Raw genomic sequence first — 72089 nt, 5'->3', positions numbered from 1 at the left:
GTTTCTGCAGTAACACCATGTTACATAAACTAAAATTCAAATGCTATGAAGTCCTTGAGTTGCCTTTGATATTCTTTGTCAGAAGGATTCTTTTTTATTCTGTAATCAATAAAAAAATGCACAGCGCAAAAATCAGGGCAAGCAAGAAACAGAAAAGAAAAAAAAATCAGATTCATATCAACCCTTACAATTCACTGCAATTTTCAAGGACCTGTCCATCCTCTCTAAATACCAATCTCTGGAATTGTGCTACAGCGGAATAGCATTTTTTTTCTCTGTAACTACCTTTCAGCTGACATTGAAAGCTTAATTTTATTGCAGTAATCCTTAGACTGTCACCCAGCCCCCACACGAAAGCACAAGCCACACTTCTGATCGGGTTGTTTTTTTTGTCAAGAAGGTCACGCCATTTCCTCATCATTTAACCTTGATTTGAAGAGCCCTTCATCACTGACTGCAGTCGGCTGTGTCCAGTGCCAAATTTCTGGGCCTAGAGCAACATCAGGTTGCGAGTTTAATAAGAGTAATTTATTATTAGTGTCATTTTAATGACCTATTTACTCTTTACAAAGAAAAAAAATTGACAAACAGGAAATATTGTCCTTCTCCCTTCTTTCTCAGGAACAATACCCACAGCTACTAGTCTCTTATTTAAGGGGAATGAGAGTTATAACTGGTACTGACCTTCTTTCGAGGCTTGAATCAGTTCAAGGGGCCCATAATTATGCTGAAAGTAAACAGCTTTGTAGAAAAGATTGATTGCAATTTATTTTCACTGCCAACGGTAGCTGTCAGTCATTATTGACAATAAATGCTCCCTTTCCAATACTCACTTCCCCAAGAAATGTAATGATTACACAAGAATGGTTGGACTAGTGGTGCATACATCACTATCACTATGAGAAGTACCATTCAAGCCTCATGGCAAAGCCTCTTTTTCTCCTTTATTTCTTTGTCAGACGGAGGCCAGCCATCATAAGTCGCAGGGCTGGTTTGACAGTCCAGTCCATTACCTTTTTATTATTCATTTTCGGGATCTGGCAGTGCCAGCATTTATTACCATCCTTAAATGCCCTTGAGAAAGGTGGCAGTAATGTCAGGAAGGATGTGCTTGGCTGCTACCTGGATTGGAGAATTTTGCTTATAAGGAGAGATCTGGTTTAAGTTGGCACTGGCGATGCCCAGTAACTACTTATGGGTGGCAAAATACAAAGCAAAGAAAACTAATAAGCACCTTATTAATAACACTTTATTAGTAAGGTACAATGCTAACGATGGAGAGGTGAGTGGTGGCAGGGGTAGAGGTGCAGCGAAGGCATGGTCGAGGCAAGCAAGAGCAGAGGCAGCGTCGAAGCAGAGTCCAGGCAGATTTATGGTGTCCCCGAGAGCGAGGAAAGTACCGATGTCTGATCGCTTTAAGTGCTGGGCCAGATTGAAAAAGTTCGGGGTGCTGGGACTGGAGGCAAAGTAAGGGCCAGACTGGCCTGGTTCTGCTTACTGCTCCTCAACATTTACTCAGCTCTGTGCTGACCTGAGGCTGTGGCCTGCTCCTGGTGCACAGATACCTGGCTTCATGTCTGCGGCCTCACAATATTTACTCGGCTTTTCTATCAGCTCCAGCTGCAATGATGCCTTGCTTTGTGTCTTTCATAAAACTTCAGTTCTGAAGCCGTTTGCTTGCTTTTATAGTTTGCAAAATGTGTTTGTTTTTCTCTCTGTACATTGGGTGTTTGATAGTCTTCTTTTTTTAATGGGTTCTCTGAAGGTTTCTTTGTTTTGTGGCTGCCTGTAAGGAGAAAAATCTGAAGGTTGTATAAAGTATACATATTTTGATAACAAATATACTTTGAACTTTGAGATCAAATTGGCTAATGGGAGGGGAGGGTGACTTCACGGACATTTTCAAAATCATGAGGGGGATTGTTACATTAGAAAGTACAAAACCTTTATTTTCCCATGATGGGATGCCAAAGCATTGATATACAATGAGATGTGGAAAAGTTCAGAGGGGGATCTGAGAGGAAGTTTTTCACGTAGAGAATGGCTGCAATCTGCACTACCTGATGAAATAAGGGAGGCAGTTATTCTCAAACAGTTAAGGACATCTGGGCAAGTGTTTGAATCACCAAGCCATAAAGGAAATGGATTTAATTCAATTTCTTTACACCGATAGTAGTGGGTGCATGGAATGCCCCAATAGGGTTGGTGCTAGATGAGGATAAATTAGGAGCATTTAAGAAACTCTTAGGTAGGCATAAGGATGATTGAAAATTGTAGGGCAATGGAGAAGGGAAGGTTTACATTGACCTTAGATAGGTTACAGGGTTGGCACGGCATTATGGGCCAAAGGGTCTGTACTGTGCTGTAATGTTCTATGTTCTATACTCTATGTTCTAAATGGGATTGGTATAGATAGATGCAATGATTGGCAGAGCAGAGAGTCTGCATGACTCTGAAAAGATGTGAAAGTGCAGTACAGTATTTGAAAACCGATAGAATTGAACCTTTAACCTCATGCTTGTGTGGCTGAGGCAAGGGCTTCACCATATAGTACAAAAGCAGAAATATCCTGTGCAGCCCCAGTATTTGTCTGTGTAAGTCCTAGGTCTAAAATACAGTCCTCTTCTCTAAGTTACAGTAGGTGAATTTTCTAGTCACCTTGAGAAACTGTTGCGTAGCTGGAAGTACTGTATGTAACGAATGTCGTTTACCTATTCTGATTATCCCAATATGCATTCAACATTTCAGAGCATTATTCGAACGATAATAACAGCTCTGCATTATTATACCATAAGACCATAAGACATAAAAGCAGAATTAGGCCATTCAGCCCATTGAATGTACTCCACCATTCTATCATGGCCGATTTATTATCCCCCCCCCTCGACTCCATTCATCTGCCATCTCCCCATAATCTTTGACACCCTTACTAATCAAGAACCTAGTAAACTCCACTTTAAATGTACAGAATAACCTGGCCTCCACAGCCGTCTGTGGAATTCTGGTCAAAATTCTGCTTTACCATGCTCCTGGGATCCATGTTGTGTGAAGGGGGACAACTATGTTTGTTTGCATGCTGATGGCAATTGCACCTCCAGTTAATTCATTGCAGTTGAAAGGCAAGATAGGGTCTCAAAATATTCAACGTTAGCTTTCATTTTCAATCAAACAATGACCTGAAGGTTAAACAACGATGATAGAAATGATATTGCACTGATGTACGAATATCAATGTGTAAGATCTTGAGACAGTGTACCGGGATCGAAGTAAGCTGCAGAGAGTTGTAAACTTAGTCAGCTCCATTATGGGCACTAGCCTCCGTAGTATCCAGGACATCTTCAAGCAGCGATGCCTCAAAAAGGTGATGTCCGTCATTAAGGACCCTCATCACCCAGGTCATGTCCCGTTCTCATTGGAAGTACAGAAGCCTGAAGGCACACACACAGTGAGTCAGGAACAGCTTCTTTCTGTCTGCAATCCAATTTCTGAAAGGACGTTGAACCCATGAACACTAACTCACTACTTTTTAAAAATTTCAATTTTTGTACTGCTTATTTAATTTATCTAGTTAATATATAGTAAATGTACTCACTGGAATTCACTCAACACACATCAAAGTTGCTGGTGAACGCAGCAGGCCAAGCAGTATTGCATTGTGCTGCTGTCGCAAAGTGGGCAAATTTCACAACATGATATTAAACCTGATTCTAATTCTGATTCTGATTCTAACCTCTTCATAAAGAGCGAGATTTTGATTCATTGGGAAAGGAAAATGAGAGGGTATGAGATGGACCACTGCTCTGGTTTGTACTGCAGGTTGTTTATTTCCCTGGGGTGTGGTGAAGGGAAGAGGAAACATCTTTAAACTTGGTACTGACACTGAAGGACATGTTGGAGCAAGTTTTTTGTGAGAATGAAAGCCTCTGTTTGAGCTGACTAGGAATCATATAGGGGTATACTTCGCAGCTGACTGAGTCCAGGCCAGCCATTCACACTAATCCTACATAAAACCCGGAAGTCTCATCAGCTCCCCCTCCCACTAGATACTGGCACTCAGCTACATACTATGAGCGTTTTAAAGTGATCAATTAATCTAACAACCTGCATGTCTTTGGGAACTGGGGAGAAAGCAGGAGAAACATAGGGAATGTGCAAATTCCATGCAGATATCGCCTAAGGTCAGGGTTGAACCCAGTAGTTGTGACACATTGCACCTGGAAGTAGCCTCCGGTGCTCTGGGCATCCAGCATAGCTCAGTAGATGTAAGGACTTGGCCAGCAAGAGAAGCAATGGATGGAACTCCATACCTCAGCAGCAGGAGGATAAACAGTAGCATGTACCACCGCTTTAGAAAGTGATATAAGAGCAAATGATAAAACTGAATTGTTCCACAATATGATTTGAAAACCATTCCTTTATTTAAAAGATTAATTTTCACCTGACTGTTATAGGAGACGAATCTGTACCAGCACTAAATTGTTTACATATCTGGAGTGCAGTAAAATGAGTGTAAGTTAATTATAAAATTATAACGACATTGCCCAATTGGTATCAGAAATCATAAGACAGTGATACACCTTACTGTTTTCCAGACTAGTAGTCCTACTCTTATCTATTGCTAATCTAAGAATTTCTTGGTGAATATTGACATTAGAGGCCCAACTCCTGTTCATTCTTGGGCAGAGTTTCAGCGTACAATTGGCAGGTGGATCATTCCAGATCTGGGGGCAAATCTTCAAAGTGCTAGCGTTTCTGAAGCTTTGCAATGACGCTATGAGATCAAATCAGCATTCCAATGGCTATTCAGGTGTAAGGTCTCAAATGGAAAGATCCATTTCCCTCCACAGCTACTTCCTGACACATCGAGTTTCTCCAATAGTTTGCTTGTTACTGGAAAATGGAGTTTCTTGTGCTTTTAATGATTATGTTTGACGTAAGTCTCTCTCTTGTATAGATTTTTTTTAGATTAGATTAGATTATGAGGACACACAGTTCTCTTTTATTGTCATTTAGTAATGCATGCATTAAAAAATGATACAATGTTCCTCCAGGATGATATCACAGAAACACAAGAGAAACTACGACTAAAAAACTGACAAAAACCACGTAATTATAACATATAGTTACAACAGTGCAAAGCAATACCGTAATTTGATAAAGAACAGACCATGGCACGGTAAAAAAAAGTCTCAAAGTCTCTCGAAAGTCCCAGCATCTCACGCAGATGGTAGAAGGAAGAAAAACTCTCCCTACCATGAGCTTCCAGCGCCGCAAACTTGCCGATACAGCACCCTGGAAGCACCCGACCACAGCCGACTCTTGAGTCCGTCCGAAAACTTCGAGCCTCCGACCAGGCCTCTGACACCGAACACCGAGCACCACCTCTGCCAAGGGCTTCGACCCCAACCCCGACAACAGGCAATAGGCAAAGCCAAGGATTTGGGGTCTTCCCCTCCAGAGATTCTCGATTGCACAGTAGCAGCGGCAGCGAAGCGGGCATTTCAGAAGTTTCTCCAGGTGTTCCTCTGTGCTTCTCACGTCCGTCTCCATCAAATCAGGATTGTGCACAATACCTACTTACAAATACGATATCATTTCGGAGCAGCCACGTGTACTGCATCGCGCGGCCATCTTCTCCTCCCCTCCCCAGAGATTTGAAGCTCTTTCTCTTGTTGCCTTTGGTCCATTCGGCCAAACTAGCCTCCTGTATTCTTTCAGTGTCAATATTTGGTGTTCTCCTGCTTTCAGGTATATAATTTTGTCAATAGTTCTGGAGTCTTTGGAGTTCTCCCTTTTCAGACAGTTCTGGAGACTGGATATTGCAAATTCCCAAGACTGAGATAGATGCACTTTAGATAAGAAGAGCAAGCAGGAAAGGAGTACTAAAGCCAAGGTCAGATCTGCCTTGAACTTAATAAATGACAGAAGGGACTTATCGTGTACTACTGCACCAATGCCCTATGTTTCTGCTTAAGGGCATCCAGGACCAGAAGGTAAAGCCTCAGAATACAAGGACATCAATTTAGAATGGAGATGAGTTGGAATTTTTTCAGCCATATGGTGATGAATCTGTGAAATCCATTCCTCAGATGTTGAGCTATAAAGGCTAAGTCATTTGGTATATTTAAAACAGAGACTGCTATAAGTTCTTGATTAGAAAGGGTGTCAAAGGTTTCAGAATGGAGTTGAGAGGGATAATCAGCCTTCATGGAATGGTGGAGCAGACCCGATGGTTTAATTCTTCTATGTCCTATGGACCTATGGACTTACAGTCTTCTCTGAAGCCTTGCAGAAAAAAAAATCTCTTTATTCTAGGCTCAGGAATTCTAAGATAATATTGACCATTTAAAATATGAAAAATGAAAAGATCACGTGTTTCATCTTCATTTATTATAAATGGAGGGTTTGTTTGAATGAAAAGTACCATTGGCCTTCCTTGTTTCGTCTTCAACAGTCCATAGAAGTTTGCTCAATTGACAGAAATTGTCTTCTTTTCATATAATCCAAATTGTTATGCAAGTTCTTTACTGAGAATGGTGATTTTGCTGGAAATAGTGACAACTACCAGTCATGTTCATGATCCACCCCTTATAGCCACCAAGACAGAACCACCTCCCTAAATAATCCTCAAAAATTAAGCAGAAAATGCATTTTGTTAAATATTTTCTTCATCTTTCCAATCTATCATTAATCTGGTGAGTCTGATTAGAAATACAAATGGTTGTCAATATTTATGCAGGCATACTTTGAAAATAATCTAAGAGATCCTTTGGAATAGTAAACATCCCCAATAAGGCACTTGAAAAAACAACCCAAAGGCATTTCCAATGAATAATCCCACAGGGAACCTGTGCCTGTTTATGACCAAACCTCTCACAACAATAATTCTCAAGTTCAATTGACAGCCAGCAACAGAAAGGAGGTTAATTGAGAGCAGAGCATTAATTTATTGATCAATTTATTGACTCACAGTGTGGAACAGGCCTTACTGGACCTTTGAGGAACACCACCCAGCAATTCCACAATTTAATCTGAGCCTAATCATGGAACAATTTACAACGACCAATTAACCTATCAACCGGGAGATCTTTGGACTGCGGGAGGAAGCTACAGCACCTAGAGGAAACCCATGCTGTCACAGGAAGAAAGTACAGACTACTTACAGGCAGCAACAGGAAATGACTGTACTCTAAAGCGCTGTGCTAACCACTATGTCACCATGCTGCCTCTTGTGAGAGCCTTGAGGTGTCGGGAGAGCTGAAGTGGTGGGGAGGGATGGTTGGACCTTGGCAAGAAATGGAAGTATAATTAGACTGGGTTCCAGTAGGTGGGCTCTTTAACTACCTCAAGAGCTAGATACTGGAGTGGGATCATGCAGTAAGTAAGAAGTTTCCAGCTGTATATGCATTAGATTTAGCAGCCACAGATTGGGTAAGGCCTGGTGCCTTTAAAGAAATTTCAACAGCTGTGTTAAGGCTTGTTTCTGAGCTTGTGGTCCATAGACCACAGATCCACAGTTCGTCACAAATCAATGTCAATTTGCACGGTGGTTATTTGTTTCATTTTCCATATACAGTATATGAATGTTATCACAGTAGGGCCAGGAACAAATTTATCAAGCCACACAATTTTGTATTTCACGTTCAAGCTTATTGACATTCAACTGTATACATATATACCACCATACGAAACATCATTCCTCCAAACCAAGGTGCACAAAACTGTACATTTATGTAAGTCACACACATAACACATTAAGTAATATTACCACAAATAAAGGAACAAATTATAAGGTGCATTTACGACACAAGTTAACAAGTAAACACTTTAACACTACTATTTTCTCATATGTGATGAGACCTGCGTGGTGGCAGGAAGTTCTGTAGTCTTACGGCCTCGGGGAAGAAGCTGTTTCTCATCCAAACAGATCTTGTCCTAATGCTATGGTACATCTTGCCTGATGGTAGGGGTTTAAAGAGACTGTTGGGCAGATAGGGGGATCATTAATAATGCTGAGGGATCTGCATAGGGAGAATTCCTGATAAATATCTCCAATGGGAGGAAGAGAGACCCCTATGATCCTCTCAGCAGTCCTCACAATCCTTTGTAGGAACTTGCACTCAGATGCCGAGCAAGCCCTGAACCAGACGGTGATGCAGCCTGTCAGGACACTCATTGGTACGCCTGTAAAAATTGGCTAAAATGTAGGGGGAGCCTCTCTTGCGTCAATCTTCTCAGGAAGAGATGCTGTATTGCTTTCTTGACTAAAGACATTTGAAGAAGGAAGTCTGAGAATCGGAGCGGGAGTGCGGAGGAAGCCATTTTTGAATTTTTCGGGTTTTTTTTCCATCGGTGTTCAGAGAGGCGGGACTGCCCAGGCGTGTGACGTTGGGCAGTGAAGCGTGGAAGATTTAAAAGGAACAGAGACTTATACAGCGGGCAGCATAGTTTGCGGGCTGTGGAGTGAGCCGACAGCAGAGTGAAGGCTTAAGGGCTCCGGCTCAACGGGCTTAGGTGGAAACGGGCGAGGTGAGGAAGGTTTGGTATTCATTTTTTGTTGTTATTTGAGGAGGGGGCAGTATGCTCTCTACTCTGTCTTGTTAATGAGGCCAACCACTGTTGTATCATCCATGAACCTGATGATTCTGTTTGAACTGGATCTCGCAGAACAGTCATGCAGTCTCAGCATGAACAGCAGTGGGCTGAGCCTGCAAACCTGGGGAGCGCTGATACTCAGCGTGATGGAGCTAGAGATGTTTCTGACAACATGTAGTGCCGGTGGCCTTTCTGTCAAGAAGTCCAGGATCCAGTTGCAGAGAGAGAGTCTGAGACCCAACAAGCCCTGTTACCTACCAGCTTCTGAGGGATGATCGTATTCAATGCCAAGCTGAAGTCGATAAGCAGCGTCCTGGCATGGGAGGCACCATTTTCCAAATGGCGCAGCTGGAGTGGGATGTAGTGGTTATACCATCTACAGCGAATGGAATGTGCGATAAGCAAACCAGAAAGGGTCCAATGTAGCAGGAAGATGGGATTTTATGCGATCCATAACTAGATGCTTGAAACACTTCATTATTGTTGAGTTCTGTGCCACGGGACAATAGTCATTGAGGCAGATTACTGTCACCCTCTTGGGCATCAAAATGATGGTGGTCGCCTTGAAGCCTGAGGGGATAGTGGACTGTTCCAGAGAGATGTTGATGATGTCTGTCGGAACCTCTGTTAACTGGGCTGCACAGTCCCTCAACACCTGACCAGAGGTGTTGTCAGGCCCCGTCGCGTTACAGGATTGGGTCTTCCACACATTGGCTTTGGCCAGACAGACTTTCTTCTCCTTGAGATAAGGGAGGCCTTCATCGTCAGCACATCATCGTCAGCCCCAAACCAAGCGCAAAAGACATTCAGCCTATCAGGAAGAGAAGTATCACTGTCATTGGCTTACAAGGTGGACTTGTCCATCATGGTCTGAATAATCTGCCACATACGCCTCATGCTTCTGGTGTTACAGAAATGGCTGGTATTCTTTGTGAATAATCTTGTTGTGCCTTCCTGATGGTGTGAGAAAGCACAGCTCTTGCTGGCCTGAGAAAAGTCTTATCCCCCAATCTGACAACATCATCCCAATCACTCAACAGTGCCTGGACCTCTGCTGTCAGCTATGGCTTCTGACTGGTGCTCGCATTGATGTTTTTAACAATGTTGACATCCTGAATGCCAGTGTAGCCAGTGACAGATGTCGCATGTTCATTGATGTTAATATGATGGTCATATGTAGCTGCCTCCCTGACCATGTTCCAGTCTTTTTTCAAAACTGTCCCACAATGCTGAGGTTGCTCCTTCTGGCCAGGTCTTTATATCTCTTTGGAGTGGTTTAACTTGTTTAATCCGTGGTCTTCGATTAAATTCCACTCCATGTTGTACAAGAATTGTGAGCAGAGCAGAAGAACTATACAACTCAGGATTTTTCCAGCATCTTATTGTTTTTAATTCTATTTGACTCAAACCTCGACATTAATGGTAAACTGCTAAAGGCTCCAAGAACAACCTGCCTCCAATAATGGAGGGATCCAACATGCCAGAGCTAAAGACAAAAAGCTGAAGCAATCACAAATCCATTCAGCCAGAAGTACCATATAGATGGGAGTGGAGACAGATATATTAGGGGCATTTAAAGAATTCTTAGCTTGGCACTTGGATGAGTGAAACATAAAGAGCTATGTAGGTAGGAAGGGTTAGATTGATGTTAGTACTGGCATGTTGGACTTCGCTATTAGAGGGCCAAAGGACTTGTACTCTGCTGTGATGTTCTGTATTCTAACTCTGCTTCCTGCTTCCTACTGAGATCCCCACTGAGTCAGTGTTTAGTTAATTTTAAATAAACAATATAACATCGAGAAATGGCTGAGAACATTAGATACAGGATTAGACAACATCTCAGCTGCTGTACAGAAGACCCCATTTCAGAACCAGCAGCACTTCTAGCCAAGCTTTTCCATGGGTGGTACAACACAGCTGTCGATCCAATAAGATTATTAACGATCCTGCTCACAAAAAGCAGGGTTAATCCAATCTGACTAATTACGGCCCAATGACTAGTGAAGTGAAGGAAAATGTCATCAAGAGTGCCACCACAAGGCACATTACGCACCAATAGTCTGTTCCCCAATGCCATTTCAGATTGTACCAGCATCACTTGGCTCAAGGTATCATCAGAGCCCTGGACCAGAGAGCTGAACTCGAGAGGTGAGTTTAAGAGGATGTTTCCTGCTACTAGCCAACAAATGACTGTGACACCAAGGGCCTCTTGTAAATTTAAAGTCAATGGACATGGTTTGAGGCATAGTACTTTGCACAAAGGAAGATGGTTGTAGTTTTTAAACAGTAAGTTATCACTGCAGGAATTCTTTGGGGCCACGTCCTAGGCTCATTCACCATCAGATGCTTCATTAATAATCTTCCTTCCATTCTGCAGTCATCACAAGGATTCTTATTGCTGATCATCGTAAGGCCAGAATGGGAAGATTCACAGAGAATTGCTCAATATTCAATTCTACTCATGACTTCTCCGCATATGAAGCAGTCCATATGTGAAGTCAGTAACATCTAGACAACGTTCAGAAGTGTGATGATAGACAAGTAACATGTGAACTCTGGAACTTCCAAGCAACATCTCCAGTAAGGGAGAGTATAACCACCTATTTTTGACATTCAATGACATCACTATCAATGAGTCTCCCACCATCAACATCCTGAGGGATCACTATTCATTTAAAAGTCACATACAGTAAATACTCCAGCAGCAAAAGGTCTCCTGGAGGAGCTCAACCAGGGCGGTGTGGTGCGGCTCCAGTCTGGAGGCGCCACTGTTCCCTAGAGTTTACTCAGCAGGAGATAGGCTCGATTGTGGTCAACTGTGGAATGAGTGCGTGGGTCTTGGGACTCTTTTATTGCGTGATTGTGATACCATTCGTGCCTGCTATTTTGTGTGTACTTTATGGAAGTGTGACTGTTGGTACCACGTTTTGCACCTTGTCCTGGAGTAACACTGTCTTGTTTGGCTGTTTTCATGAGTATTCGTATATGGCTGAATGACAATTAAACCTGAATTGAATTGAACGGATCAAGCAGAATCTGTGGAGCAAAAGATATCGTCAATGTTTCGTGAAAACTCTGCACTAGATGCTGCTCAACCTAGTGAGTTCCTTGTGTCGATAGTTTGTTGCTCCTGACTCCAGCATCTGCAGCCTGATGTGTCTGCACAAATGCATAAATACAGCAGCTGCAAGAGCAGATCAGAATCAGGGTATCTGTTGGTGAATAACCCACATCCTGACTCTTCAGAAGCTTTCCTGCCATCCCCAGGGCGCAACTCGGAAGTGGAGTGGAGCACTCTTCACTTACATGGATTAGTGCACAACAACAACATCAAGAAGCTTGACGTCATGCAGGACAAAGCAGTCTGCTTGACTGAGACCATAAAACCATAAGACATAGGAGCACAATTAGGACAATCAGCCCATCAAGTCTGATTTTCTATTTATCCCTCTCAACCCCATTCTCTTGCCTTCTCCTTATAACCTTTGATATACTTCCTAATTAAGAACAAAAAACAACCTTCACTTTAAATATACCCAATGACCTGGTCTCCACAGCCTATCTGTGGCAATGAATTGCATGGATTCATCACCCTCTGGCTAAAGAAATTCCTTCCTGTCTATTTAAAAGGGAATTATTTTGTATTCTAATGCTATTTCCTCTGGTCTTAGACTTCCCCACTATTAGTCCGAAACATTGACAATCTATTAACTTCCATGGATGCTGCCTGACCTGTTGAGTTCCTCCAGCATTTTGTATGTGTTGCTTTGGATTTCCATTAGCTGCAACATTCTTGTCTTTATAACATCGTTTTCTTGTCCTCTCTATTTAGGCCTTTCAGTACTCAATAGGTTTCAATGAGATTCCCCCTCATTCTTCTAAACTCCAGTGAGTACAGGCCCAGAGCCATAAAACGCTTCTCATACATTAACCCTTTCATTTCCAGGATCATTTTGTGAACATCCTCTGGACAATTCTCCAATACCAGCATATCATTTCTTAGATCAGGGCTCCAAAACTGCTCAGAATGTGGTCTGGTCGATGCCTTATAAAGCCTCAGACTGTCGTCTAATCAAACAGCCTAAGCATTCATTCACAAACAAGAGAAAATCTGCAGATGCTGGAAATCTGAGCAGCACACAGTCAAACCGAAGGTTTTAGCCTGAAACGTTGACTGTACTTTTTTTCCGTAGATGCTGCCTGGCCTGCTGAGTTCCTCCAGCATTTTGTGTCTGTTGTAAGCATTCATTCCCTCCACCATTAATGCATGTATTGATATTATGCAACAGATGTACGACAGATTCATATTTACTCTACTCCAACAACACCTCCCAAAAATGTGATCTCTATCACTAAGAAGAGCAAGAGTAGCAGCATCATGGGACACAAAGACTCAATCCTTCTTGGTCTAGATCCTGTGCAATATGGTTGCCGCTGTAAATTCAACAGAAGGACAGCACTTGCTTAAAATAGGGATTCACGACGAGCTTCTCAAGGACACACAGGATGAGACAATAAAAACCTGGCTCATACCCTGGGAAAGAAATCAGTTACGGTAAATGCATCTTACCAGCACTTTCATCCACACCAACAGTTTTCATCAGTTTGTGATTCCTTTCTGCTTTTTTGGCAGACCCTTATGAAATAGCAGGCTGCTTCTGCTTTACAACATGAGAAACATTAGAAGTTTACAATGGAACCATCATTTAGAACCATATGGTAGCACTTGTGGAATTGACATTGGTTGATGAAAGCCTGCATCCAATCTATACGTTAATTTAGTTGTCTTTGCTCATGCTAACAATTTAAGTTTTTTTTTATTCGTAAGGAGAATGAAAGAAAGGACTTTCATTTATGAAGCTCCTTTAATGACCTTGACCAGCCACCTGCATTCCACACATTCAACACCCTCTGTCTAAAGAAATTCCTCCTCATTTCTGCTCTAAAAGACTGTCCTAGAAATCTGAGGCTGTGCCCTCTGGTCCTGGACTCTCTCGCAACTGGAAGCATCCTCTCCATGTCCATTCTATCTTGGCCTTTCAATATTCAATTGGTTGCAATGAGGTACTCCTTGTTAAGATTCAGACTTACATTTATTTATCATAGGTGCATCAATGCATTCAATAAAATGTGTTATTTGTGTTGAGAACCAGTACACCTAAGGATGTGGTGGAGCAGCCCACACATTCCGGCAGCAATGTAGCATGCCCACTATGCTCGCCAGAACATAACAAAATAGAAAATACCAAGCAACAAAGCAACAACTGTGAATCAAGCCCCATTCCTTCCTTCCTCCCACTTACCCACTCACGCACTCTAACCCCAGGACAGGTATGTATTCTTTGACCTTCCGCCTCCAGTGGACTCAGATTTGCAGACATTAGGCCTCCAGCTTCCCTTGCAGACTTGCAGAGATTCACAGAACCAGGCTCTGGCCATCAGACCTCAACTTCTAGATATCCGGTCGACCTTCTGTCTTCAACTTGGATGAGCACTTGAATCACTGGCACATTGAAAGCTACAGACCAAGTGCTGCTAAATAGGATCTGTATAGATGGGAGCCTGACGATCAGAATCGACTTGATGGCCATAGTTAAATTTTACATTCAGTAATCTGAGCACTGATCCTTGCAAAAATAATCTCCTACAAGCCGTAAAACAGATGGAGATGGCCTGCTGCACGTGCAGATTGTCAGGCAAACACAATGACATATCAAAATAATATTGTCAGAGAAGTGACTACTTGTGGTTAGCAGCTTGGTGCAGGGTCTACTTCTTGTTTGACAGTGAGCAATAAACCTGGGCCAAAGGTTGCAAACATGTTCCGAAGTTTAAATGCAAAATTTACAATTGCTGCTTTTGCATGCTGATGATACCATCAAATTCCGAATATGCTGAAGAATCAGAATTGGAATCTGGTTTATTATCACTGACAAACGTTATGAACTTTGTTGTTTTGTGGCAGCAGCACAGTGCAAGATATAAAAAAAACTACTATAAGCTACAATTAAATAAACAAATAATACAAAAGAGGAATAGCAAGGTAGTGTTTATGGCTCCATGGACCATTCGGAAATCTGGAGGCAAGGGGAAGAAACTATCCCTAAAATGTTGAGTGAAAGTCTTCAGGCTCCTCAACGTCAACCCTGATGGTAGAAATGAGGAGAGGGCATGACCCGGATGGTGACGGTCCTCAATGAGGTATCAGCTTTTGAATATGTCTTCAATGGCGGGCAAAATTGAGCCTATCATTTAACTGGCTGAGTCCGCAACCCTCTGCAGCCTCTTTTGATCCTGTGCATTGGAGCCTTCATGCGAGATGGTGATGCAACCAGTCAGAATGCTGTCCGCTGCACATCTGCAGAAATTTGCTGGAGTCTTTGGTACCATACCTAATCTCCTCAAGCCCCTAATGAAGTATAGCTGTTGGTGTGCCTTCTTCATGATTTTTCACGTCAATTTATAAGGAGTGTCAGGTCCTGGTTTCCTACGTGTGAGACAACAATCAGAAATGGGTGCAAATATATTAGATAGCACACAAGAGATTGTGATGAACGGGTGCAAGTATATACAGGGAATGAATGCTCAGAACAAAAGAGAATCACTTTAAGATCAGAAGCAAGGGATTTAGAAGGGAGATCAGGGCTGTTTCCTCCTGGAAAGGGCGGTGCATGTCTACAATGAGCTGACGGAAATAGGTGGGTATATTAACAACATTTAAAAGCCATCTAGATGCAGTACATATGGGGACAGCAGAAGAATAAAAAGCTATGGGCCAAACATAGTTAGATGGTTAGTCCTGATGAAGGGTCTCGGCCCGAAACGTCGACTGTACCTCTTCCTAGAGATGCTGCCTGGCCTGCTGCATTCACCAGCAGCTTTGATGTGTGTTGCTTGAATTTCCAGCATCTGCAGAATTCCTTGTGTTTGCATAGTTAGATGGGTCTAGTTTGCTGGGCAATGCAGTCCACATGGACAACGCAGTCTACATGGCAAGATGAACTGAAAGGCCTGTTTCCATGCTGTATGACTTAATGTGTGCATACCTATGCTTAAATTGTCCAATACCTGAGCATCTGATTACACAAGGTCAACACAATATAAACTTCAGAACAATAATGCAACATGAGAATTGGAGCAGCAAATTTGTAAGGAGATAGCAGATATTTGCAGTAAGCACAAGGTTGTGATTATGGGAGATTTTAATTTTCCATACATAGACTGGGAAGCCCATACTGTAAAAGGGCTGGATGGTTTAGAGTTTGTAAAATGTGTGCAGGATAGTTTTTTGCAACAATACATAGAGGTACCAACTAGAGAAGGGGTAGTGTTGGATCTTCTGTCAGGGAATGAGATAGGTCAGGTGATGGAGGTTTGTAGAAACATAGAAATATAGAAAATAGGTGCAGGAGTAGGCCATTCAGCCCTTCGAGCCTGCAACGCCATTCAGTATGATCATGGCTGATCATCCAACTCAGAACCCTGTACCAGCCTTCCCTCCATACCCCCTGATCCCTTTAGCCACAAGGGCCATATCTAACTCCCTCTTAAATATAGCCAATGAACTGGCCTCAACTGTTTCCTGTGGCAGAGAATTCCACAGATTCACCACTCTCTGTGTGAAGAAGTTTTTCCTAATCTTGGTCCTAAAAGTCTTCCCCTTTATCCTCAAACTGTGACCCCTCGTTCTGGACTTCCCCAACATCGGGAACAATCTTCCTGCATCTAGCCTGTCCAATCCCTTTAGGATTTTATACATTTCAATAAGATCCCCCCTCAATCTTCTAAATTCCAATGAGTATCAGTCTTTCATCATATGAAAGTTCTGCCATCACAGGAATCAATCTGGTGTACCTTCTTTGTACTTCTATGGCAAGGATGTCTTTCCTCAGATTAGGGGACCAAAACTGCACACAATACTCCAGGTGTGGTCTCACCAAGGCCTTGTACAACTGCAGTAGAACCTCCCTGCTCCTGTACTCGAATCCTCTTGCTATGAATGCCAGCATACCATTCGCCTTTTTCACCGCCTGCTGTACCTGCATGCCCACTTTCAATGACTGGTGTATAATGACACCCAGGTCTCGTTGCACCTCCCTTTTCCTAATCGGCCACCATTAAGATAATAATCTGTTTTCCTGTTTTTGCCACCAAAGTGGATAACTTCACATTTATCCAGATTAAATTGCATCTACCATGAATTTGCCCACTCACCTAACCTATCCATGTCACCCTGCATCCTCTTAGCATCCTCCTCACAGCTAACACTGCCGCCCAGCTTCGTGTCATCCGCAAACTTGGAGATGCTGCATTTAATTCCCTCATCCAAGTCATTAATATATATTGTAAACAACTGGGGTCCCAGCACTGAGCCTTGCGGTACCCCACTAGTCACTGCCTGCCATTCTGAAAAGGTCCCGTTTATTCCCACTCTTTGCTTCCTGTCTGCCAAACAATTCTCTATCCACATCAATACCTTACCCCCAATACCACGTGCTTTAAATTTGCACACTAATCTCCTGTGTGGGACCTTGTCAAAAGCCTTTTGAAAATCCAAATATACCACATCCACTGGTTCTCCCCTATCCACTCTACTAGTTGCATCCTCAAAAAATTCTATGAGATTCGTCAGACATGATTTTCCTTTCACAAATCCATGCTGACTTTGTCCGATGACTTCACCGCTTTCCAAGTGTGCTGTTATCACATCTTTGATAACTGACTCCAGCAGTTTCCCCACCACCGATGTCAGGCTAACCGGTCTATAGTTCCCTGGTTTCTCTCTCCCTCCTTTTTAAAAAAAAGTGGGGTTACATTAGCCACCCTCCAATTCTCAGGAACTAGTCCAGAATCTAACGAGTTTTGAAAAATTATCACTAATGCATCCACTATTTCTTGGGCTACTTCCTTAAGCACTCTGGGATGCAGACCATCTGGCCCTAGGGATTTATCTGCCTTTAATCCCTTCAATTTACCTAACGCCACTTCCCTACTAACATGTATTTCCCTCAGTTCCTCCATCTCACTGGACCCTCTGTCCCCTACTATTTCCGGAAGATTATTTATGTCCTCCTTAGTGAAGGCAGAACCAAAGTAATTATTCAATTGGTCTGCCATGTCCTTGCTCCCCATAATCAATTCACCTGTTTCTGTCTGTAGGGGACCTACATTTGTCTTAACCAATCTTTTTCTTTTCACATATCTATAAAAGCTTTTACAGTCAGTTTTTATGTTCCCTGCCAGTTTTCTCTCATAATCTTTTTTCCCCTTCCTTATTAAGCCCTTTGTCCTCCTCTGCTGAACTCTGAATTTCTCCCAGTCCTCAGGTGAGCCACTTTTCCTGGCTAATTTGTATGCTTCTTCTTTGGAATTGATACTATCCCTAATTTCCCTTGTCAGCCATGGGTGCACTACCTTCCTTGATTTATTCTTTTGCCAAACTGGGATGAACAATTGTTGTAGTTCATCCATGCGATCTTTAAATGCTTGCCATTGCATATCCACCGTCAACCCTTTAAGTGTCATTTGCCAGTCTATCTTAGCTAATTCACGCCTCATACCTTCAAAGTTACCCTTCTTTAAGTTCAGAACCTTTGTTTCTGAATTAACTATGTCACTCTCCATCTTAATGAAGAATTCCACCATATTATGGTCACTCTTACCCAAGGGGCCTCTCACAACAAGATTGCTAATTAACCCTTCCTCATTGCTCAATACCCAGTCTAGAATAGCCTGCTCTCTAGTTGGTTCCTCGACATGTTGGTTCCAAAAACCATCCCGCATGCATTCCAAGAAATCCTCTTCCTCAGCATCCTTACCAATTTGGTTCACCCAATCTATATGTAGGTTGAAGTCACCCATTATAACTGCTGTTCCGTTATTGCACACATTTCTAATTTCCTGTTTAATACCATCCCCAACCTCACTACTACTGTTAGGTGGCCTGTACACAACTCCCACCAGCGTTTTCTGCCCCTTGGTGTTATGCAGCTCTACCCATATCGATTCCACATCCTCCCGGCTAATGTCCTTCCTTTCTATTGCGTTAATCTCCTCTCTAACCAGCAATGCTACCCCATCTCTTTTTCTTTCATGTCTATCCCTCCTGAATATTGAATATCCCTGAATGTTGAGCTCCTATCCTTGGTCACCCTGGAGCCATGTCTCTGTGATCCCAACTGTATCATATTCATTAATAACATTCTGCACTTTTAATTCATCCACCTTGTTACGAATGCTCCTTGCATTGACACACAAAGCCTTCAGGCTTGCTTTTGCAACTCTCTTAGCCCTTATACAATTATGTTGAAAAGTGGCCCTTTTTGATTTTTTGCCCTGGATTTGCCGGCCTGCCACTTTTACTTTTCACCTTACTACATTTTGCTTCTGCCCTCATTTTACACCCCTCTGTCTCTGCACTGGTTCCCATCTCCCTGTTGTGAACTAACCTCCTCTCTCTTAGTCTCTTTAATTTGATTCCCACCCCCCCCCAACCATTCTAGTTTAAAGTTACCTCAGCAGCCCTCGCAAATCTCCCCGCCAGGATATTGGTCCCCCTAGGATTCAAGTGCAACCCGTCCTTTTTGTACAGGTCACGCCTGCGCCAAAAGAGGTCCCAATGATCCAAAAACTTGGATTCCTGCCCCCTGCTCCAATCCCTCAGCCACACATTTATCCTCCACCTCATTGCATTCCTACTCTCACTGTCGCGTGGCACAGGCAGTAATCGCGAGATTACTACCTTTGCGGTCCTTTTTCTCAACTCCCTTTCTAACTCCCTATATTCTCCTTTCTGGACCTCTTCCCTTTTCCTACCTATGTCATCGGTACCTATATGTACCACGACCTCTGGCTCCTCACCCTCCCACTTCAGGATATCTTGGACACGATCAGAAATATTCCGGACCCTGGCACCAGGGAGACAAACTACCGTCAGGGTCTCTGGGCTGCATCCACAGAATCTCCTATCTGACCCCCTTACTATCGAGTCCCCTATTACAACTGCCCTCCTCTTCCTTTCCCTACCCTTCTGAGCTATAGGGCCGGACTCTGTGTCGGACGCACGGCCACTGTCGCTCACCCCAGGTAAGCTGTCCCCCCCAACAGTACTCAAACAGGAGTACCTATTGTCAAGGGGCACAGCCACCGGGGTACTCTGTATTACCTGGCTCTTCCTCTTTCCCCTCCTAACTGTGACCCACTTGTCTGTCTCCCGTGGCCCCAGTGTGACCACCTGCCTGTAACTCCTCTCTATCAACTCCTCACTCTCCCTGATCAGACGAAGGTCATCGAGTGGAGCTCCAGTTCCCTAACGCGGTCCCTTAGGAGCTGCATCTCGGTGCACCTGGCGCAGATGTGGACAGGCTTGGAGACTCCAGGGCCTCCCATGTCCGGCACCGAGAACAACAAACTGCCCTCACACTCATATTGCCCCTCTCCTCAAATAACAACAAAAAATAAGTACCAAACCTTCCTCGCCTCGCCTGTTACTGCCTAAGCCCGTTGAGCCGAAGTCCTTAAGCCCTCACTCTGCTCCCGGCTCACTCCGCAGCCCACAAACTACGCTGCCCACTGTATGAGGCTCTGTTCCTTTTAAATCTTCCGCGCTTCACTGCCCGATGTCAGTCCCGCCTCTCTGAATGCCGATGGAAAAAAAAACGAAAAATTCAAAAATGGCTTACTCCGCACTCCCGCTCCGATTCTCAGACTTCCTTCTTCGAATTAGGGGAGCACTTCGGGTCCAGTGATCACAATGCTATTAGTTTCAATACAATTATGGAGAAGGATAGATCTGGACCGAGGGTTGAGATTTTTGATTGGAGAAGGGCTAACTTTGAGGAGATGCAAAAGGATTTAGAAGGAGTGAATTGGGACAATTTGTTCTATGGGAAGAATGTAATAGAGAAATGGAGGTCATTTAAAGGTGAAATTTTGAGGGTACAGAATCTTTATGTTCCTGTTACGTTGAAAGGAAAGGTTAAAAGTTTGAGAGAGCCATGGTTTTCAAGGGACATTGGAAACTTGGTTTGGAAAAAGAGAGATATCTACAATAAATATAGGCAGCATGGAGTAAATGAGGTGCTCGAGGAATATAAAGAATATAAAAAAAATCTTAAGAAAGAAATTAGAAAAGCTAAAAGAAGATATGAGGTTGCTTTGGCAAGTAAGGTGAAAATAAATCCCAAGGGTTTCTACCATTATATTAATAGCAAAAGGATAGTGAGGGATAAAATTGGTCCCTTAGAGAATCAGAGTGGACAGCTATGTGTGGAGCCAAAAGAGATGAGGGAGATTCTGAACAATTTCTTTTCTTCGGTATTCACTAAGGAGAAGGATATTGAATTGTGTAAGATAAGGGAAACAGGTAGGGAAGTTATGAAAATTATGATGATTAAAGAAGAGGAAGTACTGGAGCTTTTAAGGAGTATAAAAGTGGATAAGTCTCCGGGTCCTGACAGGATATTCCCTAGGAACTTGAGATTCAAGATTCAAGATTCAAAAAACTTTATTGTCATTCTAACCATACATCAGCTCTGCAGGGCAGAATGAGACAGCGTTCCTCAGGGGCAAGGCAATCATAACATAACAAATGCAACACTAAATAATAAACATAACAATAAATAGTAAAACACAGCAGCCACATATCAGTTAAATCAGTTATAAGTGTCCAGTGCAAGTTAAAAGTGTCCAAAGCAGAGTCAGGTGGAGCAGCTATTTAGCAGACTGACTGCCTGTGGGAGGATGCTGTTTAGTAGCCTTGTGATTTTAGTTTTGATGCTCCTGTAATGTTTGCCTGATGGCAGAAGAACAAACAGTTCATGGAGAGGGTGTGAGGGGTCTTTTATGATGTACTGTGTCTTCTGGAGGCATCGACTCTGAATTGAGGTCTTGGACAGAAGGTAGGGAGACCCCAATAACCTTCTCTGCTCCCCTAACCACCCTCTGCAAGGCTTTTTTGTCGACAGCACTGCAGCTGGAGTACCAGGTTGTGATGCAAAAGGTCAGCACACTCTCAACCACGCCTCTGTAGAATGTAGTTAAGATGTTAGTGGGTAGTGATGCTTGTTTAAGCTTCCTCAGAAAGTGCAATCTCTGCTGGGCCCGTTTCACAATCTCAGTGGTGTTCCTGGACCAGGTGAGATTGTCCGAGATCTGCACCCCAAAGAACTTGATGTTTTCCACTCTCTCCACTGTGGAGCCGCTGATGCTGAGCGGTATGTGCTCGGGCTGAGACCGTCTGAAATTGACGATCATCTCCTTGGTTTTGGTGACATTAAGCATCAAGTTGTTATCCCTGCACCAGCTCTCTAGGTGTTTGACCTCCTCCCTGTACATAGTTTCATCATTTTTGCTGATGAGCCCCACCACTGTGGTATCGTCTGCAAATTTAATAATCAGGTTCTCCTTGAATCTGGCTGCACAGTCATGTGTTAGCAATGTAAACAGCAATGGGCTAAGCACACAGCCTTGTGGGGATGCAGTGCTCAGTGTGGAAGTTAGTGTGGAAATAGCAGGGGCTCTGACAGAAATATTTCAAATGTCATTAGAAATGGGGATGGTGCTGGAGGATTGGCATATTGCTCATGTTGTTCCACTGTTTGAAAAGTGTTCTAAGAGTAAACCTAGCAATTATCGGCCTGTGAGTTTGACGTCAGTGGTGGGTAAGTTGATGGAAAGTATTCTTAGAGATGGTATATATAATTTTCTGGATAGACAGAGTCTGAATAGGAACAGTCAACATGGATTTGTGCATGGAAGGTCATGTTTGACAAATCTTATTGAATTTTTTGAAGTGGTTACTAGGAAAGTTGACGAGGGTAAAGCGGTGGATGTTGTCTATATGGACTTCAGTAAGGCCTTTGACAAGATTCTACATGGAAGGTTGGTTATGAAGGTTCAATCGTTAGGTATTAATATTGAAGAGGTAAAATGGATTCAGCAAGTGGCTGGATGTGAGATGCCAGAGAGTGATGGTGGATAACTGTTTGTCAGATTGGAGGCCGGTGACTAGTCGTGTGCCTCAGGGATCTGTACTGGGTCAAATGTTGTTTGTCATATACATTAATGATCTGGATGATGGGGTGGTAAATTGGATGAGTAAGTATGCAGTTGATACTAAGATAGGTGGAGTTATGGATAATGAAGTAGGTTTTCAAAGCTTGCAGAGAGATTTAGACCACTTAGAAGAGTGGTTTGAAAGATGGCAGATGGAGTTTAATGCTGATAAATGTGAGGTGCTACATTTTGGTAGGACTAATCAATATAGGACATACATGGTAAATGGTAGGGCATTGAAGAATGTAGTAGAACAGAGGGATCTAGGAATAATGGTGCATAGTTCCCTGAAGATGGAATCGCATGTGGATAGGGTGGTGAAGAAAGCTTTTGGTATGCTGGCCTTTATTAATCAGAGCATTGAGTATAGGAGTTGAGATGTAATGTTGAAATTGTACAAGGCATTGGTGAGGCCAAATTTGGAGTATTGTGTTCAGTTCTTGTCACTGAATTACAGGAAAGGTGTCAACAAAATAGAGAGAGTACAGAGAAGATTTACTAGAATGTTACCTGGGTTTCATCACCTAAGTTACAGAGAAAGGTTGAACAAGTTGGGTTTTTATTCTTTGGAACATAGAAGGTTGAGGGGAGACTTGATAGAGGTATTTAAAATTATGAGGGGGATAGATAGAGTTGACGTGGATAGGCATTTTCATTGAGAATGGGGGAGATTCAAACAAGAGCACATGAGTTAAAAGTTAAAGGGCAGAAGTTTAGGGGTAATATGAGGGGGAACTTCTCTACTCAGAGAGTGGTAGCTGTGTGGAACGAGCTTCCAGCAGAAGTGGTTGAGGCAGGTTCAATGTTGTCGTTTAAAGTTAAATTGGACAGCTATATGGACAGGAAAGGAATGGAGGGTTATGGGCTGAGTGCAGGTCGGTGGGACTAGGTGGGAGTAAAAGTTCGGCATGGACTAGAAGGGCTGAGATGGCCTGTTTCTGTGCTGTAATTGTTATATGGTTTATATGGTTAAATGGAATAAAATTGCACTTCATTGTGTCTTTAGTAAGGCAATTAGGGATGGGCTGATGGCCATATTCTGTGCTTACTTTTCTTTGCCCCATTGTCCATAAATTTGATGGTGGTAACAGTAATTATCTTCTGCACGTAACTACAGACACTGTTTCAGCTGCAAAAAAGCATTGCTATATCCTGGTTAACATCTGTACCATATGACGTTTCTGAATAAATTGCCACTGTCTTGCATTTTCCATTTGGCAACCACTTTGCCATAACATATGGTTCGCTTCTGTGACGGTTGATTTATGCAGGTTATAAATCTTTATTTTAAATTTGAGATATTGTTCCAAGAGTGCAAAGATACACATGTGCCTGCCAATTTAGGTCCACATTTCTCACTCTGCCACCACAAACCAGATGACTAGCTCACCGAACAGTTAAGAAATGATTGACTCTCCGAAGCAATAAAAGCAGCTCACTTACAAGTAACTATAGTCCAGTAACACTTAGAAAAAATGCCACAGGCTGCTTTTTTTCTAAAACCAGAGCTTTACAAATGAACTCAAAATGACACTCCCAGCTGAAAATGTACATAAGCATCACCACCAACTGCAAACCAAATATGTCAGTGCTCTGCTCTCCCGTGCGTTTTATTTATTCATTAATTTAATTTAATTTAAGTTTATTTTCAGGATATACCACAGAATAGGACCTTCCAGCCCATTGAGCCACGCCGCCCAGCAATCCAGCCTAATCACAGGACAATTTACAATGGCCAATTAACCTACCAACCAGTACGTCTTTGGACTGTGGGAGGAAACTGGAGCAGCTGGGGAAAACCTAAGCATTCCATGGGGAGGTCATACAAACTCCTTATGGATCACTTCAGAATTGAACTCTGAACTCCGACGTCCTAAGAGGTAATAACATCACACTAACCGCTGGTGCCCCTGATTTCAAGTTACCAGTTTCTTTATCTTCATAGGTCCTTCATTTATAACTTATTTGTCCCTTGCTCCTAGCCTAAAGCTACAAAATCACTGGAGGGAGGAGAAGATGGCGATGCGACGCAGTGCGCGCAGCCTTTCCGAATGAATATCGTATGTGTAACTAGGGGCCGTGCACAATCCGGATTTGATGAAGACAGCCGTGAGAAGCACGGAGGAACACCTGGAGAAACTTCTGAAATGCCTGCTTCGCTGCCGCTGCTACTGTGCGATCGAGAATCTCCGGAGACGAAGGCCCCAAATCCTCAGCTTTGCCTATTGTCTGTTGCCGGGGCCAGGGTTGAAGCACTCAGCAGAGTTGGTGCTCGGTGTCGGAGAGCTGGTCGGAGGCTCGGAGTTTTCGGACGCACTCGGAGTCGGATTGTGGTCGGATGCTTCCAGGATGCTGCATCGGCAAGTTTGCGGCGCTGGAGGTTCACCGTCTGCGTGAGATGATGGGACTTTCGAGAGACTTTGAGACTTTTACCGTGCCATGACCTGTTCTTATCAAATTACGGTATTGCTTTGCACTGTTGTACCTATATGTTATAATTATGTGGTTTTTGTTACTATTTAAGTCGGTTTTTCATGTGTTTCCGTGATATCATTCTGGAAAAACATTGTATCATTTCTTAATGCATGCATTACTAAATGACAATAAGAAAGGACTGCGTGTCCTCATGATCATAATTATAAGTCATGCCTATCGCATTTAAATGAATTTATGCATTGGATTCCGTCACATCACCAAATGTGTGGGCTTCCCTTAGAAAGTCACATAGAACAGACAAAGAATGCTTTAAGCAAACAGTTTGGCAAATGTTATAAGGAAATCTGGTCCATTCACCTTACACTGTTCAAAGATTATTTCTTTATGTCAGGCCTGTCACAAATTATTATGCGATAGTCATATTAACATATGATTGCGATTTCACTTTGCAATTACAAATACACTCAGTAGCCTCTTTATTAGGTGCAGGAGTGAACCCCATGTGGTCTCCTGCTGCTGCAGCTCATCACTTCAAGGTTGGATCTGCTGTGCGTTCAGAGATACTCTTCTGCACACCACTCTGGTTATTTGAGTTACAATTGTTTTGCTTGTCAGCTTGAACCAAGCCGGTGATTTTCTTCTGACCTCTCTCATTAACAAGGCATTTTTGCTCGCAGAACTGCTGCTCACTGAATGCTGTTTTGGTTTTCACACCATCTTTGTAAATTCTAGAGACAGCTGTGCATGAAGGTCCCAAGGGATCAGCCATTTCTGAGTTAATTCTCCTTTCAGATGTTTGGGCTGAACAACAACTGAACCTTTTGACCATGTCCGCATGCTTTGATGCACTGAGTGCTGCCACATGATTGGCTGATTAGATATTTGCATTAATAAGCACTGAGTGTATATTTGTATGACAATACTTTGCCCCATTTCAATAATGATGTTCACCTACTTAATTTACAATGTGTGGCTTTTAATAATGCATGTTCTGCAATTCATGTGCCACATATTTCTGACTACTTATTCATTCATGAACATCATGAACAAAGCAGATGAGCTTAGAGCGTGGATCAGTACTTGGAGCTATGATTTTGTGGCCATTACAGAGACTTGGATGGCTCAGGGGCAGGACTGGTTACTCAGAGTGCCAGGCTTTAGATGTTTCAGAAAGGACAGGGAGGGAGGCAAAAGAGGTGGGGGCGTGGCACTGCTGATCAGAGATAGTGTCACGGCTGCAGAAAAGGAGGAAGATATGGAGGGATTTTCTACTGAGTCTCTGTGGGTGGAAATTAGAAAATAGAAAGGGTCAAAAACTCTACCGGGTGTTTTTTATAGACCACCCAATAGTAACAGGGACATCGAGGAGCGGATTCTGGAAAGGTGTAATAATAACAGGGTTGTCATGGTGGAAGATCTTAATTTCCCAAATATTGATTGCCATTTCCCCACACCGAGGGGTTTAGATGGGGTGGAGTTTGTTAGATGTGTTCAGGAAGGTTTCCTGACACAATATGTAGATAAGCCTACAAGAGGAGAGGCTGTACTTGATCTGGTATTGGGAAGTGAACCTGGTTAGGTGTCAGGTATCTCAGTGGGACGGCATTTTGGAGATAGTGATCACAATTCTATCTCCTTTACCAGAGCATTGGAAAGGGATAGGAACAGCCAAGTTAGGAAAGTGCTTATTTGGAGTAAGGGGAAGTATAAAGGTATCAGGCAGGAACTTGGAAGCATAAATTGGGAACAGGTGTTCTCAGGGAACTGTACGGCAGAAATATGACAAATGTTCAGGCGATATTTGCGTGGTGTTCCGCATAGGTACGTTCCCATGAGACAGGAAAAGGATGGTAGGGTATAGGAATCGTGGTGTACAAAGGCTGTTGGAAATCTAGTCCAGAAGAAAAGAAAAGCTTATGAAAGGTTCAAAAAACTAGGTAACGATAGAGATCTAGAAGATTATAAGGATAGCAGGAATGAGTTTAAGAATGAAATTAGGAGAGCCAGAAGGGGTCATGAGAAGGCCTTGGCGAGCAGGATTAAGAAAAATCCCAAGATATTCTACAAGTATGTGAAGAGCAAGAGGATAAGATGTGAGAGAAAAGGACCAATTAAGTGCTAGAGTGAAACAGTGTGTATGGAACCGGAGGAGATAGCAGAGATACTTAATGAATACTTTGCTTCAGTATTCACTACAGATAGGATCTTGGCAATTGTAGGGATGAGTTACAGCAGATTGAAAAGCTTGAACATATGGACATTAAGAAAGAGAATGTGCTGGAGCTTTCGGAAAGCATCAAGTTCGATAAGTCTCCGGGACTGGATGAGACGTACCCCAGACTACTATGGGAGGCAAAGGAGGAGATTGCTGTGCCTCTGGCAATGATCTTTGCATCATCAATGGGGATAGAAGAGGTTCTGGAGGACTGGAGGGTTGCAGATGTTGTTCCCTTATTCAAGAAAGGGAGTAGAGATAGCCCAGGAGATTATAGACCAATGAGCCTTACTTCAGTGGTTGGTAAGTTGATGGAAAAGATCTTGAGAGGCAGGAATTATGAAAATTTGGAGAGGCATAATATGACTTGGAATAGTCAGCATGGCTTTGTCAAAGGCAGGTCGTGCCTTACGAGCCTGATTGAATTTTTTGAGGATGTGATTAAAACACATTGATAAAGGTAGAGCAGTAGATGTAGTGTATATGGATTTCAGCAAGGCATTTGATATGGTGCCCCATGCATGACTTATTGAGAGAGTAAGGAGGCATGGGATCAAAGGCGACCTTGCTTTGAGGATCTATAATTAGCTTGCTCACAGAAGGTAAAGAGTGGTTGCAGACAGGTCATATTCTGCATGGAGGTTAGTGACCAGTGGTGTCCCTCAGTGGAGGGCTGTCAGAGGTTACAGCGGGACATTGATAAGATGCAAAACTGGGCTGAGAAATGGCAGGTGGAGTTCAACCCAGTTAAGTGTGAGGTGGTTCATTTTGGTAGTTCAAATACGATGGCAGAATATCGCATTCATGATAAGACCCTTGGCAATGTGGAGGATCAGAGGGATCTTGGGTCTGAGTCCATAGGACACTCGAAGCTGCTGTGCAAGTTGATCCTGTGGTTAAGAAGGCATATGGTGCATTGGCCTTCATCAACCATGGGATTGAGTTCAAGAGCCAAGAGGTAATGTTACAGCTATATAGGACCTTGGTCAGAGCCCACTTGGAGTACTGTGCTCAGTCCTGGTCGCCTCACTACAGGAAGGATGTGGAAGCTATAGAAAGGGTGCAGAGGAGATTTACAAGGATGATGCCTGGATTGGGGAGCATGCCTTATGAGAATAAGTTGAGTGAACTAGGCCTTTTTTTCTTTGGAGCGGCGGAGGATAAGAGGTGACCTGATAGAGGTGTATAAGATGATGAGAGGCATTGATTGTGTGGATAGTCAGAGGCTTTTTCCCAGGGCTGAAATGGCTAACATGAGAGGGCACAGTTTTAAGGTGCTTGGAATTAGGAACAGAGGAGATGTCAGGGGTAAATTTTTTACGCAGAGAGTAGTGAGTGCATGGAATGGGCTGCCAGTGATGGTGGTGGAGGCAAATACGATAGGAACAGTGCTGCCAGGATAATCAAGGACATGACCCACCAGCCAACAGACTTTTGGTCCCTCTTCCCTCCGGGAGAAGGCTCAGGAGCTTGAAGACTTGTACAGCCAGATTTGGGAACAGCTTCTCTGCAACTGTGATAAGACTGCTGAATGGATCCTGACCCACATCTGGGCCATACCCTTCAAATATCCGGGCCTGCCTCTCAGTTTTTTTTGCACTACCTTACTTTCCATTTTTCTGTTTTCTATTTATGATTTATAATTTAAATTTTTAATATTTACTATTGACTTTTAATCCAGGGAGCGGGAAGCATAGAATCAAATATCGCTATGATGATTGTACATTCTAGTATCAATTGTTTGGCGACAATAAAGTATAAAGTATAATTTCTAAAGTAAGTACATGTTCGGCACAGCATTGTAGGCTGAATGGCCTGTATTGTGCTGTAGGTTTTCTATGTTTTTATGATTCCAAATGTAAGGTTAAAAATTTCACATTGGGCTTCAAAATATCAAATCTTGGAAATAATACGTAGTTGGTAGTTGGTTTTCATTCACAAAAATATGTCAGTGAGGTTTCTATAGATAATTTTACCATTTGAAAAGTCACATGTTACTTATAACCCTAAGCTTTGTTCTTTTATTAAACTGAATTTTTCCAGACTAAATTATGTGTTTTCAAATATTTCACCCAAAGCTACAATAACAGGGTTTGCTGTTCATTGGTTTGACTTCATGGGTGAATAGCCTGATTCATATCTTGCGTGATTTATCTTCCCTTCAATCAGAACATATGCATTCATGCCAATAGAGAGAATTGCATAGACTTTGTCTTTAAAGTGATACTTTCAAATTCTGTTGCATTTGTTCCACCCTAAAACTCATTTCATTACAATGAACTTAATCCACATTTGCTATTTTGTAAAGCAAATAAATGCAGGGCTGGTTGGAGGTCTGGGAAATTATTTGAAGGAGTTTGTATACGATGGAAATACTGCAGAAGAGTGGATGGGAATCATACCGTGGGGATAGTCTTTATGAACAGTTGTTTGGTCGCAAACCTCTTTATAATTGCAATATCATCTTTTTCTGCATGATGCAATAAATGGGAGATCATGCACATAGTGCTCCACATCTAGATGAGGGACAGGTAGCTAACAATGATTCATGAACTGTGTCCTACAATTGCTACCTTCACTTCCAATTTAACAATGACGGCTTAGTGGTGGAGATGACTAATTTATACACACAGCTTAAGTGAACTCAGTGCAGCTAACCTCTCAGTAGCACACTGGCAACAGAAGCCTGAATTTTTTACTTAATAGTATTCACAAAGGATTGTGTATCATTTTCGATCATGTGGTAAATGATCCTGAAGAAAGGTGTCAGCCTGCAAAGTCGACTGTTTACTCTTTTCCATAGATGCTGCCTGGCCTGCTGAGTTCCTCCAGCACTTTGTGGGTGTTGCTTAGCACTTCCAGCATCTGCAGGTTTTCTGTTGTTTGTGATGTGGTTAACATAAATGCTTTACCCTCTGGGTGGCAGATTGCTCAGATACCCAAAACACCCTTTTCCCACATTACAACTGGATAATAATCCAGCAGTGAGAACTTGAAGGGCGCCGCTTTCTCCCGGAGTGTGGTACAGGTATGGAGGGAGCTGCCAGAGGAAGCTACACTGAAGCATTTAAATGACACTTGGACAGGTACGTGGATGGGAAAGGTTAGAGGAAAATGGGATAAGGATGAGCGTATGGGACTAGTATAGATGTGCATCTTGATTAGCATGGCCCTGTTGGGTCGAGGGGCCTATTCCTCTGCAGTATGATACAAAGTGGCAAACAATTTTAAAAAAAGCTCCATTAGCTAATTGTTATTTAACAGCAATAACGCTGTGTGATACTTAAAACATTACTGTAAGTTATAATAAGAAATAAATAACATATAAATAGAGCATAACAGGAACAAAATAGTGAGGTGGTGTTCATGGGTTTATGGACTGTTCAGAAACTGTTGATGGAAGGCTAGAAGCTGTTCAGAAGAAGGGTTAGGGCACATTATTTTATTTTTTTTAAATTTAGAGATGTATCACCCCAAAACCCACCTACTTAACTCCAGTCTAATCAAAATTAACCATAGCCTCGGATAATTTACAATGAGCAATTAACCCACCAACTGGTATGTCTTTGGACTGTGGGTGGAAACCGTAGCATCTGGAGGAAGCCCGCACGGTCATGAGAAGAACGTCCAAACTCCTTACAGATGGCCGCTGGAATTGAACTCCAAACTCTGATGCTCCGGGCTGTAATAGTGTCGAGCTATCTGCTACAACTGGAGTGGTGGAGATGGTAGTACGGATAATAAAGCGTAGGTTCTAGTGAGGGAAAGGCCAGAGAAACCCATGCGCCTTTCAGTGGGATGGGCAATGACATTGCAGGTAACAGCTCTTTCACACTGTTAGTGAACTCGGTCGCATCTTGCATGTGTTTTCTCCTGGATGCATGAACGTCATGCCATGCCCAAAGATATACGAGTTAGACTAATGAGGTACTTAATCTCATGTAGGTGTCTTGTGGAAATATCAAGAGTGCATTAATCTGCATGTGAGAGAAAATAGGTTACAACATGATAAATGGGGGAATAGTATTTTTCTGAGAGTCAGCACTTACTCAATGGCCAAATTGCCTCCTTCTATGTCAAAGAGACAGAGGAGTGAAAGGGCACGGGATACAGAGCCTCAGTGGGTGAAAGGTGTGTGGGTATTGACATCCATTCTGTAACAGGAGCATGAGAAGCCATGGTAAGGAAATAGGGTCATGGATGACAGAATCCTGATCAGGTAGCACAGTCAGATGGTTTAAAAAAAAGAGTAAGCATTTCAGATAAGGAAACAGTAAGTAAGTGAACAGTAATATCTTAGGTATAGTTGTTGTTAATCGATTTACTCTAATAAAAAGAGGCATGGTAGTGTGTCTCAGATATCATCATGGGTATCTCTGAGGAGTCCACATCCTTTGCCAATTTGGAATTTAGGGAAGCTTGCCTCCATAGGTGTGAACTTTGATCTGCAGCTGATATTACTATCACACTTTCACAAGGTTGAATGTTTTGTACACAGCACATTTTAAGAGGGCGTCAGCCCACAGCTCCAGACTAAAGTAGGCTGTCAGCCAACAAATGCCTAGAAAAATGAGGCAGATACGTACACTGGAGCATAAGAAATAGAGGCATGGTTTATCTTTTACCTCAGCATCACTTATCTGGCTCTCTAAACATTTATGAATACTGATGGGGGTGGAGGGAGAGATTTTTTTCTCTGGGAATGTAATCACTAAACCATGGGTGGCTGAGCTGTAGAGGGAGAAGCGAGAGGTCAAGAAGCAAAGGTCTTTGGGCAGAGGCTATCCAAGGTTACCTATGGTTAGAGCACTATAGAAGATTTCCAGAGAATTTGTAGAGGTATGTAGGAGCCATATAATAGTGATAATGGGGCTTTAACTATCCAAATGCAGAATACAGTAGCAATAGCTTAATTGGAAGTCCGGGAGGGGTTTCTGAAGTAGGTTCAGAATCATTTTGATCAACATGTTTCTTGGCCAACAAAGAAGGACTTGTTCGACTTGCTTCTGGGATATGAGACAAGCCAAGTGGTTGGAGTATCAATGGAGAAACATTTAGGAAACAGAAAACACAATATATTTATGTTTACGATGGCTATAGAAAATATAATGAACCATCTCAAAAAATGAAATAGCCAATTTGATATTCGGATAAGAATACAAATTAATTTTTTCCTCTTTCCACAGAAGTCTGAGGAGTGTTTCCAGCAATTTCTGTTTTGTTTGTACTTGCACCTGGCTTATACCTCTCTTAGGTATGAGGATAAACTACATCCGGCGGTGGAGCATTTGCTTTGGGTAATGAGGTTACCATTAACCACAGCTACCTCCTGGTCACCCTTATGCAAGGTGTAGCACCTGTTAACCTCCCTACTTGGGTTACAGTGAAGCCACGGAATGCAGGTGGTGGATGAAGCAGAAGGCAAGTTCCTGCTTCTCAGATGCTGAGCAGTAGATCCTTTTAGTAGGACAATGTTCAGGGTCACCCGTCTTGTAAAGACACTGCATCGGAAGCAAGCAAGGGGAAGCTACTTCTTGTATTTTATCCCTAGTACAACCATGGTTAATAAATAATAATAATAATAAAGGCATCCGTTAGTCTTGCGAGACCATGGATCTGTGCCTGCAAAATCTTCACTCTCCAGGGCGCAGGCCTGGGCAAGGTTGTATGGAAGACCAGCAGTTGCCCATGCTGCAAGTCTCCCCTCTCCATGACACCAATGTTGTCCAAGAGAAGGAACCATACAGTGTCGTCGCAGAGCAATGTGTGATTAAGTGCCTTGCTCAAGGACACAACACGTTGCCTCGGCTAGGGCTTGAACTCACGACCTTCAGGTTGCTAGTCCAATGCCTTAACCACTTGGCCACGTGCCCATACATACACAAATATTAATACATACACAAATGTAAAAGGAAATAGCGTAAATGGCAGCCCATTTCCAAATAGTGCGGACACCTCACTCGGTACGGGATATCATGTAAACAGACAGGTGAGACCGGATCATTATACCACTACTGTCTGCAAGAACAAGAGACTGTGAATTGCCACTTGGAATGTTCGAACCCTGCACCAAGCTGGTAAGCTAGAAAACGTAAAATTAGAAATGAAGAGGCTAGAAGTCAGCATCCTAGGCCTAAGTGAAATAAGATGGGAAGGCACTGGAGTATTCCAATCAGACGACTACAGGATGATATACTCTGGTGGAGATAAACATGAAAAGGGTGTTGCAATCATCTTAGACAAAGAAACATCCAAGAGCCTGCTAGGATACTGGCATATCTCATACAGAATGATGCTAATCAAACTAAAAGGACAACAAAACAACATCTCTATCATCCAAGTATATGCACCTACAATGGCAAGCTCAGAGGAAGAAACTGATGCCTTCTACCACTCCCTAGACAAAGCACTAGAAGAATGCAAATCACAAGAAGCCATCATAGTCATGGGCAACATCAATGCAAAATTTGGTGAGGGAAGAGAAGACCATATTGTTGGAGACCAGGGATTGGGAGAAAGAAATGAAAGAGGAGAAAAACTTACATCATGGTGTAAAACAAACAATCAGATAATCACCAACACTTGGATTAAACAACATCCAAGAAGGAAATGGACATGGAGAAGCCCAGATGGGAACAACAAAAATCAAATCGACTACATAGCAATCAATAACAGATTCAAAAACTCGGTAACTCAGTCTAAAAGCTACCCTGGAGCAGACTGTGGAAGCGACCACACACCAGTCATTTGCAAAGTGAAAATAAAGATGAGAAAATTAACAAAACCAAAAAGATCAGAACCACTGGATTATCAACAGCTACAAAACAACCCTCATCTGAAAACAGAATACACAATCAAGGTGAAAAACCGTTTTCAATTGCTGCAGGATGAAGGAGGCAAATCTTCCTGGGACAAACTGAAGGAATCCATGGTTGTAGCTGCTAAAGAAACCATCCCACGAAAAGAACGGAAAAGTAAGAAGAAATGGATAACTGAAGATATAATGCAATTGATGCAACAAAAACAGACCATCAAACTAAGAGACAGCAAGGAATACAAACAACTTGATAAGACAATAAAAAGAAAATGCAGAGAAGCTAAAGACAGATGGCTAAATGAGAAATGCTCAGAGATAGAAATGCTACAAACCCATAACCCCGGAACAAAGTTGGTGCACAATAACATTAAAGAACTAACGGGGAAATTACCTTGCTCAGCAAGTGGATGAATCAAGGCAAAAGATGACAGCTTAATTATGAACAAAGAGGAAATCCTAAACAGATGGACAGAATATATAAAATAACTTTTTGAAGACCAAAGAGGAGAAAAACCGAACATAGAAGAATCTTGAAGGACCTAACATTCTAAAATCAGAAATTTGAGCAGCCATAAATAAAACAAAACATAACAGAGCAACTGGTCCAGACAACATCGCTGTTGAAATGATACTGGCCTTAGAATATTTTGGAATAGAGAAAATAACAGAAATAGCAAATGAAATCTATGATCATGGGGAGATACCTGATGATTTAAGTAAATCAGTGTTCATCACACCTCCAAAGAAAGAGGGAGCAACAGAATGTGAGTTACATCGTACAATAAGCCTGATGAGCCACGTGGCAAAAATTACTCTCAGAGTAATCATGATGAGAGCAAGACGCTGTATAAAACCAGAAATCAGTAAAGAACAGTGCGGCTTTGTGGAAAACACTGGAACCAGAAATGCAATTTTCATGCTACGGATGATCTGTGAACGAGCCATCCAGGTACAAAAAGACATCTACCTATGTTTCATTGACTATACGAAAGCTTTTGACACTGTCAGACAGCAAGATCTTCTGGAAATGCTTCAAGATCTTGACATAGATGGGAAAGATATACGTTTCTTAAGAAGCTTATACTGGGACCAGACAGCGTCCATCAGAATAGAAGGAGAAGTGAGTGAGTATGTGAATATCATGAGAGGAGTCAGGCAAGGTTGTGTATTTTCACCAGACTTATTCAACCTGTATAGCGAAAATATCTTGAGAAGTACCAAAGACATCAAAGGATTCACAATTGGAGGCCATAATGAAAATAACATCAGATATGCTGATGACATTGTACTAATAGCTGACTCAGAAACAAAACTTCAAGAACTACTCACTATAGTGGCAGCAGAAAGTAATCGCCGAGGCCTCTCAATCAACACCAAGAAGACAGAAAGCATGGCCATCTCCAGAAAGACAAACATCTCACAATGTGTGATCAAGATCAGAAATACAAACATCAAACAAGTCAACAAATTCAAATATCTTGGCAGCCTAATAACAAGTAATGGCAGGTGCGACACAGATATCAAATACAGAATAGCAATGGCAAAAGAAGCTTTCCAAAAAATGAAGACCATATTAACAGACAGAAAGATGAGCACGTACACTAAAAACAGAATACTGCAGTGCTACATTCATTCTATCCTGACTTGTGGAAGTGAATGCTGGACCATTTCTCCAGCAATGGAGAAGAGACTAGAAGCAGCTGAATTATGGTTCTACAGGAGAATGTTAAAAATACCATGGACCACACACACATCAAATGAAGAAGTTCTCAGAAGAGCCCAAGCAGTTCAATCACTCATACCGACAATAAGAGAAAGACAACTCAGATTCCTAGGACACATCACGTGGAAAGATGAACTAGGAAAACTCACACTCTCTGGAAAGATTGAGGGGAGTAAACCTAGAGGAAGACCTCGGCTTATGTACATCAAAAGCATGACCAGGTGGCTACACATTGAGGAAATGGAGGTCATCCAAAAAACGAAGGATAGATTTATATGGAAAACCATGGTCACCAAAGTCCGCATCGGATATGGTACCTAGACAGGCAGACAGACCTGTATTATACAAACTTGATGGACTGAATGGCCTCCTTACATTCCTTTTCCCCTGTGATGTGTCTTTTTTTTTTTTGGCTACAGTTTGGAGTATGAAGCAGAATATGCATCTAAGGTCATCCTTGTTGAATGCCAGGTGAGGACAAAGCTAACGTTAGCCATGATGTACTCTTGATGCACCTGGTTGGAAAACTGAGCCTGCTGGGCCTGAACACCTCCCTGTGCAACTGGATTCTAGACTTCCTGACTGGGAGACCTCAGTCAGTACGGATCAGGAGCAGCATCTCCAACACCATCACACTGAGCACGGGGGCCCCCCAGTGCTGTGTGCTCAGTCCACTGCTGTTCACTCTGCTGACCCACGACTGTGCAGCAATACACAGCTCGAATTACATCATCAAGTTTGCCGATGACATGACCGTGGTGGGTCTCTTCTGCAAGAATGATGAGTCAGCATTCATCTGCAAGAACGAGAGGTGCGGTGGCTAATGGACTGGTGCACAGCCAACAACCTGTATCTGAATGTGAACAAAACAAAAGAGATGGTTGTTGACTTCAGGAGAGCACGGAGTGACCACTCTCCATTGAACATCAACAGCTCCTCTGTAGAGATCGTTAAGAGCACCAAACTTCTTGGTGTTCACCTGATGGAGAATCTCACCTGGTCCCTCAACACCAGTTCCATAGTCAAGAAAGCCCCGCAACATCTCTACTTTCTGCGAAGGCTGAGAAAAGCCCATCTCCCACCCTCCATCCTCACCACATTCTACAGAGGATGTATTGAGAGCATCCTGAGCAGCTGCTTTATTGCCTGGTTCAGAAATTGCACCGTCTCGGATTGCAAGACCCTGCAGCGGATAGTGAGGTCAGCTGAAGGGATCATTAGGGTCTTTCTTCCCGCCTTTACAGACATTTACACCACACGCTGCATCCGCAAAGCTAACAACATTGTGAAAGACCCCACGTACCCCTCATACAAACTCTTCTCTCTCCTGCCATCTGGCAAAAGGTACCGAAGCATTCGGGCTCTCACGACCAGACTCTGTAACAGTTTCTTCCTCCAAGCCATCAGACTCCTCAATTCCCAGAGTCTAGTATGACACCAACCTACACACACACACACACACACACACACTCAACTGAACACCACTCCACTCTCTTTGCAATTTTTGCTCATTTCTTTCTCAATTCCTGCTAAAACATTGTTTACATTTACACTTACAGCATTTATTATTATATAGTAATTTATCCTTTACTGTGCCTATTGTCTTGTTTATTAATTATTGTACTGTCTTGCACTGTTTTGTGCACTTTATGTAGTCCTGTGTAGGTCTGAAGTCTAATGTAGTTTTGTGTTGTTCCATGGAGCACCATGGTCCTGGAGAAACACTGTTTCATTTTTACTGTGTACTGTACCAGCAGTTATGGTTGAAATGACAATAAAAGCGACTTGACTTGACTTGACTTGACTTGACTTGATGTGAATGAGAATCCAGACTTTTTCCTCTCCTTTCTTTAATTTACACATTCAGTGATCACTTTATTAAGTACACCTGTTCATTAATGCAAATATTTAAATCAGCTAATCAAGTGACAGCAACTCAATACATAAAAACATCCAGACATGGTCAAGAGGTTCAGTTGTTGTTCAGACAAAAAACTCGAATGGGGAAGACGTGATCTAAGAGACTTTGACCGTGGAATGATTGTTGGTGCCAGACAGGGTGGTTTGAATATCCAGAAACTGCTCATCTCCGGGGATTTTCATGCACAGCAGTCTCTAGAGTTTGCAGAAGATGGTGCAAAAATAAAAAAAAATCCAGTTCTCTGTGCAAAAGTTTGTTGTTAATGAGAGAGGTCAGAGGAGAATGGCCAGACTGGTTCAAACAGACAGGAAGGGTGCAGTAACTCAAATAACCATGCATTACAGTGGTGTGCAGACAAATATCTCTGAATGCACAACACATCAAAACTTGGAGTGATTGGTCTACAGCAGCAGAAGACCGCACCAGATTCCACTATTGTACCCAATAAAGTGGCCACTGAGTGTAGGTCAGTATCAAAGGTGCCTTGGTTCTCACTTGATGTGACCATTCCTCTTATATGTGCACAGATTGTAAGCACTGGCAAGGCATTACACGACAAAAGAATCGCCAGTAAATACAACACACGTACTACCAACAGAGGTCTTTAAAATCACAGACTCTTAGTAAGAAAAGTTACTGGGAGGAAAACTGATGTGGATGAGAGAAAAGGGAGATGAGTTTTGTGTCCAGATGAGGTAGGAGAGTATAACAACTCATAGTATTAATAAATTAGATATGGTGTTATGATTCTTTTTAACATCATGAAGATTTGCTTTCCATGAATAATAATCTAAAGGCATTCTTCAACTCGACCTAATTTCCATATTAATCATGAAAGTATATGATGCTTTGAATAGCATGTTGGATGTGATTTATTCTGCTTTTGAAGCCTAGTGTTGTTGACACCAGGCTGCAGCCCAAGCTGGAGATGTTAAGTATTCTTTAAAACAATACAACATACTTCTGAGTGTTGAAACCAGACACTGGACTGCACGGCAGGAAATCTAAAGATACTTCATTCTGTCATTAGACCCAACAATACCCTGCATTAATAAAGCCACTCGTGTGTGCATATAAATGGTTAATTAACTGGGGCAGCAACACAAACAAGTCATTTCTGTTATTTCCCTATCAAAGCTTTCATTTTAGCAATTGCTAGGCAGCGTGCTAGTGGCAAAAATGATGCTGTAATGGAAAGGCTTTTTATTCTACAGTTCAGAACAGAGGGGGTTGCTGAACTACTGCAACACCAAGTATTCCAAGCCGACATCAAAGGAGAAAATCAGTTGAAATGACAGCAGCAGCTGCAGCATCTGCCTTTAAATTAGGCTGCGACTCAAAGACTGGACTCAGCTGCTAAGCAGCATAGAGACCCAGGAGGAAGGCAGTGCAAGAAAAGAGTTTGCTTTCCACCATAGCACATCAAAGTGGATGCCGAGGATACGGGGCAGTAAACATGCGCACAGCAAGTGCCCACGTGCTGTCTAATTGTATAAAAGGCGTGAAACGTATATAAAAAAATCTTTGCATTATGTCTAATTTTGAGAGCTTCTTGTATGGGGGGGGAAGAAGCAAGTGACATAAATGTATGGTCTGATAAGAGGTTGGCTTTGTAATGGAACTGAGTTCAGCTTCAAAAGATGTTCTGTTTTGAAGTCATCAAAGATCTCGAAACCTACCAATCCTTCAAGACTGTTGCAAAATGCAAAGCTCCACTACGATGGTTAATCCTAGCAATTGAACAAAACATGCAAAATATAAATTTGTGATGACATTGAGCGTCAGAGATATTTTTTGAAAAAAGAATTACAGGACACATTTTATTACAGATCTGGGTAATATTCTGCTTCAGTTCTATCCAAAGAAAGATGTACAGCTGTGCCTTCTGAATCTTTTAATAATTGAATATTCTATTAATAATTGAAATAGTTGAATATTAAACCACTGCAATAATGATACAATTTCATGGTTAAAGGATCCTATTCACCCAGAAAAAGCCAACTAGTTTAACCTCAGAGATTACTGAAAACTCTGCAAGTTTCATAATAATATTGGAGGATGTGTTCAAACCACTCGAATTAGATATGTTCAACTTTAGCTTACACAATAAATCTTTTATTTTGGAAAAATCCTTATAATTGCTATTCTTTACAAGGGGCCACTTTTGAAAAAAGTAGTGATATCTTATATCTATGTCCCTCTAAGTTTCCAAAACATTTTCATGTCTTATTTATTATATTGGAGAACAGTTTTTAATTAATTAATTAATTAATTAATGGGACGGCTTAACACAGCAAGAAAGGCCGAGAATACATCAGCAAATAGCTTTTGTTAAAGCAAAATTTTATAAAACGTGCCATGCTTTCTTTTGTGCCTTTGTTCATTTCTGTTGATCTTTTCTCTTTCATGATAACTTTTTTTTAAAGTGGTGAATGTTGAATGCATCATCACTTTGAATCGCCTTTAGGCAGTAGCTGAGCTCAACAGTATAAGAGACCTGAATTAACAATAAGAGACAAAATGGCATAACCAAATGCATTCTGGGTTAATTGGTCCTTTTCTATGAATGGAAATTCACACTCTTTTATTACAATGCATACAGCTAATCGGACAGTTCGCCAGAGTACATTGACTTCTTCACATAACGTACGGTACATCCAGACATGATTCTACTAAAATAAACAGTCAAAGTGAATTCGGCTGGTTTTGATAATGGATTCTTGAACAACATCATCAGTTTTAGCTCTAGTGGTAAATAAAAATCCAGCTCAGTACTTTTTATTAATGACAGCCCATGTTAGCACCCCCGAATTTCCACAATTGGCTAACCTCCAGTGTTTTCTGTTCCCTCAAGAAACTGTCATTGTTACAAATCTGGGGCAATATCTTGCATCAGTTCTTCTCATGGCTTTGAGTTTTACATTGGTTGCCCCTACAGCTGAAGAAATAGTTCACGGATCTTGCTCAATACTGTGCAGTCCTAAACCATGATTGAGTGTGCATATGCTTTTCCTACATCAATGTGTCATTGCCCTGTATATACAGATGTACAATGCTGTGGAAACAATTAGCCTATTCAATATAAAATGATAACTCACAGCAAACTACAGTCCCATATTTGCTAGGCTGGTGAACGTGGTCATAGAGTTATAGGGTCTTAGAACACTACAGCAGAGCAATAGGCCATTCATCTCATCTCATCCATGCCGAACTATTAATTTGTCTAGTCCCATCAACCTGCACCCAGGCTATAGCCCTCTGTACCCCTCACCCATCCATGTACCCATCCAAATTTCTCTTAAATATTGAAAGCAAACCCACATCCACTACTTGTGCTGGCAGCTCGTTCCACACTCTCAGCACACTCCGAGTGAAGAAGTTCCCCATCATGTTCCCCTTAAATATTTCACCTTTTACTTTTAACCCACGACCACTGGTTCCAGTGTCCAGTTCATTAACTTGTTACCAGTATTGCTTTCTCCAAGGATCATCATCTTGTGGTGGTGGAGTGGCTCTGAGTTCCCGAGATCCTGAGAATGATGCTGTCTGGAGTTTAGCCACCTGGCACTTGGTTCCTGCTAGGGTCGCCCCCGATGGTAAGGTCAAGGAGGAGGTTCCAGACAAAGAACGATGCAGCGAAAATCTCGGTAGTGAAGCTGGCCGTAGGTGATGACACATTACAATGACAGTAAGGGTGGGGGAAGGCTGCCGCAGTGAAATGTCTCCTGTCACTTTGCATTCCATGTCACAGGATCTTCACCCTGACCTGTTAAGGACCTATGGAGGTGCTGGCCCGTGGATCAGCTTTCCAAGTTCAACAAAGTCACGCACAGGTGTTTGTCATTAAGGAATCCACCCCCCCCCCCCGAAAACAACATTCCCGATTAAGTTCCGTGGTGATCAGCAAGTGGCAAAAGGGGGCAGGATTGTGAAGTCTGGAAGCCCCGAGTTATGAGCTGACAACAACAAAAAGACGCAGCCATTAATCACCATCACCGCACACTCTTGCCTACACTGCACTAGAATATACGGACTCTGGTCCTGGGTCGGCCTTTGTTATCGTGTGACGACTCACCAATAGACAACCTCTTAGGAGAACGTCATACTCAACTTGAGAGATTGCACAAGCACTACTAATATTTCCAGTACACAAGTGTAAGGGCAAAAAAACCCACAATGATTAAAAAAACACAATAAATAAAAATATACAGATTGATTTTATATCTTTAAAGTGATACTAGGCACAGAAGTGTCTGTACATAATGTGACTCGGACTGAAAATGATAAAGTAGTGGGTGGGGTGGGGTAGATTAATGGGTGGAGGCATTGGTTAGCTCTACTGCTAGGGGGAAATAGCTGTTTTTGAGTCTAGTGACCCTGGTGTGGATGCTATGTACTCTCCTCCCTGATGGGAATGGGAAAAATAGTCCACTAGCAGGGTGGGTAGGATCGTTTTGCAGATGCTAAGCAGTATTGCGCCCATATTGTACTGTCTCTGTACTTTTATATTTGTGTGCTGTAGCACTTACTTTTTATTCACAGTTATTTTGTAACTAATATTTTCTTTGCATTTCTGGTTAGGTGCTAACTGCATTTCATTGGCTTTGTATCTGTACTCGGCACAATGATGATAAAGTTGAATCTAATCTAATCTAATGATGTTGCCGGCCTTCTCTCTGTCACCTTTCTGTGTATGTGTCCTTGATGGTGGGCAGGCTGGTGCTGATGATATCTTGGGCAGTTTATACGCACAGAGTCTTCCTGTCCACAGTGCCGTGTCCGTGTCATGCAGTGATGGAGCATGCTAGGATGCTCTCTAACCATGCATCTGTGAGTATTGATGTGTATAGTCCAGCTTCCTTCAGCCTCCTGAGAAAGTTGAGGTGTTGGTGAACTTTCTTGATTGTGTAAGATGTATTCTGTGATCATGAGGAGTTGTGCAAGATGTGTATTCCAAGGAGTTTTAAACTGCTCACAGCATCCAAGGGTGCACGGTGGTAGTTCCCTATATCTGATGACCATGTACTTCCTGACATGGTATTCCATCTGCCATTTCTTTGCCCATTCACCTAATTTGTCCAAGTCCTTCTGTAGCCTGTCTGCTCCCTCAAAACTACCTGCCCCTCCACCTAACTTTGAATCATCTGCAAACTTTGCAATAATGCCAAAAATTCCATCATTCAAATCACTGACATATAACATGAAAAGAATCGGTCCCAACAATGACCCTTGTGGATCACCACTAGTCACCGGCCAGCCAGCCAGAAAAGGCTCCTTTATTTCCACTCTTTGCCTCCTGCCAATCAGCCACTACTTTATCCATACTAGAATCTTACCTGTAATATCATGGACTCATAGCTTGTTAAGCAGCCTCATGTGTGGCACCCTGTCAAAGGCCTTCTGAAAATCCAAGAATGTATCATCAACCAGTTCTCCTCTGTTTATCCTGCTTGTTTCTTCAGAGAACTCCAACAAGTTTGTCAGGCAAGATTTTCTCCTGAGGAAACCATGCTGACTATTTTATCATGTACCTCCAAGAACCCTGAGACCCTGTTCCTAATAGTCGACTCCAACATCTTCCCAACCACAGAGGTCAGACTAACTGGCCTATAGTTTCCTTTCTTCTGCCTCTCTCCCTTTTCAAATAGTGGAGAGATTTTTGCAATTTTACAGTCTTGTGGAACATTCCAGAATCTAGTGCTTCTTGAAAGATCATTACTGATGCCTCCATAATCTCTTCAACCACCTCTTTCAGAATACTGCGGTGTACGCCATCTGGTCCAGGTGACTTATCTACCTTCAGACCTTTGAGTTTTCCAAGAACCTTCTCTCTAGTAATGGTAACTTCCACACTTCATGACTGCTGACACCTGGAACTTCCACCAAACTGCTGGCATCTTCCACAGTGAAGACTGAAGCAAAATACCTATTCAGTATGTCCGCCATTTCCTTGTCCTCTGTTACTACCTCTCCAGCATTTTTTTCCCATGGTCTGATATCCACTCTCACTTCTCTTTTGCTCTTTATGTATCTGAAGAAACTTTTGGTATCCTCTTTTATATTATTGGCAAACTTACTTTCTTATTCATTTTATACATTCTTAATAACTTTTCAGTTGCCTTCAATTGTTTTTTAAAAGCTTCCCAAGTCTCTAACTCCCCACTAATCTTTGCTCATTTCTTAATGCATGCATTACTAAATGACAATAAAAGAGGACTGTGTGTCTTCATAATCTAATCTCTAATCTATTATATTTTGTCCCTTTGGTTTTTATGTTGGCTTTGACTTCTCTTGTTACCCACAGTTGTGTCATCTTCCTCTTTGGGATGGATATATCTTGTACCTTCCGAATTGCTTCCAGAAACTCCAGCCATTGCTGCTTTGCTGTCATCCCTGCCATTGTTCTTTTCCAATCAATTCCGGCCAGTTCCTCTCTCATGCCTCTGTAATTCTCTTTACTCCACTGTAATACTGATACACCTGACTTTAGCTTCTTCTTCTCAAATTTCAAGGTGAATTCAATCATATTATGATCACTTAAGACCATAAGACCATAAAATATAGCAGCAGAAGTAGGCCATTCAGCCCATCGAACCTTCTCCGCCATTCAATCATGGGCTGATCCAATTCTTCCAGTCATCCTCACTTGCCTGCCTTCTCCCCATACCCTTTGATACCCTGGTTAATCAAGAATCTATCTACCTCTGCCTTAAATACACCGGATGACTTGGCCTCCACAGCCGCTTGTGGCAACAATTCCATAAACTTACCACCCTCTGACTAAAGTAATTTCTCTGCATCGCTATTCTAAATAGATGTCCTCCAATCCTGAAATCATGCCCTCTTGTCCTGAACTCCCCTACCATGGGAAATAATTTTGCCATATCTAATCTGTTCAGGCCTTTTAACATTTGGAATATTTCTATGACATCACCCCTCATTCTCCTGAACTCCAGGGAATACAGTCCAAGAGCTGCCAGACGTTCCTCATATGGTAACCCTTTCATTCCTGGAATCATTCTTGTGGATCTTCTCTGAACCCTTTCCAATGTCAGTGTATCCTTTCTAAAATAAGGAGCCGAAAACTGCACACAATACTCCAAGTGTGGTCTCACGAGTGCCTTATGGAGCCTTACTTGTCCCTAAGGGTTCTTTTACCTGAAGCTCCCTAGTCATTTCTGATTTACTGAACAACACCTAATCCAGATTAGCTGATCCCCTCCCTAGTGGGCGCAACCATGAGCTGCTCTAAAAAGCCATCTTGTAGGCACTACAGAAAGTTCCCCTCCTGGAATCCAGCACCAACCTGATTTTCCCAATCGACTTGTAAGTTGAAGTCCCCCATTTCTGATTAAAACGTATAAGATCCTTAAGGGATTGGACAGGCTAGATGTAGGAAGATTGTTCCCGATGTTGGGGAAGTCCAGAACGAGGGGTCACAGTTTGAGGATAGAGGGGAAGCCTTTTAGGACCGAGATTAGGAAAAACTTCTTCACACAGAGAGTGGTGAATCTGTGGAATTCTCTGCCACAGGAAACAGTTGAGGCCAGTTCATTGGCTATATTTAAGAGGGAGTTAGATATGGCCCTTGTGGCTACGGGGGTCAGGGGGTATGGAGGGAAGGCTGGGGCGGTGTTCTGAGTTGGATGATCAGCCATGATCATAATAAATGGCTGTGCAGGCTTGAAGGGCCGAATGGCCTACTCCTGCACCTATTTTCTATGTTTTCTATGTCTATGTTTTCTATGACTATTGTAACATCACTCTTTTGGCATGTATTTTCTATTTCTCATTGTAACTTGCAGGCTACATTCTTTCTACTGCTTGGGAGTCTGTATACAACTGCCAGCAGGGATTGTTTTTCACCCTTATAATTATATCAGTGCATTGAGGTGGCGGAAAGGAAAACAATAACAGAAATCATAGCGAGGGTATGAGAAGAATAATAAATCAGCCATGATTGAATAATGAGCAGACTTGATGGGCTGAATGGTCTGATTCTGCTTTGGCCTCATGGTCTAATACAGTTACAGAGAATGTGCAGTGTAGGCAGTCAAGTAGCTGCAAGAACATAATGAGGTAGCTGTTGGAGGAAGTGGTCGAGACAGGTAGAATTGGATAGGTACATGAAGCGGTAGAGCTCAGAGGGAAATGGACCAAATGCAGGAAGTTAGGATCTGTTGGGGTGAACAATGTGACTGGCACAGACTGATGGGCGGAAGGGTGTTTAGTCAGGCTGTATTGCCCTGTGACTCTATGACTCGATAACATCAGGGTGGTAGCTGCCCATGAACCGGGTGGTACATGCTTTGAGGCTTTCGAATCTTCTTCGCAATGGGGAGGAAGAGAGAATGTCTGAGATGGGTGGGGTTTCTGATTATGTTGGCTACTTCACTGGGGCAGTGAGGTTTGTGGACAGACGACGTTGCCATTTGTTGGAACAGTGATTTATTTTGGGAAATGCAAACAAAACCTTTGAAAAATGAGCCTGCATGGGAAAATAGTAAACACAATTATCTAACACTTGCCAATATAGCTTTACTCAATAATATTCCAAACAAACCTAGAGCGGAACCCATTTTTCAATGGCAATCTGTAATAGAATCTTAGAGCCATACAGCATGGAGACAGGACATGTGACCCACTGTGGCCAGGCTGACTAATGAGCAGCCATCAATACTAATCTTATTTTCCAGTACTTCCCAAGGCAATTCAATTGCTCATGAAAACACCTTTTAAATTCCGTCAGCATCTCTACTCCCATCACATTCTCAGGCAGAGTATTCCAGCTAAATCAATGCCTCCTAGCTTTATTTACCTCTGATTTGGAAAAAGATTCAAAGTTCAAAGTAAAATTTAATATCAGAGTACATGCGTGTCACCACATACAACCCTGAGGTTCTTTTTCTGAGGGCATACTGAGCAAATCTGAACACTAGACCTTCTGTATGAGAATGTAAAGGATGCATACAGTTCCCCTACCCTTCCCCCACTTGGCAGATCTGACCTCAACCTGGTCCTGCTGATACCCAGGTACGTGCTTCTTGTCCAGTGGCAGCCTGTGTCAACAAGGATTGTAAGGAGGTGGCAACACACATCAAAGTTGCTGGTGAACGCAGCGGGCCAGGCAGCATCTATAGGAAGAGGTACAGTCGACGTTTCGGGCCGAGACCCTTCGTCAGATCTAACTGAAAGAACAGCTAGTAAGAGATTTGAAAGTGGGAGGGGGAGGGGGAGATCTAAAATGATAAGAGAAGACAGGAGGGGGAAGGATAGAGCCAAGAGCTGGACAGTGGATTGGCAAAAGGGATATGAGAGGATCATGGGACGGGAGGCCTAAGGAGAAAGACCCCTTCTCCTATCTTCAACCCTCCTCCTCTTCATGGACACCCCGCTCTGGTCTTCTGCCTGCTCTGGATCTTTTTATTGCTAACTGCCGATGGGATATCAACCGTCTCGACTTCATCGCACCTTGATCCCATTCCAACCTCACTCCTTCCGAACACTCTGCTCTCCACTCCCTCCGCACCAATCCTAACCTTACTATAAAACCCGGCGATAAGGTGGGTGCTGTTGTAGTCTGGCGTACTGACCTCTACCTTGCCGAGGCACAGCGACAACTCACGGATACCTCCTCTTATTTACCCCTCGATCATGACCCCACTAAGGTGTACCAGACCATTGTCTCCCACAGTATCACCAGCTTTATCCACTCAGGGGATCTCCCATCCACTGCTACCAACCTTATAGTTCCCTCACCCTGCACTTCCCGTTTCTACCTCCTACCCAAGATCCACGAACCTGCCTGTCCAGGTAGACCCATTGTCTCAGCTTGCTCCTGCCCCACCGAACTCATTTCTGCATACCTCAACACGGTTTTATCCCCCCTTGTTCAATCCCTTCCTACCTATGTTTGTGACACTTCTCACACTTCGAAATTTTTCGATGATTTTAAGTTCCCTGGCCCCCACCACTTTATTTTCACCATGGATGTCCAGACCCTATATACTTCCATCCCCTATCAGGAAGGTCTCAAAGGCCTCCGCTTCTTTTTGGATTCTAGACCTAACAAGTTTCCCTCTACTACCACTCTGCTCTGTCTAGCGGAATTAGTCCTTACTCTTAATAATTTCTCCTTTGGCTCCTGCCACTTCCTCCAAACTACAGGTGTAGCCATGGGCACCCGTATGGGTCCCAGCTATGCCTGCCTTTTTGTTGGGTTTGTGGAACAATCCATGTTCCAAAACTATACTGGTATCTGTCCCCCACTTTTCCTTCGCTACATCGATGACTGCATTGGCGCTGCTTCCTGCAAACATGTTGAGCTCGTTGACTTCATTAACTTTGCCTCCAACTTTCACCCTGCCCTCAAGTTTACCTGGTCTATTTCTGACACCTCCCTCCCCTTTCTAGTTCTTTCTGTCTCTATCTCTGGAGACAGCTTACCTACTGATGTCTACTATAAGCCTACGGACTCTCACAGCTATCTGGACTATTCCTCTTCTCACCCTGTCTCTTGCAAAAATGCCATCCCCTTCTCGCAATTCCTCCGTCTCCACCGCATCTGCTGTCAGGATGAGGCTTTTCATTCCAGGATGAAGGAGATGTCCTCCTTTTTCAAAGAAAGGGGCTTCCCTTCCTCCACCATCAACTCTGCTCTCAAACGCGTCTCCCCCATTTCACGCACATCTGCTCTCACCTCATCCTCCCACCACCCCACTAGGAATAGGGTTCCCCTTGTCCTCACCTACCACCCCACCAGCCTCTGGGTCCAACATATAATTCTCTGTAACTTCCGCCACCTCCAACGGGATCCCACCACTAAGCAGATCTTTCCCTCCCCCACTTTCTGCTTTCCGCAGGGGATCACTCCCTTTGCGACTCCCTTGTCCATTTGTCCCCCCCATCCCTCCCCACCGATCTCCCTCACGGCACTTATCCGTGTAAGCGGAACAAGTGCTACACATGCCCATACACTTCCTCCCTCACCACCATTCAGGGCTCCAGACAGTCCTTCCAGGTGAGGTGACACTTCACCTGTGAGTCGTCTGGGGTGATATACTGCAACCGGTGCTCCTGATGCGACCTTCTATATATTGGCGAGACCCGACGCAGACTGGGAGACCATTTCGCTGAACACCTACGCTCTGTCCACCAGAGAAAGCAGGATCTCCTGGTGGCCCCATCCCTCCCCCTTCTGTCTTCTCCTATCATCTCGGATCTCCCCCTCCCCCTCCCACTTTCAAATCTCTTACTAGCTCTTCTCTCAGTCTTGGCCCGAAATGTCGACTGTACCTCTTCCTATAGATGCTGCCTGGCCTGCTGCATTCACCAGCAACTTTTAGGTGTGTTGCTTGAAATTCCAGCATGTGCAGATTTCCTTATGTTTGCGTTTGTAAGGAGGTGGACTCAGGATTTTAATGAGGCACTGCGGGAATGCATTGAGAGGACAGACTGGGATATGTTATGTGAGCCACACAGGGGGGACATTAACAAAATGACTGGTTGTATCACAGACTACATCAAGCTCTGCGAGAACACCATCTTGCCAGCCAGGACTGTATGCTCTTCTCCAACAACAAGCCCTGAATCACCAGTGACCCGAAAGAACTTTTGAATACAAGAAGAAAGCCTTCAGGTCTGGAGATAGCCAGGTACTGAGTTGAGCACATAGTGAACTGAGGGTGAGGCTGAGGGAGTGCAAAGAATCCGACAAGAGGAAGCTGGAGTACACGTTCCAGCAGAATAGCATAAGAGACACGTGGTTGGGCATGAAGCAGATCACTGGCTTCAAGGTTAAGGAAAGCAAGATCGAGGGCTGCCAATGAATTGAACTTGGTTTTCAACAGGTTCAACACGGGAACTCCTTCTGTCCCCTCCCCAACTTTCCAGACCACACACCCTTCCTGTCCCTGAAGCCTTCTCCCTCCACCTCTCCCTCCGCTCCAGACACCCCCCCCCCCCAACTTTGGAGTATCCTGCCTCCATGGGGATGACCGCCCTCCCCTGTCTGACTGTGACTGCAGGTCAGGTTAGGAGACAATTGGAGAGACTACATCAAGACAAGGCTGCTGGCCCGGATGCTATCAGCCCCAGGGTACTGAAGGCCTGTGCGAGCCAGCTGTCTGGTATTTTGCAACACCTTTACAACCCGAGTCTGAGTCAGGAAAAGATACTGGTGCTATGGAAGATTTCCTGCTTTGTTCCTATACCCAAGAAGGTGACTCCATCTGAACTTAATGACTACATGACTACAGACCAATTGTCCTCACATCTCATGTGATGAAGATGCTGGTCCTGACTTACCTTGGACCTCTGGAAATGTCTTCATTGGACCCTCTACAGTTTTCCTACCAATCTCATTTGGGAGTGGATGATGCCATCATCTACCTGTGGCAGAGTGCTCACTCCCACCTGGAAGATGCTGGTGGCATTGTGAGAATCACTTTTTTTGATTTCTCTAGTGCCTTCAATACAATCCAGCCAATTCTTCTGAGCAAGAAGCTGTGAAGGATGGGCATAGACAAATCCACTATCTCACGGATTACTGACTACCTGACAGATAGAGCCCAGTTTGTACGGCTGGGTAGTTCTCTGCCTGAGATGGTGGAGAGTGGCACTGGAGCACCACAAGAGACTGCCCTGTCTCCGTTTCTGTTCAAACTGTACACCTCGGACTTTCAGTACAACTCTGAGTCTTGCCACTTGCAGAAGTTCTCTGATGACTCTGCTGTGGTTAGGTGTATCAGAGATGGGCAGGAGTAGGGGTACAGAGGACTGGTGGACAAGTTTGTGGAATGGTGCAGGAGGAATTACCTATCGTGTATATGACCAAAACCAGGGAGATGGTGATTGATTTAAGGAGGAAGAGGACTGTGACAAGTCCTGTATACATTCTGGGAGAAAAGTTTGCAGTGGTGGAGGAGTACAAATACTTGGATGTTCACCTCAACAATAGATTTGACTGGAAAACCAACACCATGGCTATTTACAAGAGGGGATGAGCAGACTCTCCTTTCTAAGGAAGCTGAGATCCTTCAATGTGTGCAGCAGGATGCTGGAGATCTTTAACCAGTCTGTTGTAGTGAATGCGGTCTTCTTTGGTGCTTCATGATGGGGGAGCAGCATTGGTGCTGGTGATGCAAAAGCAAACTCATCAGAAAGGCTGGCTCCATCCTTGGCCACAACCTGGACTCTTTTAAATTAGTGGCAGAGAGAAGGTCACCAAACAAACTGTTATCCATTATGGACAGTCTGGCACATCCTCTCTATGACCTGCTGAATAAGCAGCGGACCACCCTTTTGAACAGGCTCATTCAGCTCCACTGTCTCAAGGATCAGTACAAAAAATCTTTCCCACCAAATGCAATAAGCATGTACAACAGTTTATCTCTGTGTGATAGGAGAACACACATCATAGTACAATAGTCTCTGTTTTATTATTTCATACATTATTATTGCACATTGGTAAATTATTATTGTCTATATTATTATTCTGTAAGCTAGAACATAGAACATACACAATCTACAGCATATTCCAGGCCCTTTGGCCCACAATTTATGCTGACCATGTAACCTACTCTAGAACCTGCCTAGAATTTCCCTACAGCATAGCCCTCTATTTTACTAAGCTCCATGTACCTATCTAAGAGTCTCCTAAAGACCCTATTATTATTCACCTATACCAGCATCACTGGCAGTGCGTTCCACACACATTCTCACAGTGTGAAAAACCTACCTCTGTACTTACCCCTCTTATCTACTTCCAAGCACCTTAAAACTATGCCCCCTCATGTTAGCCATTTTAGCCCTGGGAAAAAGCCTCTGACTATCCACACGATCAATGCCTCTCATCATCTTATACACCTCTATCAGGTCACCTCTCATCCTCCGTCGCTCCAAGGAGAAAAGGCCAAGTTCACTCAACCCTTTTTCATAAAGCATGCTCTCCAATCCAGGCAACATCCTTGTAAATCTCCTCTGCACTCTCTCTGTAGCATCCACATCCTTCCTGTAAAGTGACTAGAACTGAACACAGGATTCCAAGTGGGGTCTAACTAAGGTCTTATATAGCTGTAACATTACTTCATGGTTCTTGAACTCAAACCCATAGTTGACGAAGGCCAACACACCACTTGCCCTCTTCACAACACTGTCAACCTGTGCAGCAGCTTTGAGTGTCCTATGGGCATAGACCTCAAGATCCTTGCCCCTTGCACACCCTTAGGTGTGTTGGTTGCTAATGCCAAGTGCTGTGTATTTAATATTTCAGTAGTGTTTCAGTAATCATGTACATACAGTATATATATAGTTTGATTCAGTACTCTTGTTTATTTAAATAATTCATTACGGGTGATATGTACAAATTATGTGAATTGCATGCATCATTAAGTGCGTGCCTCGCTTAAATACAAACTAAGAGTGGCATCTCTCGGCCATCTTGTTTTCCTTTGAATTAGTTGAAAAGTTTGAAGTTACAGAACATAACATAAACAGCACATTTCACTGTTTGTTTGGACGTACATGTGATAAATAAATCTGATTCACACACACATAAACGCACACAAACACACGTGCGCGCACACACACACACACACACACACACACAAACACAAACACACACACATGCTCTCACACAGAAACAGAAAAAACTATGCATGTTCCATGGTTAAACATATATATCAGTAGAGTAGTATCCGAGCCCTGGACTTTTGATCTAAGGACAAGAGCCTAAATCTGACATATGGCATTTAAATTCAAGAGAGAAAACAAATTTTGAAATAGTGGTAATTAAATCACTGAGTTGTCATAAACCAAACATCTGGTTTGCAATTGTTACTTGGAGAAATAAATCAACCACTTGGAGTTGGTCCAGCCTACATTTGTTCCTGCACCCATAGCAATGAGGCAGCCCTTTCTCCAGGTAATGGCCCAGCCAGCTGTCAGACACCTATTTCAGTGGCAACTTGGGTTAACATTGAATGCTAGTCTTCCCAGCAGCTCGATTCTCCACTTTAGATATTGGAGTAGCAGAGATATGGAGGATATGTTAAACTGTAGTTCACTAAATAGGGAAAGAATTTCCTGCACTGCCAGTCAGAAATATTAACTCCCAATGCAAGGTTTCGATCCATTATGCCAATAATTCCTTCCCACCCCCATCCGCTGCTGATGCTGATCAACCGATTTGCTTCAGCAGACTGTTTGTTGCTCCAGATTCCAGCATCTGCAGTCTCAACAATAATTACGACAACGTTGTCATTTGGAAAATGACAGCTGGCAGAGATTTGTTAAAGATGCAATTTGACTGACTGGATGAAGTAACAGTGGAGTCTGATGAAAGTCGCATCTGAAAAAATACCACACAACAGACATTTTTAAAAAATGACACCCATTGGATTAAAAACACAGTGAACACAAATTAAGCTAAGGAACAAATGAACACAAATAAGCTAATGAAAACAGAGCCTGTGTTTTTAACACAATGAAGGGAGATTATACCAGTAGAATATAGAGCACAGAACATTACAGTGGAGTACAGCTCTTTGGACACAAATATGTGCCAAGCTTTAAACCTACTCTAACCCTTTCTTCCTACATAGTCGTCCATTTTTCCATCATCCAAAGACAAACAAGAGAAAATTTTCAGATGCTGGAAATCCAAACAGCACAAACAAAATACTGGAGAAATTCAGCAGATCTGGCAGCATCCATGAAAAAGAGTAAACAGTCGACGTTTTGGGCGGCCCAAAACATCAACTGTACTCTATTCCATAGATGCTGCCTGGCCTGCTGAGTTCCTCCAGCATTTTGTGTTTCTTAAATGCCTCTTATACCTATGCTCTACCACTATCCCAGAAATGCATTCCACACACTCACCACTCTTTGTGTAAAAAAACTTACCTCTAACATCCCCCTATACTTTCCTCCACACACCTTAAAATGATGTCCCTTTGCATTAGTTCTTTCTGCCCTGGGAAAAAGTCTGGCTATCCACCTTATCTATGCTTCTTATCTTCTTATATACCTTTATTAAGTCATCTCCCACCCAGCTTGGCTCCAGAGAGAAAAGCCCTAGCTCACTCAATCTATTGTCATAAGACATGCTCTCTAATCCAGGCAGTATCCTTTAAATCTCCTCTGCACCCTCTTTGAAGTTTCCATATTCTTCCTATAATGAGCTGACCAGAAATGAACACAATATTCGAAGTGTATTCTAACCAGGGTTTTATAGATCTGCAACATTACCTCATGGCTCTTGAACTCAATCTCCTGTCAAATGAAGGCCAACATATCATATATCTTTTTAACAGCCCTTTCAACTTGCATGGCAACTCTAAGGACGTGGACTCCAAGATCCCTCTGTTCCTCCACATTGCTAAGAATCCTTCCATTAACTTTGTTTTCTGCCTTCAGAATCAGGTTTAGAATCACTGGCTTACATTGTGAAATATGTTGTTATGCAACAGCAGTATGATGCAATAATTAATAATAAAAGCTTTGTTATTGTAAGTTTAAGTAAGAAATACATATATTTTAAAAAGTTGAATTAAAAAAGTAGTGCAAAAAGTGGAAATAAAGAGTAGTGAGGTAGTGTTCATGGATTCAATGTCCATTTAGAAATCTGCTGGCAGAGGGGAAGGTGCTATTCCTGAATTGTTGAGTATGTGCCTTTAGGCTCCTGTACCTCCTCCCTGATGGTAGCAATGAGAAGAAAGCATGTTCTGGGTGATTCTGGTCATTAATAATGGATGCCGCTTTTTTGATGCTTCACTCCTTGAAGACGTCCTGAATGCTGGGAAGGCTGGTGCTCATGATGGAGCTGAATGAGTTTACAATGTTCTGCAGATTATTTCAATCCTTTGCAGTGCCCATGCCCGCCCCCATACCAGACGGTGATGCAGCCAGTTAGAAAACTCTCAATTGTCTATCTGTAGAAATTTGCAAGTGTCTTTAGTGACTTACCAAATTTCCTCAAACTCCTAATGAAATATAGCTACTGTTGTGCCTTCTTTCTAACTGCATTGATATGTTTGGTCCAAGATAGATTGTCAGAGATATTGATTCCCAGGAATTTGAAATTCCTCACCTTTCCACCTCTGAACCTTCAATGAGGACTAATATGTGTTCCCTTGTCCTACACTTTCTGAAGTCCACAATCAGTCCTTTGGTCTTACTGATGTTGAGTGCAAGGTTGTGGGCGCGAAATGAGCCAACCAGCTGATCTATCTTAGTCCTGTATGCCTTCTCATCACCATCTAAAGTTCTGCCAAGAATAACTGTGCCACCAGCAAATTTATAGATGGCATTTGAACTGTGTAGAGAAAGTAGAGCAGTAGGCTAAACACATTTCCTTGAGGTGCACAAGTGTTGATGATCAGCGAGGTGGAGGTGTTATTTCTGATTCACATTAACTATGGTTTTCCAGTGAAGTTGTCGAAGATCCATTTGCAGAGGGAATAAAGACCCAGATTTTGGAGCTTTTTGATCAGAACTGTAGGAATATTTATGATAAATGCTGAGCTGTAGTCAATAAACAGCAGTGTGACGTAAGTATTAATATCGTCCAGGTGATCCAAGGTCACAGCAGACCCAATGAGAACGCATCTGCTGTAGACCTATTGTGGCAGCAGACAAATTGCAGTGTATCCAGGTCCTTGCTTAGGCAGGAGTTGATTCTAGTCATAACCAACCTTTCAAATCACTTCATCAGCACAGATGTGAGTGCTACTGGTTGATAGTTGTTACGGCAGCTCACCATGCTCTTCTTGGGCGCTGGTATAATTGCTGCTCTTTTGAAGCAGATGAGAACTTTCAACTGGAGCAAAGAGAGATTTCAAATTTGACCTCCCAAAGTGAATCATTTCACACTTTTCCTATTGAATTTAATGTTCACTAACAATCAGCATTTAGACAACTATATTGTTTTCTATATTAATGCCTCAAGCTTGAGTTAATAAGACCATAAGATCAAAAGACATAGGTGTAGAATTAGGCTATTAGGCCCATCGAGTCTGCCCTGCCATTTCATCAAGGCTGATTTGTTATCCCTCTCAACCCCATTCTCCTGCCTTTCCCCTGTAATTTTCAACACCCAGCCTTGTCAAGAACCTATCAATCTCTGCCTTAAATTTACTCAATGACTTGACTTCCACAGCAATGAATTCCACAAATGCACTACCATCTGCATAAAGAAATTCTTCTTCATCTCTGTGATAACTGGACATCACTCCATTCTGAAGCTGTGCTCTTTAGTCCGAGACTCACCACTACAGGAAATATCCCCTCCATGGCTGCTCCACGTTACTAGATCTTTCAATATTCAGTGTTTCAATGAGATGTCTCCTCATTCTTCTAAACTCCAGTGAGCACAGACCCAAACCCATCAAACACTCCTTCTACATTAACCCTTTCATTCCGAGAATGATTCTTGTGAACCTCCTCTGGAACTTCTCCAATGACAGCACAACATTTCTTAGATTAGAGGCCCAAAGCTACTCATAATATTCCAAGTGCGGTCTGACCAATGTCTAATAAAGCTTCAGCAATACATCCTTGCTCTTGTGTTCAAGTCCTCTTGAAACGAATGCTAACATTGCATTTGCCTTTCTTATCACAGACTCTCTCTACCAGTTAATCTTTAGCAATCTTGCACAAGGACTCCCAAGTACCTTTGCACCTCTGATTTTTGAATGTTCTTCCTGTTTAGAAAATAGTCTATACTTTTATTCCTTCTACCAAAGTCATGACCATATCCTTCCCTACACTATATTCCATCTTCCACTTCTTTACTCATTCTCCCAATCTGTCTAGGCCTTTCTGTAGACTACCTGCTTCCTCAACACGACCTGTTCCTCCATCGATCCTCAGATGTGGCCACAAATCCATTAATTCCATCATCCAAATGATTGACGTAGAATGTGAAAAGAAGCAGTCCTAACACCAAGCTGTGCAGAGCACCACTAGTCACTGTCAGCAAAGCATTAAAGACCTCCTTTATTCCCATATGTTGCAACCTGCCAGTCAGCCAATCTTCTATCCATGGTAGTTTTTTTTTCTGTGATACCATGGGCTCTTGTTAATCAGCCTTATGTGCTGCATTTTATCAAAATCCTTCTGAAAATCCAAATAAACTCCACTGACTCTTGTTTGTCTATTTTGCCTGTTATTTCCCCGAAGAATTCCAAAAGACTTACCAGGCAAATTTTTCTTTAAGGAAACAATGCTGACATTGGCCTATTCTATCATGTGCCGCCATGTACACCAAAATTTTATGCTTAGTAATAGACTCCAACATCTTTCCAACCACTGAAGTCAGGTTAATTGGCCTATCATTTCCTTTCTTCTCCCTCCCTCCCTTCTTAAAGAGTGAAGTGACATTTACAATTTTCCAGTCCTCTGGAACCATTCCAGAATAATTTTTTTTCTTGGAAGAACATTACCAATACCTCCACAATCTCCTCAGCTACTTCTTTCAAAACTCTGTGGTGTATTTCATCTGGTTCACGTGACTTATATACCTTTAGATCTTTCATTTTCCAAAGCACGTTCTTCTCAGTACAAGCAACTTCTGCTCCCTGACACTCTCAATTTTCTAGCGTACTAGTAATGTATTCCATAATGAAGACTGACGCAAAATACTTAGTAAGTTCATCTGCCATTTCTTTGTTCCCCTTTACTGGCTCTCCAGTGTCATTTTCAGTAGTCCAATATCCATTTTCACCTCTCTTTTACTCTTTATATTATATATCTGAAAAAAGTTTTGGTATCCTCTTTTATATTATTCACTAGATTAACTTCATATGTCAGCTTTTCTTTAGTTACCTTCTGTTAGTTCTTAAAAGCTTCCTATTCCCCTAACTTCCCACTAATTGTTGCAATGTTATGTCCCTTTTCTTTTCCTTCTATGTTTTCTTTGATTTCCCTTGTCAGCCATGGTTGCCCCATACTCCCTTCAGAATGAACTTTGTGATGTATCTATCCCTTACAAATTGCTCGCAGAAGCTCCAGCCATTGCTGCTCTGCCATCATCCCTGCTAGTGTCCCCTTACAATCAACTTGCACAAGCTCCTCTCTAATGCATCCGTAATTCCCTTTAATCCACTATAATATGACTGTCTTCTCCCTTTCAAATTGCAAGGTGAATTCTATCATATTATGATCACTCTGTCCTAAGGTTTCCCTTACCTTAATCTCCCTAATCAAGACTCGTAAATTACACAAAACCCAATCCAGAATTAACTTTCTCCTACTGAGCTCAATCACAAACTGCTCGAAAAAGCCATCTTGGGTACATCCTAGAAAATTCTCTTGCTTAGGATCTAGCACTAATCTAATTTTCCCAATCTACCTGCATATTGAAATTCCCCATGATTTTTGTATTGCCCTTATTACATGCCTTTTCCATCTCCCATTGTAATTTATATCCCACATTCTGTCTACAGTTTGGTAGCCTCTTTCTAAGGATTTGATTTAATTTTTACCAATAGAACCAATGGATCAATATTTACCAATGGATCTAAGAATAGTGGTGCACAGTTCCCTGAAGGTGGAATCTCATGTGGATAGGGTGGTGAAGAAAGCTTTTGGTATGCTGGCCTTTATAAATCAGAGCATTGAGTATAGGAGTTGGAATGTAATGTTGAAATTGTACAAGGCATTGGTAAGGCCAAATTTGGAGTATTGTGTACAGTTTTGGTCACCGAATTATAGGAAAGATTTCAACAAAATAGAAAGAGTACAGAGAAGATTTACTAGAATGTTACCTGGGTTTCATCACCTAAGTTACAGAGAAAGGTTGAACAAGTTGGGTCTTAGGAACGTAGAAGGTTGAGGGGGGACTTAATAGAGGTATTTAAAATTATGAGGGGATAGATAGAGTTGACGTGGATAGGCATTTTCCATTGAGAGTGGGGGAGATTCAAACAAGAGGACATGAGTTGAGAGTTAAAGGGCAAAAGTTTAGGGGTAACATGAGGGGGAACTTCTTTACTCAGAGAGTGGTAGCTGTGTGGAACAAGCTTCCAGCAGAAGTGGTTGAGGCAGGTTCGATGTTGTCGTTTAAACTGGACAGCTGTATGGACAGGAAAGGAATGGAGGGTTATGAGCTGAGTGCACGTTGGTGGGACTAGGTGAGAGTAAGAATTCGGCATGGACTAGAGGGGCCGAGATGGCCTGTTTCCATGCTGTAATTGTTATATGGTTATATGGTTAACCACACCAGCTCCTCTGCATAACTGCTTGCCCTTTGATACAATGTGTATTCTTGGATGCTAAGATCTCAACTATGATCTTCTTTCAGCCATGACTCAGTGATCCCAACAACATCATGCCTGTGTCCATTGAAATATAACGTCATCAATCCTGTAGTCATCACCCTTTCTGATTGTTCCCCCATGTTACACTTCAACCCATCCCACTGACTGCTATTTTGCCATATCATCTGTCTGCCCTTCCTCACAGTCTCAATACACACTGCATCACCTGTATACCAACTGCCCCAACCTCAGCCCTATCACTTTGGTTCCGATCCCCATAGCTTGATTAATATGGCTGAATTTGAAAGACTGCAGATGATTTGAAATTTGCAGAAGGTTATGAATAGTCACAATCGTAACAAACTTCTGGAGCACTCTGAGAAACTGGAATCAGAGGCAGACGTATGGCAGTTGCAATTTAAGACAAGAAATTTTGTGGTAATGCAATTGGATAATGAATGAGGAATTCATGAGTTAAACTGTACAAATTTGAAAGTGTTTCAGGAACAGAAAGATCTGAGTGCATTTGTGGAGAAAGCTTTAAATGTTTGAGGACAGGCGAGCAATCTTTTTGCAAAAACATGCATATAATTCAGAAAATTATAAAACTGTGTAGAATGAAACAGGCCACTCAGCCTAGCACATTCACTCTGACCAGTGGGCTCCTTTCCATATTAACCTTATTACCTAGTACTTGGCCCATAGTCCTCCTTGCAAAGGTAACTCACATACTGATTCAGACACTTATGAAGTTCTTTCAGCATCCTGCCCCCTGCTTCAATCTCTCTCTTACTCTGGGTACCTACGCATATCCCTCTAGGTCTCTTCCTTCCTACCTTATATAATATGTCATTTCATTTTAGCTAACTCTGATAGAGGAAAAACCTTTCTGCAATCTAGCCTATTTGTACCCTCATAATTTTACATATGTCATTCATATCTCCTCTACCCTCTTCCACACCAAATACAACAGACCTTCAGGACTGTGCAAAAGTCTAAAGCACATATACAGTATATAGCCAAAAACTTTTACGCAGTACTATATTAATTTTATGTGTTGCACTGTAAAGCTGCTTCTGCTGCAAAAAAACATATTTCATGGCAGATGTGAGTGATGATAAACCTGATTCTGATATGGGTCCCCATTGTGGACTGAAAGTGAGAAAGGGGCAGGGAGAGGGGAATCGTGCTTGGGAAAAGGGGAAGAGCAAGGGAAGGGAGCGAGAAGCACCAGAGATGCATACACCCACGCCAACTGCCCCCCACCCCATACTTGGCACTCCTACTCTGCTACCTGTCCAATACCACTCCCCTCTTTGGCACTCCATCCTCACCATTCACAGCAGGCTTGTCTCCTGCCGGATTTATGAATACTCTTTCTACTCCATGTTGACAAATATAATACTGTGCAATAGTCTTAGGCAACCTAGCTATATATGTGTGGCTAAGATATTTGCACAGTAACTTCTCATGACTGAGTCTCTCCTCATAACTGGAAAGCTCCACCCCAGGCAATATACCTATTACCTTGCTGACTGGAACTGTGTGCATTACTCCAGCTAAGGTCTGACCAAGGATTTTATAATGGCAGAACATAACCTCCTTACTATTTTTTTCAATGCACTGACCAATGAAGGCTGCTATGCTGTGCATCTTCTTAACTACATTACCATTGTTTGTTGCCATCTTTGGATCTATAGACTTTTACTCCTCTTTTTCCATAATACTCCCATATTGTGGTATGTCTGAGCCTCATTGATACCTCCAAAAGGTATCACCTCATGTTCTCTAGATTGAACTCTGCTATTTTTTGGTTCATTTCATCCATGTCTGAATATCTCTCTGCAGCCTAAGACTACATTCTATTCTATCAACAACTTTGACAATCTTTGTGACATCTGCAAACTTACCAATCTCATCTCTCACATCTTCACCCAAATCACTTATGTCCAACTTGCTCTGGATCCCATGGGCCCTAATTTTTCTTTTGAACAAGTCTCACAAGTGGGGCCTTGTCAAAGATTTTACTGAGGTGTATGTAAGTCACATCTACTGCCTTTTACTCATCAATGTATTTTCTTACCTCTGCAAAGAATTCAATCTAATTGGCCAGGTAGGATCTGCCCTTGACTGAGCCCTGTTGGTTTTCTCTGATTAGTCCTTAACTTTCCATGTAATTAGTTATCCCATCACTCAGAATTTCTCCCTAGATTTTCCCTATCATTGATATTAGAATCACAGACCTGTAGTTACAGGCTTTTCCTGTTTTATTTGAAAGGGTGCGATGGGGGAGGGGGGAAATACACATTTTCAGCCATTCAGCCATATAGGATTATTTGCTTTAGAACAGAGTACAAGTGAGACAGGTTATGCTAAATATTTATTAATTCTTAATTGGTTCCCATCTAGATTTCTATGTTCCATTTTGAATACCTGAATACCTCACTGTGAAATATCTCAAAGTCAGGAACTAAAATTCAGGGTATTCACGAGAAGGGTACTCTGTATGTCGGATTCATTTGAATAGACTAGATAAATTGGTGTTAAAATCAGCTGAGGACAGGGTGAGACTTAGAAGAATTCATTACCAAGGAAGATATTGATTGCATAAATAAAGAATAACTTTATCCAACAGCAAAAGACTTGTCAATGAAAGTATCTACGGAAGTAATGTAATGGCATCTGATAGATCTTTTAACATCAGAATCAGCTAAATGGCCTCCTCCTGTGCTTTAACATTTTTAATTTATTGATGCAATAAGGAATAAATGATACTAAGATTTTTTTATTATGGTTCTTTGGATATGGTCCTTTTGATGAAACAGTCCTCAATACTGATACCTGACACTTGAAAACATCCTGTAATTCAAGTCAAACCGAAGTCTTTAGTTCAGTTTAGTTAAGTTTACCCAGTTTTATTTCACAGTGTTTATTCTGCAAGTTGTCCCAAAAAATATTCTTCTGTGAGACATGGACAGTGACCTTAGTCAAATATTTTCAGTTGTTTAAAGTTCAAGGTACATTTGTTATCAAAGTATGTATGACTTATGCAATCTTGATATTTGTCTCCTTACAGGCAGCCACAAACCAAGAAACCCAAAAGTTACCATTAAAAAAAGGCCATCAAACACCCAATGGCAGAGAGAGAAAGACTCAAATTGTGCCAACAATAAAAGCCAGCAACAGCGTTCAGAACAAAAGTGAGTCTATAGACACGAATCCCAGAGCTAACCCACAGCAGAGCTCGCAGACACGAAGCCCGGAGCAGTCGGAGCAGGGCGTCAGTGCAGCAGAGAGCGGAGCTAACATCGAAGAGCAGCGAGCAGAACTGTTCCGAGCCTCGCCTCCGGTCCTGACACCCTACCTTTCCAATCCATCCGGCCCAGCGTTTAACCCGTCCAAACACCAGGTCATTCCCCACGTTAGGACTCAACTCTATCGCATGGATACATTCTGGGGCTGGACTCCACCGCCACGATTCCAAATCCCTGATTCTGCCTTGACCTCACTCCAGCTACTTCTCCTCAAACATGCCCTCGACCTTGCTCCGACTTTGCATTATACCTGCATGCCTCGACCCTCAAGTCAGCTTCACCTTCACTCACCTCTTCATTGTTTGCAGTGCATTTTTTACCACAGAATAGTGTTAAAGTACTGAATTTACTTGTATTTCTGGCTTTATGAACCACCAGTAAATTGTTCCCCATCTTCAGTAGCGCCATCTTAAACTGGAAGTCACCTTCCTTCCATTATAAGAGTAGAAGTGTGCATGTTTGCTGGTGACTGCATACTGTTTAATTCCATTGGTACTTTTTCAATAATTGAAGCAGGCTTTGCATACATACAGCAAAGCTCTGATAAGAGTCAGAAATGGGTTGATAAAGGACAAGTAACATTCATAGAAAAGACCATCTCCAACAAGAGGATGTCTGACAACCAACCTCTGATATTCAATGCTGTACTAAGCAGAGTCCTCCATTATCAACATCCTTAGGGTGACCATTGATCAAAAAATCAAATGGTCCAAACTCATAAATCCTCTTGATAAAAGAACAGTCAGAGATGGGTGGGTAAGTGAGTGATTCTATCTTCTGAAACTTCACAGCTTCTCCACCACAGTTCAGAGGAGTACAATTCAATTGCAACTCAAATAGCACTCAGGAAGTTTCACATCGTTCAGGAAGAAAAGCCTCCTATGCTCTTACCCTATTTCCATGCACTCATTCCTCCACCACCAGTACACCGTGGCCACGGTATGTACTTATCGACTTACGCACCTTGACTACTCTCGTATCACCTCCCAATCCCATGAAATCTGGCACTAAGTGTCTTCTGATCACACACTTCCTGACTGCAATCATTGCTGGGACAGCATGCTGGTGTAGTGATTAGTGTAATGCTATAAGATTAGGGTTCAGTTCCTGCACTGTCTGTAAGAAGTTTGTACGTTCCCCCTGTGACCGAGTAGGTTTCCTCCAGGTGCTCTGGTTTCCTCCCACATTCCAAAGACATACAGTTTGGGTTAGTGAATTGTGGGCCTGCTACAGTACTGTGCAAAAGCCTTAGGCACATATATATAGCTAGAATGCCTAAGATTTTACACGGTGCCATAGTAATTTTATGCATTGCACTGTACTGCTTCTGTAAAAATAATATTCATGACATGTGTGAGTAATGGTAAAACTGATTCTGATATGGGTCTCTATAGTGGACTGAGAGTAGGAAGGGGGTAGGGAGAGGGGAATCATAGTTGGGAAAAATAGAAGGGAGAGCGAAGGAGAGGGAAGCACCAGAGAACCATCCTGTAATGATCAACTAACCAATTGTTTGGAATGAAATGACCTTGCTTGGTGTCTCAGGGCTGGGTGCATCTGTACCTGTGCCAACCACTGCCTGGTACTCCTTTTCTGCCAGCTGTCCCACACCCATCCCGTGATGCTCCACCATCACCATTCCCAACATCTTTTGCTCCTGCTAGATTTGCATACTTGCTCTCCACTCCACCATATTATATGTTGGTGCTGTGTACTTTAAATTCGATTGTGTCTTTTTTTTAATGTCCCCCTGTATTAGCAATGCCATTTACAATATTGCCTGACCCACTGAGTTTCTCCAGCACCTTTGTGTGTTGATTCAGTACAACCTAGAGCTCAGCCCAGTATCTAGGTTGGTGATGTTTGTCTACAAATTCTGAAAAGTGGACACAAATCTAGGTGTGCCTCATGTTCCCACATAACATTAAAGCATTTCAATACTGAACAAACTTGTTTTCCATTTGTGGCAATATTTGATTATTGCTTTTAATTATTAATCCATTCTTCCTAGCACTCCATTGTAGCAGATGCATTTGCTAAGATAAAGACCAAGGTTAAGAACATCTGCTCACCCCATGTCCACTCAATCCAGCATTTTTTATGGAGTATAAATATTGGAAGTGCTATCAACAATGGACTTGAGCTGCTGGAGACATCAAATGCTGGGGCCCAAAAACAATATTGTATTGAGATTTTAAGGGGATGCAGCAGATAATAGTAATTGGACATTGCAGATAAACTGCTCAGACCAATACATCAACAAGATTAATTCTCTGACTAAGTGGGACATTTTATTAATTTGCCTGTGGATAATGGTTGCATTCTTACAAAGCAAAAGACTGCCAATCCTACTTGCATCTTTTTCCTCATCTTCCGCTAATTGAGTGAAGCTTCCACCAGTGATAATTCCGCATTGTGTGACAATGCTTGTTGGACTGATGGCAGTTGAAAAATAAATTCCAAATATTTAGTGGCTTATTATGTACCCGGGGCATCTCAATGCATTTTATAATCAAAAGCACTATTGCTGCTTGCGAATAGCATCCACAAATAGCAAAACGCTATCTGTTTTTGGTAGTGGTGTTGAGAAACTTTAACCAGGACACTGGCTGAATTACAATGATCTGTTCTGAAAAGTGTCATGGGATTTTTTTCTCATACATCTGAACAAACATATTCAAGCTTTGCTTAACATTTCACCTGAATATGCCGCACTTCCTCAAGTCTACAGTGAAGTGTCAGCCTTTGCTTTGCATTGAATTCTCTAGTGGGCTGAGATGTAAACCACAGCTGACAATGCATCTGACTCTGGCAAGACAATAACACCAAGTGAATTGGACTGACAGTAAGCTGAAGTTGCTCATGGAGATGATCTTTGTCTTGAATGACATGCATTTATGCACCACTCTGCACAACTTCCCACAGTGTTTTACAGTCAGCAAAGTACTTATGATGTTGTTATTAAAAAAACACTAATTTATACACAGCAAGCTGGCACAGCCACGGTGTGAAAGTGAATGAATAATTTTATTGGTATTGAGTGGGGCTAAACGTTGATAGGGCCACTGGGGACCCGATTGCTCTTCTTTCAAATAGTGTCAAGTTCACCTGAGAGAGCAGAAGAATTTCAGTTTAATGTTCCATTCATAAGGCAGTGCCTCTGAGAGTGCAGGTGTTACTCGGATGTAGAACAATGTGTCAGCCTGGAGTTTTTGTGCTCACTCTATCGACATGGGACTTGAAATTATTACTGTCTGAATCAGACACGCTGTGCTACCAAATGAGCCAAGGATGGTGTCCAATTGCATATTGTCTGGATTATGTCTGTTCTGAATTGCCATCAGCATGCAGGCCCAAAACTGATCCTGCCATGGCATCCCAGTGATCCACAGTGCTTGGGGCCCTCCTGCCGCGATCCAAGAGGCTGTAAATGTCAGCCAAGCCTAGGCCGCAGAACTTGGAACTTTGTTCTTACCATTTTCTTGATGACCTTTGACAGCTTGTTGCTGCTAAAGACATATCCCCTATCTTTAATTAGCTCTGATATTCCATGACATGTAAACCCAATTTAAATAGATGAAAACATTATGAATAGACTCTTTTCAGGCTTCCAGTCGAGTACAGGTATCGATTTTAAACGAAGTTTTGATGACATCCTCTGCCATCTTCATTAGTTAGAGGTACTTTGAACTATTGCAAATAAATTAAAAACATAAATTTAAGTTAAAAAAATTAACCCGAACTTAGTATTATAATGAAGGCTAGTGATCTATTTGAATAACTGGGTCACTGGTGCAAAGCAGATGCAAAGAGCTTCTCAGCTCAGCTCAGAATGATTCGAATCCATGCTGGCTTCAGTGGTGAGCCCAGCAGTGAAGCGAGAACTCAGATGCATTGGGTATCTCTGGCACATCTCTGTCTTCTGTAGTGCAGAGCTTTGACATGGAAGCTGAAAAGCAGGTGGACATCTTTCCCATTTTCCTACAGTGCCTATAAAAAGTATTCACACCCTCCCCCCACCCTCGGAAGTCTTCATGCTTTATTGTTTTACAACATTGATTCACAGTGGATTTGATTTGGCTTTGCTTGACACAGATCTACAGAAAAAAGACTCTTTCAATAAGCAAAAGTAATAAGGAAGTATTCCTGGGTTTATTGTGCATTCAGAAATCAGATGGCAGCGGATGGCATAGAGGAAGAAGCTGTTTTGAAAGCAGAGTGTGCGTCTTCAGTCTCCTGTCCCTCCTCCCTGGCGGTACTAACCCTGGGTGGTGAAGGTCCTAAATGATGGATGCAGCCTTTCTAAGGCATCGCCTTTTGAAGATCTCTCAAAAACGGTCAAGATCAGTATAGAGTTCTGAAGAATCACTGAAGCCCAATAACAACATTTAAGTTTCCACCTGGGAAAAAAAATTAGGCTCTCAGAACTCAATATTGAATTCAACAATTTCAGAAAACCAGTTTTTCCTGTTTGTGACAGAGCTGGCCAAGTGTGAGGCAAGATTATCAACATACTCTTCATTTTCTCTGTCCCCAGATGCTACCTCAACTATTTTGTGTTTGTAAGACTTCCTACTTCTGTTTTATATCATACGCTTAAGCTTCTTGAATAGTACGTAGTTTAGCTATATTCCAGCTCAATTTGGAAATTGTTACCACCGATATCTAAAGAGCAGTTTCTCCTAGCTTGCATTTACGTATCTATGCTTTTAAATCTTAGACCAAAATATCTAGGAGCAGAATTGGGTTATTTGGCTCATCGGGTCTGTTTCGCCATTTCATCAAGGCTGGACAATTTTTCCTCTCAGCCCCAAACTCCTGCCTTCCTCCCATATCGCTACATGCCCTGACCAAGAATCTATCAACATCTATCTTAAATATACATAAAGACTTGGCCTCCACAGCCACCTGTGGCAATAAATTCCACAGATTCACCACTCTCTGGCTAAAGAAATTCCTCCTCATCTCTATTCTAAAAGGACACCCCCTTATTCTGAAGCTGTGTCCTCTGGTCCTAGACTGTCCCACCACAGGAAACATTCTCTCCACATCTACTCTATCGAGATCTTTCAATGTAATGTAAATATTTTGGTGAGGTGTAAGTAAAATAACCACTATATTATAGTGCATAAATCATCATAATAATATCACAAATTGCACTTCTTTGGACACCAAGGAATTTACTTAACTTTCCAATTAATCCAATAAGTTCAGTGATTTCTTCCTATTGCTACACAATTAATTTATGTATGAAATTTAGATGATTTTGAACTCTTTGGGCAATTTTAATTTCATGTGAAGATAATTGTTCAAGATGTATCATAGCTGGCTGATGGAAATTCTCCCATTTTGGATGATCATCAAAAGTTGAGATGATCTCCTTTGATTTTTTTTTCCTCTGTCTCAGGGTAATTGCATGATAGAATCTTTTTAATATGGCCTGCCATTTACTCTACATCTTGAATTTATGCGTCATCTCAAATGCACTGAAATGACACAGCAGCAGTCACAGTATTGCATTGTCCAGCACAAGTAACACAGCCAGAAGCACAGGTGGACAGCTAGAAGTCTCATGAAAATCATAATCAGTATTATCAAAATTATTAAGAATTTGATCTTAACAGACGGCGGCTTGTTTGCTGGGATTTATTACTTTGACGGCATCCTATTTTTGCTCTTTCTGGCTTGACCATGTATTAATGATGAGGTAAATAATTAACTCATCAAATGCTTATTCTCCTGGGGATTTCATTAACATTTTACTGTGTATTAAACAGTTTTATTGTATCTTTTTCACAAATCTAATTAACACTGAATCCCTTTGAACGGATTTCAAGTTGACACATGCATTAAACCATGTTGTAACAGGCCATTTGGGACAGAATCACATTAAGATCAATAGTGGCTGCCAATAAGGGCAACAAGAGCTGGAATATTATCCTGAGAGTTAGTCAAGTGCTTGGCAATATCCAATTATAATGCGACTAATATAAGAATAACTGTATTGAGGAAAGACCAGTTGGTTGATCAAGCCTGTTCTCTGCACATTTTATACAAACACTTGACTCATTTATTTGCTGTAAGAAAATTTTGCACATCCTGTCACCATACCGAACCCAGAGTATTCATTAAGTCATCGATAATTAAGCTTTGCCTAAATTCCTCTTGCCAGTATTATTCTATTAGGCGCTGACGTTGCAATGAATTAGAGTGAGCATGTTGGGACTGGTTTTGTAAGAATGAGTATTTTGGGATATAGGAATCTGGGTGATTATATAGTTCACAATGCTGATGTCAGGATGGGATGGATCACTGCGAGGATATTAGATTTTCGCTGATTATCGTGACGATGGTGGAATTGGACTGAGCAAGGTTTTGGGGCTCCAATGATCATGCTGAGCAAAGGTCAAGGTGAGAATGTTGGAATTGTATCAATCAGTGCGAGATAATAATGGTCCGGGCGTGATTGCATATTGGAAATGCAAAGGTCAGGGTGAATAGAGTACAATATGGTTCAGGATGAGTTCAAAGTTCAACATAGATTTATTATCAAAGTATGTATGGTATAGCATGTACAACCCTGTTATTCATTTTCTTGCAGGCACCCACAGGAAAATAAAGAAATGTGAAACCATGCATAACAAAGCGAGTCTACAGGTTGTGTAGTTAGTTCAGCACTGAGGCAAGTGAAACCATTCATGCCATTTCAGGAGCCCAGTGGTTCTAGAGCAACAACTGTTCCTGAACCTGGTGGTGTCAGACCCAAGACTTCTGCACCTCTCACCTCATGGTAGTAGCGAGAAGAAAGAGAGACGGGTCAAATGCATGCAGGTGGGATGAGCTCAGGTTGGGAATCTTGGCTGGTACAGAGTGGTGGAGCTGAACACAGGTTTGTTTTTTGCTCTTGAGCTTTGACGCATTAATCTGGATTGAAGACCACCCTGGCAATGGGTGACCATCGTCTACTTCAAGATGCGGTACCTACATTCCTGAAAGTCAAGTTCACCGAGTCCTTCAGGAGATCGTAAAAAAAAACTGTGTAGACAGTTCAAAGGTATGTTACTTAAAGGGAAATTGCAGGCTGCAGATTGCAGTGATCATTGTTCAGAATATAATTGGTAGAATATCTGGTAGATTTGTAAGCTGCCTACCATATGTCTTGGCTGGTGTTCTTGAGACTGCAGGGGATGAGCATGGAGATGATGGAATAGAATTGACGTTGCAATTGCACGGTCAGGATGAGAATGTTAATGATGAATTGATCCAGTTGAGGATATTGGGAATGAAATATTGTGTCTAGCAATATTGTGTCTGGCTGACTGGCTATTCCTGTTATCCTCTTGATGAAGAATTACAGTACTCTGCAAAAGTCTTTGGCATAAACAATGCCTATAAAAAGTATTTACCCCCTTGGAATTTTTCTTGTTTTATTGTTTTACAACATTGTATCACAGTGGATGAGATTTGGCTTTTTTTGACACTGATCAACAGAAACAGACTTTTTCTTTGTGTCAAAGTGAAAACAGATATCTACAAAGTGATCTAAATTAATTACAAATATAAAACACACCTCTGGCACACTGCTCATGCCTTCTCCAGTGAAGACTCATGTAAAGTACCCATTAAATTCACCTGCTAGTTCTTTGTCCCCATTACTTCCTCACCAACATCATTTTCCAGTGGTCCAATACCAATTGTCACCTCCCTTTTATTCCTTATATAACTGAAAATGCTTTTGCTATCCTGATTTAAATTATTGGCTAGTTTCCCTCATATTTTGTCTTTTCCCTTCTTATAGCTTTTTTTTGTTGCCTTATGTTGAACTTTAAAAGTTTCCCAATCATCCAAAATCCCACTAACTTTTGCTACCTTATAATGCCCTCTCCTTGGTTTTCTTGTGTGCGTAGTCCTTAGCTAACCCTTGTCGGCCATGGTTACCTGTACCTGCCATTTGAAAACCACTTCTTCTGTGGGACATATCTACCCTGCACCTTGTGAACTATATGAAGATATTTCAGCCATCTCTGCTCTGCTGTCATTCCTGCCACAATCCTGCAATGTAATTGGCAAGCTCCTCTCTCATACCTCTGTAATTCCCTCTATTTCATTGTGATACTGATACATGTGACTTAAGCTTCTCAATCTCAAATTGCAGTATGAATTCAATCATATTATGATCACTGCCTCCTAAGGGTTCCTTTACATTAAGCTCCTTGATAAGATCTGGGTTATTACACAACACTCAATCTAAGATGGCCTTCCCCAAGTAGGCTCAAGCACAAACTCTTCTAAAAAGCCAACTCATAGGCATTGAACAAATTCCCTCTCTTGTGATCTGACACCAACCTGTTTTTCCCAATTCTCTTGCTTATTGAATCCCCATTACAAATGTGACACTACCCTTATTATATGCCTTTTTCAGTTCCTTTTGCAATCTCCACCCCACATCATGGCTACTATTTGGAAGCCTACATATGATTCCCATGATGTTTTTTTTTTACCCTTGCAGTTTCTTAACTCCACCCACAAAGACTGAAGATTCTCTGACCCTATGTCACCTCTTCCTACAGATGCAATTCCATCTCTTACCAACAGAACCACATAAACACCTATGCCTTCCTGCTTATCTTTTTGTTACAAAGTATATCCTTTGATGTTAAGTGCTCAACTATGGCCGCCTTTCAGCTATGACTCAATGATGCCCACAAAGTCATACTGACCAATCTCCAATTACACCATGAGTTTCTCCACCTGATTCTGAATGCTACATGCATTTAAATACAACACCTTCAGTCCTGTATTCTTGGCCCTTTTGAACTTTGCCTCTGTGGTATAATTTAACTCTTTTCTGTCTGCATTTGTATCCAATCATTGGCTTGTCTTTCCTTACAATATTACATCCACCATCTATTTGTAAACCTGCCAGCTCATCCTCAGCTCTATCATACTGTTTCCCATCCCCCTGCCATATTAATTTAAACCACTCCTAACAGCTCTAATTATTTGGTAAAGAATTCCACCATTTATAGACTTTCTATAAAATTTTGAGAGACTTTGAGACTTTTTTTTACTGTGACCATGGTCTGTTCTTTATCAAATTACGGTATTGCTTTGCACTGTTGTAACTATGTGTTTTTTGTCAGTTTTTTTAGTCTTGGTTTGTCTTGTGTTTCTGTGATATCACATTGGAGGAACATTGTATCATTTCTTAATGCATGCATTACTAAATGACAATAAAAGAGGACTGCGTGTCCTCATAATCTAATCTAATCTAATCAAATCTAGTGCAAATATTACATTTTGCACAATTCACAAATCTGTGGTTAATTCAAAAGATATAAGAAAATTCCAAAATACAGTTAAAGTATGTTTGTAGTATACAACCCTGAGTTTCGTCTTCCCCATAGACAGCCACAAAACAAAGTAAGCCATGGGACTTGTTCAAAGAAAAAAAACCAAAACCTCAGCCATGCACAAAAAAAAAAGAAACCGCACAAACGGGAACACAAAAAAGTGTGAAACAATAAATAAGATATAAAATCAAAAGAGTCCAGGTCAAGGTTCATTATCTGCAGGCCGTCCCAATCAAATCTGTCCAAAATAGCAACTAAAAGAAAAGTGACCTGAAACCAGAAACACATCAGAATGTGAACCGCAGAGTTCAGCCCACAAACTGCACCGATTAAACCTCGCCCAAGATCTAGAACCCTGGCACCAACTTCCGACAGATTTGAGAGAGAGAGAGGGAGAGAGACC

Source organism: Mobula birostris, chromosome 4 (genome assembly GCF_030028105.1).
Source record: "Mobula birostris isolate sMobBir1 chromosome 4, sMobBir1.hap1, whole genome shotgun sequence".
Classification (NCBI taxonomy): Eukaryota; Metazoa; Chordata; class Chondrichthyes; order Myliobatiformes; family Myliobatidae; genus Mobula; species Mobula birostris.
The sequence above is the reverse complement of the archived record's forward strand: the minus strand, read 5'-3'. Positions refer to the sequence as shown.